The sequence below is a fragment of the Bubalus kerabau genome, chromosome 4, assembly GCF_029407905.1.
Source record: "Bubalus kerabau isolate K-KA32 ecotype Philippines breed swamp buffalo chromosome 4, PCC_UOA_SB_1v2, whole genome shotgun sequence".
In the NCBI taxonomy this organism is placed as follows: domain Eukaryota; kingdom Metazoa; phylum Chordata; class Mammalia; order Artiodactyla; family Bovidae; genus Bubalus; species Bubalus kerabau.
The window spans coordinates 54,244,468-54,305,415 of record NC_073627.1 but is presented as its reverse complement, the minus strand read 5'-3'; the positions used below and the strand labels follow the sequence as shown (position 1 = coordinate 54,305,415).

The following is a 60,948-nucleotide window of genomic DNA, read 5'->3' as shown; positions in this document are numbered from 1 at the left end:
CCTACCCTAGCCCCCTCTCCAACATGTGTATGCAACTTTTTTCCAAGTTGGATTCCAGCCCAGAGTCCTATGTGGGAGCCTTACCGTCACATATTATAGGGTGGTGCCCTCTTCTTTTTGACCCCCAAGGAGCCTTTCTCCACCTGTGAAATGTCTCCCTTGCCCCAAGGATGGGAAATATATGATGTCCTGACCCTTTACTCAAACAAGGTTTAGCCACTCTCTGTTGCTGTCATGACTATATTAAGGTGACACAGGAGACAAAGCCTGGCTATTTACTCTATTTGTGATGTTACTTCCATTTCAGAGGGCAAATGGGAGCCCATCTATCTCCTGTCTCAGGAAATGCAAACTGGAGGCTAATTTTAAATGTCCAGCTTGAAGCCCATCTTTTTTCCTCCCAAGAAACAGGAGACCAGTTGTAAATACCTAGCCTGGGGCCCATCTACCTCCTGCCTCACTATGATGGTGAACTGACGTAAAAGTCTTTTTCTGCTACTTTTTAAAATCTACTGAAGGCCTTTGTTTTCAAGAATCCTCTAAATTTTATTAAATTTATAAAAAAATTTTATTTAAATTCCTCTTACCAAGGACACAAGAATCTTTGGAAGTCATTATTAACAGAAAGAGTTGTACGTTATCATTTAGTAAAAATGTTCCTCATTTTTCAGATAAGAAAACAGAGAAGTTTGCTTCAGGTCAGAGTCACATGATTTTAAATAACCACTCTGCCTTCTTCTTCTGTGGGAGATCTGTTTTTATGACCAAATTTTCTCCCTCAGCCCTGGGTTAATTCTTTTGCACTTAAATGTGACTCTTAGAATTATAGTTTGGAATGTGTAGAATGAAAGGGAATTTAGTTTCCAGTCTTCCCGAGACTGAAGTGATAACCTATAACACTTCAACGTTTCCTTATTTTTTAACAAGTCCACAAATATTTGTCTACCATGTCCGAGGCACGAAGTTTGCAATTTCAGTGAAATGTGCGAAGAGCCATCTCTCAAATATTTGACTGATAAACTGGCATCTCGCATGATATGTGCGACAACGGAGAAAGTTCTCGCTTGCCTAGACAAATGGATGTGTTTATTCTTTGCTTTAATAAGCCTTAACTCCTCCTACGGTAAGAGTTCTTTGCATTTCCTCGAGCAGAGGCTAACGACGCGACCCGGAGTGATTCTTTTCTGACGTGGGCTTTCTAATTACGTCAGGCCTTCCTGAAGGCTCTCCTTGAACAGCCTTTTGTGTGGGAACGACGGCAGAGGCACTGGCGGGTTTCCAAGCTTTCTCCTTTATAGGGCCGCGAGCCGGACCACAAAGCTAGGTGACAGGAGCCCGCGCTGGGACCTCCGCAGGCTCCTACCGGAGCGCGCCTGCGTGCCGGAGCTCCTTTGTTGCTCGGCGGCCGGAGTCCGGCTGCGCGTGCGCGGTGGGCAGGCGCCGACAAGTGCGCTGCACCGCGGGCGCCGGCTGGGGGCGAGCAGACCTCGAGCAGCCGCCGCTGCCGCCGCCGCAGCCGTTGCGACCGTATCAGCGGAGTTCAGAGGGCCAGGCGGCGGGAGGCTTCCTCACACGGGGGCTGAGATGTCGTCCACCGCGGCTTTTTACCTCCTCTCCACCCTGGGAGGGTACTTGGTGACTTCATTCTTGTTGCTCAAATACCCGACCTTGCTGCACCAGCGAAAGAAGCAACGATTCCTCAGTAAACACATCTCTCACCGCGGAGGTGAGAGGGGTCCCCAGAACCAGATGGCGGAAGTGGGGGAGGCTCCCCCCACCCTATCCCCCGGCCCCGCGACTGGAGCTGAGGCTCCTCGGCAAAAGGCAGGCGGGTGGAAATACGTGTGAATCTGAGGAAGGATGGGCGTGTGTGAACTGAGGGTCCCCTGGAGGTAAAGACAATGTGAAGGGGAGGTCTCCTGAAGGAAGGAGAGGTCTCCTGAAGGAAGGAGAGGGTCTTGAAACTGAGCCAAGGTGGGAATCTCTTGGGGGCAGGGAAGTCAGGGGTTCTCCGAAGGAGAAAGGACCGGGGTGAGAATGAACGGTAGATGGGAGGCTTCTCGGCGAAGGGAAGGATAATCGCGGGGTCGCTTCCCTGCAGCGGAGGCACCAGTGGGGAGCCCCGGGCCAATCCGCTGGTACCCTGCCGGGGGAACCCGGGAACAGACTTGTTCCGAGACAAGCCGGTGGCGGAGCTTGTGGGAAGATGGGGCGAACTGCTTTCCAGGGCCGAGGAGCTGCGAGAACGTGGAGCGTGGTGCAGCCCGGGCACCCACAGTCCCTGGGGGCCGGTCCCAGTTCTCCACCTCTCCATCCCTCCTCCTGAGCAGGGTAACTGAGAAGAGGGGGAATCCAAGTTCCCGAGCCGGGGACACTTCCCAAGGTCACAATTAGAGCTTGAGCTGGACTGGGACAAGAAACGGGGGTGTCCTGATTCCCAAGGCTTCAAACCTCGCACCTATTTTTTTTTTCCCCAACCCCACCTTGCACCCCAGGAGTGACGTGTGGATTTCCAAAAAAAAAAAAGATTGGGTTTTGTGACAGGACCGTATTGTATGAAGACAACAAAGAAGTTTCTTTTTAAACAGTGCCTTGCCAGAAGGAACCTATGTAGTTCCCCCTCTCATTTCTCAGACAGCAGGCCACATCTTTGCCTCTTCATTATTGTGTAATAATGTGCTTTTATTTTCATTTCAAGTATGATGTATAAGATGTTGTAAGTTTGGATTATTTCATTCAGTTTTAGCTGTTCTTTAGAGCCGAATGTTAAACTAGGTTAAAATTGCTTGGAATTTACTTGAAATGGTAAATTCTAGGAGTTTACAGTCAAAAATTTAATTTAGTACCATGACTCCTTTTGTTAATAAAAATGGGCCAGGAATAGTCAGTCAGTCAGTTCAGTCACTCAGTCGTGTCCAACTCTTTGCAACCCCATGAACTGCAGCACACCAGGCCTCCCTGTCCATCACCAACTCCCGGAGTTTACCCAAACTCTTGTCGATTGAGTCGGTGATGCCATCCAACCATCTCATCCTCTGTCGTCCCATTCTCCTCCCACCCTCAATCTTTCCCAGCATCAGGGTCTTTTCAAATGAGTCAGCTCTTCGCATCAGGTGGCCAAAATATTGGAGCTTCAGCTTCAATATCAGTCCCTCCAATGAACACCCAGGACTGATCTCCTTTAGGATGGACTGATTGGATCTCCTTGCAGGCCAGGAATAAGGTTTTAAATATCACAGAAGTACCTTTGCACGCTGCTGTAAAATCTGTATAATTTTATCAGTTAAACAAACATAGGACTGCCCAGGTGGTCCAGTGGTTAGGACTTGCACTTCCAATGCAGGGGGTGTGGACTGAAGCGACTTAGCAGCAGCAGCAGCATGCACTGTGGTGCGCCAAGAAAGAAAAAAAGAAGATAAACAAAGTACTAAAGAGTGACTTCAATGGTTATGCTAGTCTCCCACTCATGAAAACTATCAAAGATTTTAAGGGATCTATCACCAGCTAAATGACATGTTAGTTCTTATTTGGTTTACCTGTATTTTAATAGATACAGAAGTAAACTGTAGGTAAAGCCAAAAAACAACTTTTGTGTTTGAGTTGTCCCTGTAGAAATATTTTCAATGGTAGTAGTCCTACTCTGGAGATAAGCATTACCTACTGCTTTTAAATCAGTAAATCAGTGTTTACTGATTAAAAAAAAAAAGTATGCTTACTAAAAACCCAAATCAAAACAAAATAAAACTAGGTCTTCTTAAAAAGCTTTCTAAACTGTCATTGTGGGTGATCTAGATTTTATTTCAGAAGAAATAATATTGTTAACTCTGTAGGATATGAAATCTGTGTACAGTCCTGAAGCACTTAGTAAGTTCCTGTGTGATAGTGCTTAATATATTTTTTGTTGAGTATGTATATCAAAGAATACAGTTGAACCAGAGTGATAGAGAATATATTTACTAAAAACCACTTTGGAACTCAAGATAGTAAGTTTCTGGAAAATAATAGACTAGGAAGCAGTCAGCTTCTACTTGCTTTTTATTTTTCTCTTGGACACTGGTAATAGCAAGTGGTGCTATCTGTGCATATTTCTCCATGCATATCATCAACATTTGGTCTAATTCTCTATCATCCTAACTGCAGATAACTTATTTCATGTAACCCAGCTGTATGACCACTCCAAGATTGAGACATTGATCATGAGAGGTATATAAAGTATATACACCTGAATTGCTTTAACTTAAAAAAACTGTTACTGTATACTGTTATGTCTCTATAAAAGCATTATCACCTGAGTCAGATTCTGGATCTATAACTAGTTAACCTTGGGAATAAGCTTTAGTTTTAGTTTCCTTATCTATAAATGTAAACCATTTACCTTGCTTCCCTTTGGGTTGTTATGAGGATTAGGTGTACAGAAAGCACTTTGAATACCATGAAATTGTTTAGAAATGTAAGCATGGATACATGGAGTCACATTCATATTTTGCAATAGAACTTTGAGTTGAATGAGGAAAAAATGAGATCACCAGTGTACTTAATGTTTTCAAAGTTTAATGAACACTTTTGCTTTTTGCTGATTGATTGTCCTTGAAAGTAGAAAATGCTTTGTTTTAAAAATTAAATGGTATAGGCCTGCTTTGTTCTTACCTAGGTAACACGTAGGTTGTATTGCATTATATTGTGGTAGGATATCTGCTTCCCTTATTAGACTGTGAGTTCCTCAAGAGCAGATTTTAGATTTTATTAATGCTTGAGTCTCTAGCCTCTAGTACAAATTGTAACCTACACTTAAAATAATAGCTTATTGTCTGCTAATTATCTACTTTGTGCTAGGTACTTTCCATGTGTTTCCTAATCTATTTGTCCAAAGAACACTTTTTGTAACTACAGTGTATTGATGAACCCACTTCAGTGTTCTTGCCTGGAGAATTCCAGGGATGGAGGAGCCTGGTGGGCTGCCGTCTATGGGGTCGCACAGAGTCGGACACGACTGAAGCGACTTAGCAGCAGCAGCAGCAGTGTATTAATGAAATACCAATAAGATCAAAGATGTACCCTTTGGATTAAATCAAGAGCAAGCCATACTCTCAAAGGCTATTTTTATTGTTTCTCAATGACATTGTGAATTTTAATAATATTTTTGACAGTTGCATAAGTAATTCATGTTCATTGTATTAATAGAAAATTTGGAAAATAATAGAAATGAAAAAAGAAAAAGTAGTTCCTAAAACTCACTATCAGTAGACATAATCTTTGTTAACATTTTGAAGTACATATTTTAAGTACATATTTTGAAGTATGCCCTTTTAATATATATTTTTAAATATATCCTTTAAGTACATATTTTACTACCCTTGGAATCATACTATATATATACTTATTTCAGATGCCCACTAAGTTAACTAGAGTTAGGATAGCAGGGAAATAACTTTCTCATACTTCCTAACCTATTTCTATGGGCCAATTAAATTAAGCAGTAGGGTTTACTAGGGTTCAATGGCAAAAGAATTAAAAAAAAAAGTCAACTGATAAAATCCTCACCTGACCTTTTAATCTTTCACCCATAGTTACAAGGCAAAGTATTGCCCAAATCTGGGCATTTTGGCACAGATTGATTTAGCAGGTGATAAGTTTGAGGGTAAATATTGCTGATGGACACTGGTTATTTCTGAGTCCTAAACTTTAATTCCTCAAGGAGGAAATTGAAGCATCTGTTTGAGTCTCAGAGTGTCACTAGAAGTAACATTCTGCAGTTGCACCCTGAAACATGTTCTGCACGGCAGGGTATCAGTTCTTTTCAGCTTCTCTCTTTTCTCTGCATTCCTGTTTTCAAGGAGATCTTCCTTACTTGTCAGTGAAGACTTTTTTCCCAACTTGCTTGTTCCTACTGATATCTTGCTAACAGTGGAATCATTCATCCTTTATCTTCCCAGGTGGCATTAGTGGTAAAGAACACACCTGCCAATGCAGGAGATGTAGGAGATGCGGGTTCCATCCCTGGGTCTGGAAGATCCCCTGGAGAAGGAAATGGTAACCTACTCCAGTATTCTTGCTGAAGGATCCCCATGGATAGAGGAGCCTGGCAGGCTACAGTCCATAGGGTAACAAAGAGTTGGACATGACTGAAGTGACTTAGCATGCACACATTTTCCTGCTTAATAAAGTAGACTAAAATGTACACAGTTATTTTCAGCAATGGCTGTGCGTATATATTAAACTATACATATATCTTAAACTGTATACAAACTTAGAAAAATTGAATGTCGTTACAGAAAAATGTGAAAGTATAATCAGATAGATAGCAAAAAACACATTGAAAAGAGCACACATGAGGTGATTAGTTGGTAAATGCTGCCACTGTATCAATATATACTTTGAATATCATCCTTCTGTGCTACTGATGTGTTTAAATTTTTTCTTATGTCTGCAAATATAAATCTCGCTGATATTTTCCCTAAAAAAAAGAATTCTGCACTGTTCCAGGGATCCCACATATTGAGAAATGTTCTTTTGTATATACCATCTCTAGTCCTTAAATGGAGAAGGCAGTGGCAACCCACTCCAGTACTCTTGCCTGGAAAATCCCATGGACGGAGGAGCCTGGTAGGCTGCAGTCCATGGGGTTGCGAAGAGTCGGACATGACTGAGCGACTTCACTTTCACTTTTCACTTTCATGCATTGGAGAAGGAAATGGCAACCCACTCCAGTGTTCTTGCCTGGAGAATCCCAGGGATGGCGGAGCCTGGTGGGCTGCCGTTTCTGGGGTCGCACAGAGTTGGACACAACTGAAATGACTTAGCAGCAGCAGCAGTCCTTAAAAGCTCTTTATACTCTTACAGCAATCATATATACTGTTTCCAAGGTGCACTATAAATATTGAATTAATGTGTAAGTTTAGAAGTGAAGGAACTCAACTTGGTTGCTTGATTTATTGAATAGCTCCTTTTTAAGTTAAGATAGGATGATGTCTTCCAACATTAAAATATTTTATTTGCACTAAACTGTCTTCTCCAGTATCAGAAAATATTTAATTTGGAAGTTCTTTTGTGGCTGGAACACATTGTCATGTTTGTCACTGGTTTTATAAACATCACACACATATAGCATGTATACAAAAGATGTTGATGATAGTGGTGATTGGAGGCTAACTGTAAAATAGGTCTAAACAGGTCTACAGTGTTTACTGAATGTTTGTTGTTGTTGTTTAGTTGCTAAGTTGTGTCTGACTCTTTTGCGACCCCATGAATTGTAGCCCACCAGGCTCCTCTGTCCATGAAATTTCCCAGGCAGGAATAATGGAATGGTTTGCCATTTCCTTTTCCAGGGAATTTTCCCAATCCAGGGATCGAACCCACATCTCCTAAGTTGGCAGGAAGATTCTTTACCTCTGAGCTACCAGGGAAACCTTGTTGAATGTTTACTGGTATGTAAAACATTTGGGAGGTAAAAAAGGAAACTGAACAGATATTTCTTTCCTTTTCAGTATTTACATCTAACAAAAAATACAAAAGAGAATGTTTCCTTTACTTTTCCTATCCTAACAGATATTAACCACTCACAAAGTAACTATGAAGCACTATAAGAGAAAAAATTAACACTGAATGAATTGGAAGGTATAGATTTGTATAGTGTTGGGAAGTGATGGTTTCTCAAAGAAATAGAAAATATGAACTGGTGAAGAGGGGGGCAGGAGGACATGAGCAGAGAAATTATAAACAAATTATAGTAGAACAGCATGTAAAATATATTCTCATTCTCTTCTATATTTCATAATTAATTAAAAATTAAACTTGTTTCCATGTAGAGTGGTTATTTGCAAAGTCAGATATTAAGCCAGACATCCCCTGCTTATTGAAGGAAAAGAAAAATTAATAGCAAGCGTGCTTTATGAATGATGTTACGATAATTGGCAAGAGAAGAAATTCAAACCATTTCATGAGAGAAGAGCTATCACCAAATAATTCCTTAGAGAGGAGTGGCAGACTTTTAAATTAGTCCCTTAGTTACTCCCCAGGCTTTCACCATATGAATCTAACAAGTAATTTGTGGGTATTATCGTTGTGGGATTTATCTTCAAGCTTTGCAAGCAAGTATAAGAATATGGAAATAAGTGACATTAATAATTTATTTGTAAAGCTAAAATAAAGAGATATATGACTGCCAGCATAGAAACTGCAGCATAGTTAGTAGTAAAAAGAGTGGGATCTGAAGTCATACTGCTTATGCTTGAATCTCAGTTCCCCTTGTTGGCTTATGTGACCTCACCTAATCTTATTTCTGGAGATAGTAATGCTTGGCATGATTGTGGGCATTTTAATGAAATAATGTAGAGAGCACTAAGCACAGTATCTAGCTTCTCTTAATTATTAATATCTTGACCACCTTTTTAATATTTTATTTAGTACAAGCTATTTCATAAACTTATAAAGTAGATCAGAAGTCTTAAGTAGTAATGTTTGCATACTTAAGGTTTTTTTTTTTTGCTATAAGGAGCTCATGATTTCAGCCACAGTCAGCTCCAGGTCTTGTTTTTGCTGACTACATAGAGCTTCTTCATCTTCAGCTGGCTCACATCATGAACTCCTTTTTCAAAATTCAGGCTTAAACTGAACAAAGTAGGGAAAACCAGGAGGCTATTCAGGTATGACCTAAATCAAATTCCTTATGATTATACAGTGAAAGTGACAAATAGATTCAAGGGATTAGATCCAATAGAGTGTCTGAAGAACTATGGATGGAGGTTTGTAACATTGTAAAGAAGGCAGTGGTCAAAACTATCGCTAAGAAAAGGAAATGCAAGAAGGCAAAATGGCAAATAGCAGAGAAGAGAAGTGAAAGGCAAAGGAGAAAAGGAAACATATACCCATCTAAATCCAAAGAATAGCAAAGAGAGATAAGAAAGCCTTCTTCAGTGATCAATGCAAAGAAATAAAGGAAAACAATAGAATGGGAAAGACTAGTGATCTCTTTGAGAAAATTAGAGATACAAGGGAACATTTCATGCAAAGATGGCCACAATAGAAAACAGAAATGACAAGGACCTAACAGAAGCAGAAGAGATTAAGAAGAAGTGGCAAGAATACAGAAAAGAACTGTACAGAAAAGGTCTATCATGACCCGGATAACCATGATGGTGTGATCACAAATGACTAGAGCCAGACATCCTGGAATGTGAAGTCAAGTGGACCTTTGGAAGCATTACTATGAACAAAGCTAGTAGAGGTGATAAAATTCCAGCTGAGCTATTTCAAATCCTAAAAGATGATGCTGACAAAGTACACATATTGAGTGCTGCACTCAGTATGCCAGCAAATTTGGAAAATTCAGCAGTGGTCACAGGACTAGAAAAGGTCAGTTTTCATTCTAATCCCAAAGATGGGCAATGCCAAAGAATGTTCAAACTAGTGTACAGTTGTGCTCATTTCACACGCTAACAAGGTAATGATCAAAATCCTTCAAGCTAGGCTTCAGCAATATATGAACCAATAACTTCCAGGTGTACAAACTGGATTTAGAAAAGGCAGAAGAACCAGAGATCAAATTACCAACATCTGTTGGATCATAGAAAAAGCAGGAGAATTCCAGAAAAACATCTGCTTCCTTGACTACATTAAAGCCTTTGTGTGGATCACAACAAATTTTGGAAAATTCTTCAAGAGATGGGTATACTAGGCCACCTTACCTGCCTCCTGAGAAACCTGTATGAAGGTCTCTGCTTTTTATTTTTGTTAAAAAAAAAAAAAATATATATATATATATTATACATATATATGTATATATACAAAAGCTTTTCTACTACACCTGATAAAGGCTTGAGAAAGAATATTAAAAAAAGGATGGGGAAATTGGAGAACATAAACTAAATGAAATGGGAGCACTCAATATGAAATAGAAAAAGTGAAACAAACTAGGTAAAAGTAAAAGATCATCATATAATCCAGTTGTTTTTAAACATGACTGCTCATTAGAAACATATGTGGAGCTCTGGAGGAAAAAAGCAATATGTGAGCATTTGTATTTTTCAAAAAATTTCAAGATAATTTTGATATGTATCTGGATTTTAAAAAGTGATTATAGGTTTTTCTATTAGATCCTAGCTCTGGTGATATAGAGTTCTATTATTTTTCTGTTGGCCAGTCATGGTATTGTTACATAATCACAATAGTAAAAGATGTTTATCAGTTTTTACAATCAATAGCCAGACAAAAAATAAAAGATAATTACAATTGCAAGCCATAATGGAGACATGATTAATTTAACAATATAAAATAATTGCATACAATTTGAGGGGATCAAGCAGAATGATGTGATAAGTGGAAGTGCATACATGCACATGTTTTCATCCACCCAGTCAGTCTGTGTCTTTTGGATGGTGCATTTAATCCATTTACATTTAAGGTGGGTATTGAAATATATGAACCTATTACTTTTTTCTTAATTGTTTGGGGTTTATTTTATGTTCTGTAGGTCTTTTTCTTGTTTTTCCTGCCTAGAAGAGTTCCCTTAGCATTTGTTGTAAAGCTGGTTTGAATTCTCTTAACTTTTGTTTGTCTGGAAACCTTTGGATTTCTCCATCAAATCTGGAGGAGAGTCTTGCTGCGTAGAATATTCTTGATTGTCATTTCTTCCCTTTCATCACAGTAAATAGATCATGCCCTTCCCTTCTGGCTTAAGAGTGTCTGTTGAGAAACCAGCTAATAGCCTGATTGGAGTTTCCTTGTATGTTATTTGTTGTTTTTCCCCTGTTGCTTTCAATATTTTATCTGTCTTTAATTTTTGTCAGTTTGATTATGTGTCTCGGTGTGTTCCTCCTTGGGTTTATCCTTCCTGGGACTCTGCTTCCTGGACTTGGTTGACTATTTTCTTTTCCATGTTCAGGGAGTTCTTAGCTATTATCTCTTCAAATATTTTCTCAGGTCCTTTCTCTCTTCTCCTTCTGAGACCCCTATAATGTGAATATTGGTGCATTTAATGCTGTCCTAGAGGTCTCAGTCTGTCTTCATTTCCTTTCATCGTTTTTTTATATCCTCTTGTGTGGCACTAGCAGTTTCCACCATTCTGTCTTCCAGGTCATTTATCCATTCTTCTGCTTCAGTTATTCTGCTGTAGATTCCTTCTAGTGTATTATTCATTTCTGTTTGTGTATTCTTCAGTTCTTCTAGGTCTTTGGTAAGCATTTCTTGCATCTTTCAACCTTTGCCTCCATTCTTTTCCCGAGATCTTGGATCATGCAGCAGTAGCAGTAGCAGGATCATCTTCACTATCATTATTCTGAATTCTTTTTCTGAAAGGTTGCCTATCTCTACTTCATTTAGTTGTTTTTCTGGGATTTTATCTTGTCCCTTCATCTGGGACATAACTTTCTGCTTTTTCATCATGATTAACTCACTTTCTGTAATACAGTTTTTGTTTTAGCTGCTGTGAGACTGTGCTTATTGCTTCTTCTGTCTGCCCTCTGATGCATGAGGCTAAGAGGCTTGTGTAAGCTTCTTGATGGGAGGGTCTGGCCATGAGAAAAACTGGGTCTTGCTCTTAAAGCAAGGTGGGCAGAGCCTTGCTCACTAAAGCACTAATCCAGTTACCTCCCTCCCTGATAGTTTTTTGGTCTGAGGTGACCCAGCCCTGGGGTCTACAGGCCCTATGGGAGGATTAATGGTGAAGTCCAAGAAGGCCAAGGGGGACCTTCCAGTGCCTCCATTCCTGTGGTGAGCCCCTGCTGACCCGTGCCTCCACAGGGGTCCCCCAACATGAGCAAGTAGTCTCCTGTGAGGTCACTGCTCCTCTCCTCTGGGTCCTGGTGTGTGCAAAATTTTGTTTGTGCCCTCCAAGACTGGAGTCTCTGTTTCCCTCCATCCCCTGGAAGAGCTCTAATCAAATCCCGCTGACCCATAAGACCAGATTCCCTGAGAATTCCCAGTTCCTTTGTCGGATCCTCAGGCTGGAAAGCCTGACGTGGAGTTCAGAACCTTCGTAATAGTGTGAGAACGTCTTTCGTATCATTGTTCTCCAGTCTGTGGGTCGCCCACCCCGCGGGTATGAGATTTGATTTAATTGTGATTGTGCCCCTCCTACTGTCTCCCTGCGGCTTCTTTGCCTTTGGACGTGAGGTATCTTTTTTTAGTGGGTTCCAGCATCCTCCTGTCAGTAGTTGTTCAACAGCTTGTTGCAATTTTGGTGCTCTGGCAGGAGGAGATGAGTGCACGTCCTTCTCCTTGGCCGTCTTGAACCAGAAGCCAAGGTCTCTGCTTTTTTAACAAGCTGTCTAGGTTTGTCATAGATTTCCTTCCAAGGAGCATTAGTCTTTTAATGTCATGGCTGCAGTCACTGTACACAGTGCTTTTGGAGCCCAAGAAAATAAAATGTCACTTTTTCTGCTTTTTCCCTTTCCATTTGCCACAAAGTGATGGATCAATTTGGAAACAGAAGTAGATGTTTTTCTGGAATTCCCTTGCTTTCTCTATGATCCAGCAAATGTTGGCAATTTGATCTCTGTTTCCTCTGCCTTTTCTAAAGGCAGCTTGTACATCCAAAAGTTCTCAGTTCATGTACTGCTGAAGCCTAGCTTGAAGGATTTTGAGCACTACCTTGCTACCATGTGAAATGAGTGCAGTTGTATGATAGTTTGAACATTCTTTTGCATTGCCGTTCTTTGGGATTGGAATGAAAGCTGCCTTTTTCTGTGGATTCACTCGCTGGTCAGGGAATAAGACCCTGCATGCCACAGTTGAAGATTGTTCATGCTGCAAGTAAGACCTGGTACAGCCAAATAAATAAATATTTAAAAAGATAATTGCCTTCAAAAAGCCTTGTCAGGGTTCAGGTGGATGTACTAGAATTTTTAAAAATTATGATTTAGAAATAAAAGCTTTTTACACAGCGTGGGAAGGAGAGAGAAGAATGAATTGAGAAAGTAGTATTGACATATATACATATTCATGGGTAAAATAGATAATTAGTGGGAAGCAGCTGTATAACACAAGGAGCCCAGTCTGGCACTCTGTGATGACCTAGAGGAGTGGGGTAGGATGGAGGAGGGAGGCTCCCGAGGAGGGGGATATGTTTATAATTACGAAGGATTCAAGTTGTACGGCAGAAACAAGCCCAACATTGTAAAACAGTTATCCTCCAATTAAAGAAAAGAAATTTTAATAAAAGCTCTTAAGAAAATTTTAGGAATGGCATACATGTAGTAGCATTAAGCTGAAACTCCAATACTTTGGCCACCTGATGGCAAAGAGTCAGCTCATTGGAAAAGACCCCGATACTGGGAAAGATTGAAGGCAAAAGGAGAAAAGGGCGATGGAGGGTGAGATGGTTAGATAGCATCACCAACTCAATGACATGAACTTGAGCAAACTCCGTGAGATAGCGGAGGACAGGAAAGCCTGGCGTGCTGCAGTCCATGGGGTCGCAAAGAGTCACGACGTAGCGACTGAACAACAGCGACAATAGCACTAACCTTAAGTGTACAGCTTCATTTTTTTTTAATGTATGTGTACATCCAAGTAGCCATTACTCAGATCAAAGTACATAACTTTTCTAGAATCCCATAAGAACCCCTTCCCCGTCTACCCTCCTCCATCGCCACAGGGGACCACTCCTCTGACTTATCTCATTGTTGACTGTTTAAGACCGTGGTTTTCAAAGTGTGGTCTGTAGAATTTTGGGAGTCCCCAGAACCTTTCATGGGCCTACAAGATCAACACTATTTTTATAAGGCATTTCTTACCTTTTTCACCTTAGTGACATTGGCATAGTGGGTAAATCTGCTGTTGCTTTAGGACAGATGAAAATACTGGTACAAAATGTACTAGTAGCCATTATATTCCTCAGCATCATGCACTCAGGCAGTTTCACATAAGAATATCTTTGATGAATTAGAAAGTTATTAATTTTATTGAAGTTCAATCCTTGAGTATATATATGTAACTTTTAGTATCCTGTAACAAATGTTTTTGTGTGTGGGGGATTACACAAACACTTTTGCTGCATACTAAAGTATGTACATGATTGTCTTGAGGAAAAGCACTTGTGAAGTTGATTGAATTCTGAGCTGAATTAGCCTTCCCCCCACCGACCCCGCCAAACATTTTTACTTAAAAAACTGACACACTGGTTATTTAGACTTGACTACTGGACAGTTGTGTCCTTGAAAATTAATAAAGTGAGTCTTTCATTAGAAGAAAAATAATCTAGCTGCCTTCTATTAAATGATTACATTTGAGCTTTTAAGCAAGAATTAGACTTTTGAAAAATATATCATCCACAGTGAGCTTAGTAGCTTTCCAATTTGATTTTCCTGATATAAGTTATTAGTAAATGTGATGTTTAAAAAATATTGTAAAATGAAATGTTTCAGTCAGTATTTAGAAGATCAGCATGATTCAGTAAATCAATATTTTCCAAAAACCAGTGCATTTTATTATAAAACCATGCATGGGTGAAAGATCCATTCAAAGTTCAAGACGGACTAATTGATTTTCATGTAATGGAAAAAGTCATTGATATGGTTCAGATTCCGTGTTACAGCCAACTTTTAAGAATCTACTATTTGTTGAATTTCGGTACAGTATCGAAGAAGGAACTTTCTTTTCCAACTATCTATGTGAAGGTTGATATGTATGTTTGAAGCAGATATGAGAATCTAGCTGCCTTCTCTTGTCAGACATTAAAGAGATTTGCAAAAGTGTAAAACAACTTCCACTCCTTAAATGTTTTTGGCAGTTATTTTTCATAAACTGTTATATTAACATATAATGGGTTTATTGTTATTTTCAAATAAATTTTTTTAATTTGGAAGTCAGTTTCTAATATGTAGCTATTAATGGATTTGTTGTTCAGTTGCTCATTCATGTCCAACTCTTTGAGACCCCATGGACTGCAGCACACCAGGCTTCCCTATCCTTCACCATCTCCCAGAGCTTGCTCAAACTCATGTCCATCAAATCAGTGATACCATCCAACCACCTCATCCTCTCTCACCTCCTCCTCCTGCCCTCAATCTTTCTCAGCATCAGGGTCTTTTCTAATGGATATAACCCACATAATCAAAAGCTCTTTGAGGTATTCAGTAAGAGTCCTGAGACCAAAATGGTTAAGAAATGCTAGTTTAAGGCATTAACTCTTTTTTTTTTTTTTAATTTTTGGAGTATAGTTGATTTACAGTGTTGTATCAGTTGTACAGTAAAGTGAATCAGTTATGCATATACATATATCCACTTTTTTAGATCCCTTTCCCATATAGAGTATTACAGAGTATTGCATAGAGTTCCCTAAGCTCTACAGCAAGTCCTTATTAGTTATCTATTTTATATGTAGTAGTATGTATATTTTGAGAAGGAAATGGCAACCCACTCTAGTATTCTTGCCTGAAGAATTCCATGGACAAAGAGCGTGGCAGGCTACAGTCCCTGGGGTCGCAAAGAGTTGGACACGTCTAAGCAACTAACATACACACACAGTGCGTATATTTAAGTCTTCCAATTTAAACCCCCCCAAATCCCCTGGTAACCATAAGTTTATTTTCTTCATCTGTAACTCTATTTCTGTTTTGTAAATAAGTTCTTTTGTACCCCTTTTTTAGATTCCACATATAAGCAATGACATATGATATATGTCTTTCTCTGACTTCACTCAATATAACAATCTCTGGATCCATCCATGTTGCTGCAAATGGCATTATTTCATTCTTTTTATGGCTGAGTAATATTCCATTGAATATATAAGGATGAACTCTTGACTGTAATAAAGAGTTATTTAATCTTAAGTGAGAAAAAAAAAATGCTTCATGGAGGAGTTGGGAAGTTGAATTCATTCTAGGATGAAGATTGCGATGCTACGGTGAAGAGAATTTTGGAGGGATATGGCATGTGTTTAAGGCTTTGAGTCTCTCAGAGGCTCAAGAGGGGAGGGAACAGATGTATACCTATGGCTGATTCATGTTGGTGTATGGCAGAAACCAACACCATATTGTAAAGCAATTATCCTTCAATTAAAAATAAATTTTTAAAAATTGACCAAAAAAGTAATACACAGTCATTATGGAGGGTTTGTAAGGCTAGAATAGTGTACATTAGAAAAGAAATCTTTTGTATTCTGACCTCAGCTGCTGGAAATAACTGATATTAATTTGATTTGTTAATTTTTAAATTATTTTTAATTTTTATTTTATATTGGAGAGTAGTCGATTAACAATGTTGTATTAATTTTAGGTGTACAGCAAAGAGCAATGTAGGTCAGACAGAAAAAGACAAATATGTAATATCACGTATATGTGAATCTAAAAAATGTTACAAATGAACTTACTTATAAAACAGAAGTAGACTCACAGATTTACAGAATGGATTTATGGTTATCGGAGAGAAGGTAGGAGAGAGGGACAGACTGGGACTAGCTGCGGTGCACAGCTTGCAGAAACTTAGTTCTGTACCCTCGGCAGTGAAATCTCAGTGTCTTAACCACTGGACCACCAGGGAATTCCCATACTGATTGTTTATTGTACACAAAGGCAAGGAAATTAAAAGGACACAGAAGTCAGCTTGAAAGAACTAATGATGATGACTTTGATCACTTAGTGAAAGTGGGAGATGCCAGACTTATATTGTGAAGTTACTCTTTTTCTCTTTGTAATTAGTATTTTTGTAGGAAAATACTTTAAACCTACATAAACACCCCATTCCTTATCAGACTTTAAGTCCATTTATTAAAATGGGTTCAGAATATCCTATTTTGTTCAGTGGTTTAAAGTCTGTTACTGTCATCATTTTGATTCTAACATTGTCTCAGGTTTGGCCAGTGAGAGCTTTTTCAAATTGGCTTCTGTGTCCTATTAACTTGCTTGCTTTCTGTCACAACAAGCAGTCAGTAGTTTAACGTAATCTACAAATAACCATTTTAGTACTTTTTTCTATTTGGTGGTATTCTTGAGTGCTTTGTTCTTGAATATTACCTGTGTATAACATATTTCCATAGTTTTTGACTAAGATAGGCACTGACTGGACTTTTAAAAATCAATTAACCTCAAAAAGACCACTTACTTTGGAAAAAAAACTTTATTCTCTATATTTGCTTCATCAGTCTTTTGTTATGCATCAACTCTACAAAAGTGAACCTAAAGTCAAAGAGGCTTTTTTCACAAGGGTGTCCCTTTCTCTCTGCCAAATTGATAGAATTTTTAGAACATTAGGTTAATATATTTATTTCTTCATACTTTATGTTTCTGTTCCTTATTAATTAGATTATGATAACAATATAATCTAACAATATAAAAGAAGAAAAATTGAATACCCTTGCAACTATGTTCAAATGTTATTGTATATAAAACATTGTAATGCTGTTACTTGAACAGTACCATAAACTTGAAGTGCTTATTTTTGTTAAAAAAAAACTGTTTGGAAAAAAAATTTTCCAAAATATTTGGGAAAATATTTCCAAAGTATTTTTCCTGTGCATTCCATTAATCATTTAGTAATACCAAAATCTTTTAGTTTTAAAATATCTAAAAACTTATGGCTTGCATATTTTATGCTAACTGAGTCTACCTAGTATATAATATTAGCTAAAAGAGGCAATTAGATACTTCTTATCTGTGTCTTTTTTTGTAATTTCAGTATTACTTATTACTTCAGTAAGTGGAAGCACCAGTTACTATAATGATGGGAGTAGTAATAACAATGCAATAATTTTTAGTTTTACTGAATATTTGCTATTTCATTGAATCTAATGCCATTAGTTTGATGCATATTTTAAAAATTAATTTATTTTAAGGATGCATATTTTTAATGTGCTGTTTAACGCACTTAAAAATCACTTAGGTTCTTCTAACCCCACTGCTTGCTGTGACTGTGTTTTGATCTTTGATTCTTCCTGTGCAGTGCTGTGCTGTGCTCAGTCACTCGGTCGTGTCCGACTCTTTGCAACTCCATGGACTGTAACCGGCCAGGCTCCTCTGTCCATAGCATTTCCCAGGCAAGAATACTGGAGTGGGTTGCCACCTCCTCCTTCAGGGTATCTTCCCGACCTAGGGATCAAACCCGCATCTCCTGCATCTCCCACATTGACCTAGGAATCAAACCTGCATCTCCACCAAGGTGGATTCTTTACCACCGAACCACCTGGGAAGCCCTGATTCTTCTTGTGCCCCTAAAAACAATGCAAAATGCCATTACATTCTTTAAAACACTTGTAATATCTACCTCATATGTACCAAATGTATGATTTACTTGAAATATCTTATATAAGGTGAATTTGGGGGAAAATAAAATATTCAAATTAGTTTCAATTTAATGTTTTCACAGGTGCTGGAGAAAATTTGGAGAATACAATGGCAGCCTTTCAACAGTAAGTATATAAAAAGGCATTCTTTTACAGTTTATCATTAAAGTGATGATTCACAGAGTAAGGATAGTATACATGTAGCATCTGCTTGTGATAGTTGTTTCTGTTTTATTATAATCTTTTTTTCTTTTAGTTAGTTAGTCTGAAGTGTTCTAACAAGTGTTTGTCTTCTGCTTAACTGAAAAACTAGATTTGAGTTTTGGCACTATAGTGCCAGAGCTGAAAGAAGACGTTTGTAACAAGGCACATACTGTGCATAATGCTAATTAGTCTCAGAGAGAAAGAGAAAAGGAAAACACTGTTACATTGGCTCTTGTTTATGTGTAGGATTATGTGTCTACTCAGTAATTCTTCCACAGACCTGGACCTGTTATCTGGTCTTTCTTCTTTGAAGCCTTAGGAGTAATTGATTTTTTTTTTTAAAAAGGTAAATTATTTTTTCCAGTTTTTGAATTATTCATATTTCCCATGGAGGTCTTTTAGAGCACCTCACAGAGAAGCAGCAGGAGAGACAAGAACGAAAGCGGATTGCTACCTTGTTCTTGGTCTTAAAGTAATTGCTTATCATCAGTCTGTGGTAATGCTGAGAACACTGTTTTCTTTTCCCTGAAGAATAAGATAGGAAACTTGGTAAGTTAACCTCCATTAAAAACATTACTATCCATATTTAATAAGGAAAATATTTTCTTAAATAATTTTCAACCATTTTTATGTACACAATTGGGGCTAATAAATCAGGATAACTTGGCTTAAGGTTTAGTTCTATTTCTCATCATTCAAAAACACTTGAGAGTTTTTTTCCTGTTTTCAGGTCCCAAGGTACTGCTTTTCCATAGTCATTTTGTCTAAATCCTATCCTTCTATATTTGGCATTGCTTATTCTTCCTCTCTAAAATATGATGCCTTTTGACTGTAATCTCAAGTCTCTTACAGCTCTAAAATGCAAATTCTTTCCTCCTGTCACTGATGGTGAAGCAGAATAATGTAAATTACTTTATCTTCTCTACTGAGATTATGTAGCTAGCTCCTGTAACAAAATATGTTTAATTTTATGTGAACAATTTTCACTGTGATTCACACACACATATACACACCCACACACACCTACATTGACTATCATTTATCAGATACTTTTTGCCTGTGATGTAGTGATATATTTTTACTTGGGGGAAAAACTTCTCATGACTGAGTCATTTTAGCATTCTCTATGTAAAAGTATGTTATTTTGTAAGTTTTCTCCATGTATTTTTGCTAAATCTTTACCAGCCACTCTTTTTATGAAATTAAGACACTGAGTTGTATAATAAACTATTTCTAAGGATGATGCATTTGTATAATACATTATTTCTAAGGATGGTACCTAAAAATTTTTTTTATCTTTGAAGATTTTGATCCCCTGAAAAATTTTTTTATATTCAAAGAATATCTAATTTAGATGATTTTTACCTGCTGGATACAACATTTCATTTCCTGTCTTCAAGCAGTTTGTTTTTATATTGTTTTGTTCAAGCAGTAACTATTGAAAAGTACCACAGCCTTCTCTATCATGTGGTAGCTTTCTATCACTTTAGTTTTTTGGAGGTTTTTCTGGTACTTTAAAAGAAGAAAGCACCTCTTCCATATATTAAGGCTGTTTAACTCTTTCATTGTATGGCTGTTTGCTAATTGACTTTGGAATTTATATAAAACCTAAACCAAATAAGCTTTAATTTTAAACTTAAAAAAAGATTTTTGATGTTGGTGGTGGTAGTAATGATTTGGGTTTTTGTTTCTTTTGTCTAATGCATCAGTATATTGTCAATAAGTACTTCTTATAATTTTACTTTCATTTATAAATATTTATTTATTTAACCACTAGGACACTTAGAAAGGTTTTTTTAAATATACTTACTTCATGAACAACAAGAAAAAACTGTTTACGCATACTATTTTCAAAGTATTGTATATGAAAAAAATTAACAGTTATAATCCATAATTGGCAAAAGACAGACACTGTGCTTAAGTATGGTTTATCCTTGATAGGATAAGTAGTTGAAGAAGAAATAGTGAAAATACAATGAGCAGCTAAAACTTAGATCTTATTTGTTACATATATTTAAATCTTATTTATATATTGATATCTGTGTATATTGAAAAGAAAGTATAAATAGTTGGTGTGGGAAGCCTGGTTAAAATGAATCAGAAAATTGAAAAGATATCAGGACTAGAAAAGCTATCACTTGATGGAGAGGAAGAAGCTCCTTTTAAAACTATGAAATGTTTGAGGTTAAAATGTGAGGTTATATGGACAAGCTACATTTAGAAAACTGAAAGGACCTTAAGAGTATATGGAAAATTAATTCATTATGTATTTATTATATTATAGTCGGGCTAAAGAAGTAATTAGTACTGACAAAGAGAAATAATTATATTTCACAGTTTATAAAAAGTTATTTAATCTGGCTTGTAAAATAATTTCATGGACTTCCCTGGTGGTCCAGTGGTTAAGAATCTGCCCGCCAGTGCAGAGGACACAGATTCGATCCCCGGTCCAGGAAGATTCCACATGCCACAGGGCAACCAAGCCCACATGCCATAACACTGAGCCCACTTGCCACAGCTAGTGAAAGCCACGTGCAGCAATGAAGACCCAGTGCAGCCAAAAAATAAGTGAATAAATAAATTTTAAAATGATTTTACAGACACTTTAAGTTATGAATTGGAGAAGGAAATGGCAACCCACTCCATATCCTTGCCTTGAAAATTCCATGGACAGAGGAGCCTGACAGGCTACAGTCCATGGACTCACAAAGGGTCGGACACAACTGAGCGACTTCACTTTCTTTTTTCTTAAGTTATGAATATGGCTCTTCTGGGATTCTTTGAGAATAAGAATTTTCCTTATTGATCTCAGTCCCTAGATCTAGCTCTGGTACTAATAGGCTCTCACTAGTCAATTACTGAATGGTATATGGAGTGGAGCACTCAGGAACAAAGCTGACTATTAACAGAAGTTAGAGGCAGAACCCCATTTATAATAAGCATGGAACCGAAAACTAAAAAATTGTACTACAAAGATAGACACACACACACACTCACACACACAGAGCCAGTAAACCCTTGAGTATGTAAAGTGTGGTTCTTAAGAGCTAATAAAACTAGGTTATTAAACCAGGCTGCTGTTGTGAATACCCATAGGACAGTTTGATCCCTGTGGTATTAATATGAATGGTAAAAGAAAGAAGCAAATTGTATTAGCAATAGCTGGAAGCTTAAGTTGGCAGACAATCAAAGTAATTAATCAGTGACCTGATTCTCATGGTAAAATTTTTTTACAATGTCTAATTAATACAGTACTAATTATCTCATCTCTGAAGTGGAAATAATATAACCTCAATGTTTTGAGGAATACATGAGATTCAAATGAATTCTTTAACATAGAGTCTATTGTAAGTTTTGACACACAGTTTTTGTGGAGTTTGAAGTAATTTCACTTCTTCTTTTAGAGCTAGAGTTTTTCTTTTCTTTTTCCAGAAATTTTGAAATCTTGGCTTCCCTAACTTTTTTCTGTGTTTGTCATCAGCTTATCAGAAATTCAGCTATAAAATATCTGGTGTTTCAGTTGAAGTAGATACATATTGTTATTTGTGGGAAAGTTTGAAGGCTAAAGTGATTTTAAAAAATAGTTTTCTTTTCTTGCTGTGTTCTAGCTATTTGTGTATCGAATTTGAGATGACTTTATTAGAATAATTTACAGATTGTCCTACATACACTTACTATTCTAAATTTTTGATTATTAGCTGTACTCCTGCCTGAAAAATCCCGTGGATGGAGGAGCCTGGTAGGCTGCAGTCCATGGGGTCGCTAAGGGTCGGGCAAGACTTGAGCGACTTCACTTTCACTTTTCACTTTCATGCATTGGAGAAGGAAATGGCAGCCCACTCTGGTGTTCTTGCCTGGAGAATCCCAGGGACAGGGGAGCCTGGTGGGCTGCCGTCTATGGGGTCACACAGAGTCAGACACGACTGCAGTGACTTAGCAGCAGCAATAAGAGGTAATCATAAAATAAAAAATATTTTTTGTATAATTCCTAAACATTTCTAAAAACAGCCAACATTTCAGCTAAAGGCAAACTTCATACTTAGAAAGATTTCTTAGATAATATGCATAGGTATTTTTAAATACAGGGAAATATAGATTTAAATACAGGATAATATAGATAACCCCTGCTTTTACCCTGGCAGGCAGATTCCCATCCATTGTACCACTAGGGAAGTCCCCTTTTATTCTTAAAAAAAAAAAAAAAAGCTAAAAGCTATGCACAGTATAATAATATTTAAAGAAAATTTAAAATATAGAAAAATACATTTACCAACCTAAAACCTATTTTTGCCTATTTTTAGATTTTATTTTTACACATCTGTGGTTCTAGCAAACACAATTGCAGTCTTTTTCAAAGGTGGATGTTCTTTAGAAGAGGACACATACAGTTAACAGTTATTTACTGTCTTGGTAAGAATTATATTAATGAGCCAGGTTTGTTTTTCTCTTAGCAGCTGGTGATAATCAGAGCACTAAAAGGGGAGATTATTTAAGAAATAGGGGAGTAGTGTGAGACTTTGGCACACGGCAGCAAGTGACCATTGGTTCTTTTGGAGTGGGATGCTGATGGGGTTGGATTATCAGAGGTAGATCAAGTAAGACAATTCTCAAGTAGTTGGCTCCAAAGATAAATTTGTCAGGCATATAAAGTGTATACATACACACACACACTTTATTTTACATCAGAGGGATCATACCATGCCTACTTTTTTTTCATTTAGATATCCACAATGCCATTCCATGTGAATGCTTTATTCTTTGACGTATGGTGCTCACTAGGGCTTCCAGTGGAGAAGGAAATGGCAACTCACTCCAGTGTTCTTGCCTGGAGAATCCCAGGGACGGGGGAGCCTGGTGGGCTTCTGTCTATGGGGTCGCACAGAGTCGGACACGACTGAAGCGACTTAGCAGCAGCAGTAGCAGGGCTTCCAAGGTGGCTCTGTGATAAAGAATCCTCCTGACAGTGCAGGAGATGCAAGAGACACAGGTTTGATCCCTGGGTCGGGAAGATTTCCCTGGAGAAAGAAATGGCAATTCACTCCAGTATTCTTGTTTGGGAAATCCCATGGACAGAGGAGCCTGGCGGGCTACAGCCCATAGGGTTGCAGAAAGAGTCGGACATGACTTAGCAACTAAACAGTTCATTGTGGCTTTGGATCATCACTATTGACTGATGCTAAAGCTGAGGCTGCAAAATCTGAGGCATCAGATTTTGGCCATCTGATGCTAACAGACAACTCATTGGAAAGGTCCTTGATGCTGGGAAAGATTGAGGGTAAAAGGAGAAGAGGGCGTCAGAGGATGAGGTGGCTGGACGGTGTCACCAATGCAATGAACATGAACCTGGGCATACTCTGGGAGATGGTGAGGGACAGGGAGGCGGGCCTGCTGCAGTCCATGTGGTCACAAAGAATCGGACACAACTAGGCGACTAAACAACAGCGATGGATCATCACTGATGAACATTTACATAGCTTCATTCTGCTCGTTTAGAAATGTGTGATTACCTGCAACATACCCAACATTGTGAACGTTGGAAAATAAGAAACAGATTCCCTTCCTCACTAGGAATTTAGTATCCAGTTGTAGTGACATGACCTTATGCACAAACACTGGGAAACAATTTAAATGTATGGGAATATATTATACAAACTGTAATTTACCTACTTTTATGTTTTTCCTTCCTGCTTGCTCACTCTGCTCACTCAGCTCTTACTCTTTCCATTCTTGAATTTTAAAAAAGGGAAAGGTTTCTTTTTTCTTAAAACACTCTGCCTGCCCCACCTACGTTTACTTTCTTTTTCATCTTGAAAATGTCATCTGTGGTAGTTGATTCATAAAGTGCTGTGTAGGCTTTTTACATATACTGAGAGCTGTCTCTCTTCATTTATTAATTCAGTACATGCTGTGAGCAGCCCTGTGCCAAGGCACTAGGAATGCAACAGTAAACGAGCCACGGTCCAGAAACCCTTTCTGTCTAATTGGGCAAGTAGGGGAAGATAAATAGGTATATTCAAAAGAGTGTGGTAGGTACTCTGACCTAGTAAACACAGGTGGTACAGGAAGTCCTGGCAGTTTGGCAAATAATTGGTGAATAGGCTACAAAATCCAGTCTGGGATGCGGGGGGCAGGGCAGGATTAGAGAAGGTGTCCTGAAGTGCTAGTTTCTTAGTTTACACCTAAAGAACAAGTAAGAGTTAGCAGACAAGGGGAAGAAGAAAGACTTTAAAAAAAAACTGTTATTGTGGGACTTCCCCGGTGGTCCAGTGGTTAAGACTCCCTGCTCCCAGAGCAGGAGGCCCAGGTTCAGTCCCTGGTGGGGAAACTAGATTCCACAAGCTCCAGATATTAATAAGACCTGGCACAGCCAAATAAATAAATCTTTTTTAAAAACTGTTATTTAAACTGTTACTGTAGTGTGTATAATATACATTTGGTAATATGCACAAACCCAAATAATTTTAATATACATATACACACCCTTGTGATCACCACCCAAATAAAAGTATAGAACATTTCTAGCACCTCTGAGGGCACCCTTGTGGCCTCTCCCAGTCTGAACTCTTTTCCACTAGATAACCATTTTTTTAATTTCTATTACAATCAATTGACTTTTTTCTGTTCCTGATAACATAAATGTAATCATACAGTATTTATACTTTTGTCTTTGGCTTTTCTTGCTTTCAATTTACATCTGTAAAATTCATCCATGAGGTGTGAAATAATCTTGTACATGTTTTTTAATGGTCAAATGAGTTCATCTCTCTCAGAAGATATACATTTAGCAGAAGTTGAATTGCTGTGTCATAGGGTGTGTGTATGTTAAGTCACTCAGTCGTGTCCAACTCCTTGCGACCCCATGGACTATAGCCCAGCAGGCCTCCCTGTCTATAGAATTCTCCAGGCAAGAACACTGGAGTGAATTGCTATTCCCTTCTGCAGAGGTGTCATAAGGTAGGTGGATATTTTTCAAAGGATTTTACCAACTTAGACTCCCATCAGCAATGTATGAGAGTTCCAATTGCACCACTGTCTTGCTAACTTATTATCGTTCCTTTTAATTTTAGGTATTCTGCTGGGTATATAGCGCTGTCTCATTGTGGTTTTAATTTCTGTTTCCCTGTGGAATTTTTATGTTGAACACCTGTTCATAAACTTATTGGCCAGTTAGAAATTCTCACTCGAGAAGTGCCTGTTCAGTGAATATTCAGGGTTGATTTCCCTTAGAATTGACTGGTTTGATCTCCTTGCAGTCTAAGGGACTCTCAAGAGTCTTCCCCAGCACCACTGTCTGTTATTTTATTGTATGTTGTTTTTCTATGAAAGACATTGCAGGCAAAAGGAATATTTAGAGCATGGGGCTGCTTGGAGTATAGGAGCAAGGTGGGAAGGAGGTGTAGAGAGCTAATGTTATCACTGCTTTGCAAATAAACTTAGAGAAGCTAAATAACTGCCCAAGTAAGTGGCAGAGCCAGGATTTGAACGCAGGCTCCCATGTCTGTGCTTTTTTTTTCCCCCCAGTTACTGAAGTATAAATGACAACATTTTAATGTATTCAGAATGTCACAATGTGATGAATGATAAGAGTGTATACATTGTGAAAGGATTCTCACCAAGTTAGTAACACATCCATTACCTCACATGTTTACCTTTTTTTTTCTTGTCAATGTTTGTTCTCTTAACCACTGTGGTATACCTTCTGTATCAGTCATAAGATCTTAGGGGGAAAGAAACCTTAGCAATTATCTGTTCTGATCTTTTCAAGTTTTTTCTTTTTTGAAAGACAATTAAAATATTTTTGTTTTATCATGATAAAATGTACATAACGTAAAAGTTGCCATCTTAACCATTTTTAAGTATACAGTTCAGTGGCATTAAGTATATCACATTGTTATACAACCATCACCACTATCCATTTCTACAAAAATTTTTTTTGTTTTTTTTTTTTTTAGAAATAATTGACATACAATCACTGTATAAGTTTAAAGCATACAGCATGGTGGTTTAATTTACATATATTGTGATATGACTACCACAATAGGTTCAGCTAACCTTCACCCTCTCTTATCGATACAATAAAAAGAATAAAGGAAAAAATTCTCCTTGTGAAAAGAACTCTTAGGATTTACTCTCAACAGTTTTGCTGTATATCATCACAACAGTTAGCTGTATTCATTATGCTATCCATTACATCCCTAGTACGTATTTTATCTTATATCTAGAAGTTTGTGGCTTTTGTCTCCAGAACTTTTTAATCATATCATATTAAAACTCTGTACCTGTTAAATAACTCCCCAACCTCCTCGCCCCACAGCCCTGGTAACCACCATTGTTGTTCAATTGCTCAGTCGTGTCTGATTCTTTGAGAACCCATGGACTGCAGCACACCAGGCTTCCCTGTCCTTCACTGTCTCTCAGAGTTTGCTCAAACTCATGACCACTGAGTCAGTGATGCCATCCAACCATCTCATCCTCTTTCGCCCCCTTCTCCTCTTGCTCTCAATCTTTCCCAGCATCAGGGTCTTTTCCAGTGAGTCAGTTCTTTGCATCAGGTGCCTAAAGTATTAGAGCTTCACTTTAGCATCAGTCCTTCCAATGAATATTCAGGGTTGAATTCCCTTAGGATTGACTGGTTTGATCTCCTTGCAATCCAAGGGACTCTCAAGAGTCTTCTCCAGCACCACAGTTTGTAAGCATCATTTTTTCAGCACTCAGCCTTCTTTATGGTCCAGCTCTCACATCTGCACATGACTACCAGAGAAACCATAACTTTGACTATATAGAGCTTTGTCAACAAAGTGATTTCTCTGCTTTGCAATATGCTGTTTAGGTTTGTCATAGCTTTTCTTCCAAGGAGCGGGTGTCTTAATTTCCTGGCTGCAGTCACTGTCCTCAGTGATTTTGGAGCCCAAGAAAATAAAGTCTGTCACTGTTTCCATTTTTTTCCCCCATCTATTTGCCATGAAGCGATGTGATCGGATGCCATGATCTTTGTTTTTGAATGTTCAGTTTTAAGCCAGCTTCTTCACTCTCCTCTTGCACCTTTATCAAGAAGCTCTTTAGTTCCTTTTTGCTTTCTGTCATTAGGGTGGTGTCATCCGCCTCCCTGGGTTACTGATATTTCTCCCAGCAGTCTTGATTCCAGCTTTTGTGAGTCATCCAGCCTGGCATTTCACATGATACACTCTCAATATAAGTTAATTAAGCAGGGTGACAGTATACAGCCTTGACATACTCCTTTCCCAATTTTGAACCAGTCCGTTGTTCCATGTCCAGGTCTAACTGATGCTTCTTGACCTGAATACAGGCTTCAGGAGACAGGCAAGATGGTCTGAGATTTCCGTCTCTTCAAGAATTTTCCACCATTTATCGTGATCCACACAGTCAAAGGCTTTAACATAGTCACTGAAGCAGAAGTAGATGTTTTTCTGGAATTTCCTTGTTTTGTCTATGATCCCATGGATGTTGGAAATTTGATCTTTGGTTCCTCTGCCTTTTCTAAACCCAGCTTGTATGTCTGGAAGGTCTCGGTTCACATGCTACTGAAACCTAGCTTGAAGGATTTTGAGCATTAGCTTGCTAGCATGTGAAATGAGTGCAACTGTGGTAGTTTGAACATTCTTTGACATTGCCCTTCTTTGGGATCGAAATGAAAACTGACCTTTCCCAGTCCTGTAGTTATTGCTGAGTTTTCCAAATTTTCTGGCATATTGAGTGTAGCACTTTAAGAACATCATCTTTTAGCATTTGAAATAACCACCGTTATAGTTTGTTAAACAAACTGTCCTAGGTACCTTGTATAAGAAGAATCAAAAAATATTTGTATTTTTGCTTTTGTTCACCTAGCATAATGTCTGCAAGGATTGTTGATATTGTGGCATTTGTTTTTCTTTTCTTCTCTTACTTCCTTCCCTCTTTTCTTTATTAATAGCCGTTTGAATGGGAGTGAATAGGAAAAGAAGTACATCAAGGCTGTATATTGTCACCCTGCTTATTTAACTTATATGCAGAGTACATCATGTGAACCGCTGGGCTGGAAGAACCACAAGCTGGAATCAAGATTGCCGGGAGAAATATCAATAACCTCAGATATGCAGATGACACCACCCTTACGGTAGAAAGTGAAGAAGAACTAAAGAGACTCTTGATGAAAGTAAAAAAGGAGAGTGAAAAAGTTGGCTTAAAGCTCAACATTCAGAAAACTAAGATCATGGCATCCGGTCCCATCACTTCATGGCAAATAGATAGGGAAACAGTGGCTGACTTTATTTTTTGGGGCTCCAAAATCACTGCAGATGGTGATTGCAAGCCATGAAATTAAAAGACGCTTACTCCTTAGAAGGAAAGTTATGACCAACCTAGACAGCATATTAAAAAGCAGAGACATTATTTTGTCAACAAAGGTCTGTCTAGTCAAGGCTATAGTTTTTCCAGTGGTCATGTATGGATGTGAGAGTTGGCCTATAAAGAAAGCTGAGCGCAGAAGAATTGATGCTTTTGAGCTGTGGTGTTGGAGAAGACTCTTGAGAATGCCTTGGACTGCAAGGAGATCCAACCAGTCCATCATAAAGGAGATCAGTCCTGGGTGTTCATTGGAGGGACTGATGTTGAAACTGAAACTCCAGTACCTTGGCCACCTGATGTGAAGAGATGACTCATTTGAAAAGACCCTGATGCTGGGAAAGATTGAGGTCAGGAGGAGAAGGGGACGACAGAGGATGAGATGGTTGAATAGCATCACGGACACAATGGACATAGGTTTGGGTGGACTCCAGGAGTTGGTGATGGACAGGGAGGCCTGGTGTGCCGCTTTTCATGGGGTCGCAAAGAGTTGGACACAACTGAGTGACTGAACTGAACTAAATGGGAGTGAAGTATTTTGATTACATTTCTCTGATGATTAGTGATATTGAGCATCTTTTCATGTGCTTATTGACACATCTTTTTTTTATTTTATTTTATTTTTAAACTTTACATAATTGTATTAGTTTTGCCAAACATCAAAATGAATCTGCCACAGGTATACATGTGTTCCCCATCCTGAACTCTCCTCCCTCCTCCCTCCCCATACCATCCCTCTGGGTCGTCCCAGTGCACCAGCCCCAAGCATCCAGTATCATGCATCAAACCTGGACTGGCAACTCATTTCATACATGATATTTTACATGTTTCAATGCCATTCTCCCAAATCTTCCCACCCTCTCCCTCTCCCACAGAGTCCATAAGACTATTCTATACATCAGTGTCTCTTTTGCTGTCTCGTACACAGGGTTATTGTTACCATCTTTCTAAATTCCATATATATGCGTTAGTATACTGTATTGGTGTTTTTCTTTCTGGCTTACTTCACTCTGTATAATAGGCTCCAGTTTCATCCACCTCATTAGAACTGATTCAAATGTATTCTTTTTAATGGCTGAGTAATACTCCATTGTGTATATGTACCATAGCTTTCTTATCCATTCATCTGCTGATGGACATCTAGGTTGCTTCCATGTCCTGGCTATTATAAACAGTGCTGCGATGAACACTGGGGTACACGTGTCTCTTTCCCTTCTGGTTTCCTCAGTGTGTATGCCCAGCAGTGCGATTGCTGGATCATAAGGCAGTTCTGTTTCCAGTTTTTTAAGGAATCTCCACACTGTTCTCCATAGTGGCTGTACTAGTTTGCATTCCCACCAACAGTGTAAGAGGGTTCCCTTTTCTCCACACCCTCTCCAGCATTTATTACTTGTAGACTTTTGGATCGCAGCCATTCTGACTGGTGTGAAATGGTACCTCATAGTGGTTTTGATTTGCATTTCTCTGATAATGAGTGATGTTGAGCATCTTTTCATGTGTTTGTTAGCCATCTGTATGTCTTCTTTGGAGAAATGTCTATTTAGTTCTTTGGCCCATTTTTTGATTGGGTCATTTATTTTTCTGGAGTTGAGCTTTGGGAGTTGCTTGTATATTCTCGAGATTAGTTGTTTGTCAGTTGCTTCATTTGCTATTATTATCTTCTCCCATTCTGAAGGCTGTCTTTTCACCTTGCTAATAGTTTCCCTTGATGTGCAGAAGCTTTTAAGGTTAATTAGGTCCCATTTGTTTATTTTTGCTTTTATTTCCAATATTCTGGGAGGTGGATCATAGAGGATCCTGCTGTGATGTATGTCAGAGAGTGTTTTGCCTATGTTCTCCTCTAGGAGTTTTATAGTTTCTGGTCTTATGTTTAGGTCTTTAATCCATTTTGAGTTTATTTTTGTGTATGGTGTTAGAAAGTGTTCTAGTTTCATTCTTTTACAAGTGGTTGACCAGATTTCCCAGCACCACTTGTTAAAGAGATTGTCTTTAATCCATTGTATATTCTTGCCTCCTTTGTCAAAGATAAGGTGTCCATATGTGCGTGGATTTATCTCTGGGCTTTCTATTTTGTTCCATTGATCTGTATTTCTGTCTTTGTGCCAGTACCATATGACACATCTTCTTTGCAGAATGTCTACTCATTTTTCACTCTGATTGTTTTTCTTGTTGTTTCATTTTAGGAGTTCTGTGTGTATTGAAGATGTTAATTCTTTATCAGATAGATAGGTGATTTTCCCATTCTGTGAGTTGCCTTCTGTTGTGAGTTGTCTATTAATGTCCTTTGATGCACAAACTTTTAAAATTTTGAAGAAGCTCAATTTGTCTATTTTTAATTTTGTTGCCTGTGCTTTTGGTGTCATATCCAATAAGTCATTGCCAAGTGCAATTCAATGAAGCTTTTCCTGTATGTTTTCTTCTGAGTTTTTCTTTTTTTTCCACTTTAGGTCTTACAGTTAGATCTTTGATTCATTTTGAGTTTATTTTTGGATATGGTTTTATGTAAGAATTCAAATTCATTCTTTCACATTTGAATATCCAGTTTTCTCAACACCATTTGTTGAAATGACTGGCCTTTCCCTATTGAATAGTCTTTGCATTCTTGTCAAAAATCATTTGGCCATATCTGCGAAGATTTCTAGACTCTGTCTTCTCTTGGTCTGCATGTTGTCTCTATGCCAGTACCACATTGTTTTCAAGCTTTGTAGTAAGTTTGAAATTAGAAAGTGTGAGTCTTCCAACTTTGTTCTTTTTCAAGATTGTTTTGGCTATTTGAGCTTCCTTGAGCTTCCATATGAATTTTAGGATGGATTTTCTATTTCTGCAAAAAAATCATTGAAATTTTGATAGGAGTTGCATTAAATCTGTAGATCAATATAGTATTTATATCTTAACAATATTAAGTGTTCCAGTCTATGAACATGGGTGTCTGTGTGTTTATTTATATCTTCTTTAATTTCTTTCAACAGTGTTTTGTAGTTTTCATTGTACAAGCTTTTCGCCTCTTTCAGCTCAGTTCAGTCGCTCAGTCGTGTCCGACTCTTTGCGACCCCATGAATCACAGCACACCAGGCCTCCCTGTCCATCACCAACTCCCGGAGTTCACTCAAACTCACGTCCATCGAGTCAGTGATGCCATCCAGCCATCTCATCCCCTGTCGTCCCCTTTTCCTCCTGCCCCCACTTCCTCCCAGCATCAGAGTCTTTTCAATGAGTCAACTCTTCTCATGAGGTGGCCAAAGTACTGAAGTTTCAGCTTTAGCATCATTCCTTCCAAAGAACACCCAGGGCTGATCTCCTTTAGGATGGACTGGTTGGATCTCCTTGCAGTCCAAGGGACTCTCAAGAGTCTTCTCCAACACCACAGTTCAAAAACATCAATTCTTCGGCGCTCAGCTTTCTTCACAGTCCAACTCTCACATCCATACCTGACCACTGGAAAAATCATAGCCTTGACTAGACGGACCTTTGTTGGCAAAGTAATATCTCTGCTTTTCCATATGCTATCTAGGTTGGTCATAACTTCGCCTCTTTAGTTAATTCCAAAGTTTGTATTCTTTTTGATGCTGTTGTAAATGAAATTGTTTCACGATTTCTTTTTCAGATTTTCATTCTTAGTGTACAGAAATAAAAATGATTTTTGTGTTTTTGTTTTGTATTGAAATTTACTGGGTTTTTTTTTTGTTCTGACAATAGTGTGTGGAACCTTTGTATCTACATATGAGACTTTGTCATCTGCAGATAGTGATAAATTTACTTCTTCTTTTCCAGTTTTGGTGCTTTTTTTTTTGCTTGCTTAATTTCCCTGATAGAGTTTCTGATCCTGTGCTGAATTTAAGTGGCTGAAGTGGGCATCCTTTTTTGTTCTTTAAGCTTTCATTTTATAGATGTGGAAATATAGGCCCAAAGAGGGGCATTTACTCACCCAAAGTTACACAGCAAGTTCATAGTGAAGTAGGAACTGGTACCCAAATCTCAACTTCTGGTCCACTGTCCTTCCCTTTATATTTGTGTTGTTGTTTAGTCACTAAGTCGTGTCCAACTTTTTTGAGACCCCATGAACTATAACTCACCAGGCTCCTCTGTCCATGGGATTTCCCAGTCAAAAATACTGGAGTGGGTTGCCATTTCCTTCTCCATGGAATCTTCCCAACCTAGGGATCAAACATCCATCTCCTGCATTGGCAGGCAGGTTCTTTACCACTGAGCCACCAGGGAAGCCTTTTCTTTATTTTAGGTTGACAAAATTAGGGATTGCTTGTTATGGAAAGGAGGCAACATCAGTCTCTTATTTATTCTAAGTTCACTTAGAATATTTTCATATCAGTTATTCATAATAAATAATAATCTTGAGAAATTTTAGTATTATGGGGTTTTCTGCTATTTTGATGTCACTGTGATCTTTTTCATCTAATGTACGTAACCTAAATGTTTGCTTATGTTTCAGAATGTCATTATTTTTCTTTGTATTTCTTCAGCGCAGTTACAATTGGAACTGATATGTTGGAATTGGACTGCCATATCACAAAAGATGAGCAAGTTGTAGTGTCACATGATGAGAACCTAAAGAGATCAACAGGGATCAATGTAAACATCTCTGATCTCAAGTACTGTGTAAGTTAAAATGCATGATGAACTAATAACTAATAGGTATTTTAATAAGATTTTTAAAAACACTAAGTGCCAGATAGCGCTTCAGTAAATAAGAAAAAAAGTTAAAGATTAATGAATGTCAAAGGAAACAAAAAACTATTCTGACTTCCAGTGAGAATTTGTATTCATTACATACATTTGTGAAGACTTACTTTAATAAATATTTCAACAAAATTACCAAAGTCCTCAAATGTAAAGCTACTGAAGTTCAACTTGTTGCAAATATTCTACAATTTATTTGATTCAGATTATATATATGAACTAGTTTTAGTCTTTGGGAATAGGAAAAAACCCTTTAAAAATCTGATTTTAGTAGTTTATATGCTCATTATAGTAAACTGATAAATGGAAGAAAAACAATGCTTAATTCTACCACCTAAAGAAAACTTATGTCAACAGGATACTATCTTTATATATACTCTGAATGTCTTTTACATGGTTGTGTTCTCATTGTATATTATTTATATTGTGGCATGACGTACATTTTTTTCCTTTTTTTTTTAATAGACTTTTATTCTTTAGAACAGTTATATCCGCACAAAACTAATCAGAATATGTAGAGATTTCCCAAATACTTCCTGACTTAGCACAGGTACAACGTCCCTCGACTGTCAGCATCCCGCTCCATAGTGGCGCGATTGGTACACTGACACGTCACCACCCAGAGTTCAGAGCTTGCATCAGGATTCACTCTCCATGTTGTATATTCTATAGGCGTTGATATGATAGACATGAAAATAACTTGTATCCACTAATATAATGGTATACAGCATAGTTTCCCTGTCCTAAAAATTCTCTGTGCTCTAGCTATTCATCCTTCCTGCTCCCCAACCCCTGACAATGACTGGTCTTTTTATTGTCTCCATAGTTTTGTTTTTTCCAAAGTATCATATAGTTGGAATCATACAGTATTTAGCCTTTTCAGATTCTATGCTTATTTTTCATAAACATTTCAAATGACTGAAGTTATTATACTGAGTGGATATATTGTTATTTTTAACCATTCCAATTTGTTGGGTATTTGAATTAGTTCTGCTTTCACCATTAGGAATAACATTGCCCTGAACATCTATTTATATGTGTGTAATAAAGTTTTGTAAAGATAAAATTTTCTCTATATTTAAATTATTTCCTGGTACTTCGCTGGTGGTCCAGTGGTTAAGACTTCAGCTTCCAATGCAGAGTGTGGGTTCAATCCCTGATTGGAAAGCTGGCATCCTACATGCCTTGCAGCCAAAAAAACTAGTATTGAACCGATATTGTAACAAATCAATAAAGACTTTAAAAATAGTCCACATTTTAAAAAAATTTTTTTAATAAAAAAATAAAATTATTTCACCAAATTAGCTCTCAGGCTTCCCTGGCAGCTCAGAGAGTAAAGAATCTCCTATAATGCAGGAGACCTGGGTTTGATCCGTGAATTGGGAAGATCCCCTGGAGAAGGAAATGGCAACCCACTTTAGTATACTTGCCTGGAGAATTCCATGGACAGAAGAGCCTGACAGGCTATAGTACATGGGGTTACAGAGAGTCACACATGACTGAGCGACTAACGCACACACACAAATTAACTCTCAGCAGGGAAATTATTGGATAAAAAATTAGGAATGTTATAGTTGTGGGTTTTTTTGGCCATGTGACTTGTGAGATCCTAGTTCCCTGACCAGTGATTGAACCCAGGACCTCAAGGCAGAAACACAGAGTCCTAACCAGTGGGAGCACCAGGGAATTCCCGATAGTTTCTTAATATATATTGAAAGTTGCTGTTTGCTAGCTTGGATTTTAAAAGTGTTTAAAAGACTTTTTCTATCTGATATTAAAAGAATTTCCATTTTGCCACACCCTTACCATTTTGGGGCACTATAATTAAACAAAGAATTTCCTGATTTGCTAGATTAAATTTTAATTAGCATTTCCTTATTAATGAATTTGAAGATTTTTTCTTTATGATTTTTTTTCCCTTTGAATTGTCTGTTGCTGATACTTTTCTACTGAGATCTTTGTGTATTTATTATTGACAAATGGTTTGTATCAGTACAGATTTCCTGTAGGTCATGAAAGTCAGTAATTATACAGTCAATTTGCTGCCGGGGCTGTTCTGCTAAAGAGTTTACTATATAAACATTTGTAGATTTCATTTTTGTCTTTTTCAAAGAAGCAAATCTTTATGTCTTAATGTAAGATGCTAAAATACGTTTTATTTTTTGAGAGTTAACTTTTTTCAATCATATCTTTTAAAGGAACTCCCACCTTACCTTGGCAAACTGGATGTCTCGTTTCAAAAAGGTAATAATTTACATTTGCAGACAAAATGCTTACACTAGCGTATTCATTTATGAATATACTAAGTGTATTCATTTATGCTGAGAATTAGAAATACATGTGTATTAACTTATGATAAGAAGTTCTAACTAAAAGTCTTCCCTCAAAGCTTGTTTGTACAGGCCTACAAATCTGAAATCTTGATGGTATCTAAACCTGAGATGATGATGCCCAAAGATTTATTAATGACTCATTCTATCTAAATTTAGTTCATTTAAGTCTGAATATTAATTATGAGAAACTCATATATTATTAGGGATACTTTGCACTTCTAAAGCTTCAAATTCTAGAATATTACTATAACTTGTAGTAAATAATCCATCATAAATAAGAAGAATGAAAAGAAATTAAAGGGACCCCTTTCAGATCCTTGCCAATTCTGTAATTTTTTCATTCTGTGTTATTTAGCTACTCCATATTTTAAATCAGTAAAAGAATTCTGTTAGTCGAATAAACCATCCATTTCCTAGTCATCTTCATTTTCTAATCAGCAACATAGTTGTTTTTTTTTCTTTTGAGGGAACATTTCCCACAAAGAGACATGTCCCTTGGTCCAATGTGTTAGTTACGTTAGGATGGAAAACACACCACCTCGAGTTACAGGTGCTGAGCGCCCTTCCCTTGACAATCCAACATCATGTTTTGAGTTGATTCACATGTAACTCAGGAAAACTGCATGATGTTCTTGTCATGGTCCTTGGTAAAGCTTGCATATAGTTGAAACCTTGGTTAAATGTCAAGGATCTGTTGATACTAATTTTCAAGAAGACCTGTAACCACTCTGTGAGCTAAACTTAAAATTGGCCAGTATAATTTCTCCTTGATTGAGAAACCTTGTTGTTGCTGTTGTTCAGTCACTAAGTCATGTCCAACTCTTTGCGACCCCATGAAGAAACCTTAGAGAGCCAAATAAAAATCAGAAACCTGTTTGCATGGGCTGTCTCTACAGGATGTTTCAATGTGATGTTTGTGGGGGTTTTTTTGACTTTGCCTTCCAAGTAAGTATCATTAAGCTTTTGCTGATTTGATGAAACACCTTTCATTCTTATAATTAGTAGGATTATAACTTGCAAAGCTGTTCAGTACTGGTGTCAATTGTGGACTTGGAAAAGTTAAGAAAATTTCCTAAGTGAAGTTTTTCCCAAGTTTTCCTTTATAGAGAGCAAAGCCAAAGCCTCACAAAGTTTATAAGATGCTTTGGAAAAAAAAAAAAAAATTTGTTCCCCTGGTTTTATATCTCCCAAATAAGTCATACAACTTTTGAATGGGAAGAGACCTCTGAAATCATCTAACCCTGTCTCCTCTTGTTAGAGAAAGTAAACTGAATCCTAAATGTGTAAATTTCCTTGATTAAGGTCATATAACAAGAAAATGACAGACCTGGGACTTGAAACTAGGTCTTCTCCTTACCAGGCCAGTGTTCAGCTATCTGTACTGCCCCTGTAGCTACAGAGTCTCTTCAAATAGCATGTTAGTAGCAATGCCATGTACTCTCAGATTTAATGATTAACAATAATTACCCTTCATTCATATTGTATTCAAGTCATATCATAATTAGCTTAAAGGCTGTGCCTCACACGTGAGGTTTTTTGTATTTGAAACAGACATATATGGTACTGTAAACACTTGACTCAGATTAGGCAGAAAGTTGTTCAGTGTTTTTCCTCTTCTGTTCCCCTGCTAGAACTGTTGTTTTCTTCAAATACTGGAGGAAGGGAGAGAAAGCAAAAGGGAGAGAGGGAATCAACTCTCAGAGGAATACAGATTTTAGGCCTCTTGCTTTCTTTGTGGTTCACAACTTAAGTGAGGAAGAATTGAGTGTTTTCTTTTTAAAGGTACTTTGATGTACCACAGGCTACATTAAAAAGTAAACTTAAAGAAGGAACATGAAAATGTGTTAACCAAAGGGTTTATTTTTATCTGTCCTGCTTACTTGAAAATAACCTCTTTTCCATGAAAATTACATAGTTTGGATCTAGATTTGACTGTAGTGATCTGTTTGAAAGTTCTAGTGTGCTCCAGAGCCACTTCATGTGTTCCATCCACCAGCACGTCCTATGGCACACTCTAAATGTAGCATTTATGTTTTCATGTTATTTTCCTCTTTCCCTTTTGGTAATATTTCCCCTCTAGTTATTCTCTGCCTGAACAATATTGGGGACAAACTTCTTCCTCCAACTCTTTATTCTGTGCTGACTGAGTCATCTAATTTAAATATCTTCATATCACTTTAGCACACATTCTCTTAGCATGTTTTCATTTCCTTTTTTCCCTCCCACTATTTGATTCAATATTATTCTTATTGTGTAATGGGTCATGTTGCTTTTCCAAAGTTAGTTTTGTCTGACCTTTTTCCAAGTTGGGATCCTTGCGTACATCTACTTAGGTGTGAATAGCTATTGTCTATGGTGATTCTTTCGACTGCAAAATTAGTTTTTCCACATTGAATAAGCTAACAAAAATTTAGCTAGAATGGCGTTGCCTAAATATAGCTTTCTATACTGATAGAAATGTCCTACATTTGTACTGTGTGATACAATAGTCAATAGCCACATGTGACTGTTGAGTACTTGAAATGTGGTTAGCATACCCGAGTAACTGAATTTTAAATTTTATTTCATTTTATTTATTTCTTTATTGCCACACCATGCAGCATGGGGGAATCTTAGTTCCCCCACTAGGGGTGGAACCCATGCCCCCTGTAATAAAACGGCAGAATTTTTAACCACTGGGCCACCAGGGAAGTTCCCTATTTCATCTTAATTTAAATAGCCCCATGTGGCCAGTGGCTGACATATTGGACTGTACAAATAGAACATCACGTTCAGACTTTTTAAATTATAAGTAACAGAGACCAGTTTATAGGACCATATCCTAGAGAGAGGATCATAATTAAACATTATGGGATCCTTGGGCACATAAAAAATCTCTTGCTTTATTCCATTGTTCTGCTTCTCTGAGGTCTTCTTTTACTATAGATGGATTTGGGGCATGTGGCAGGAATGTGATCACTGACAAGTGTAAATTCACATCCTGCCTGTACTGTGACCTTACTTATGAAAGGTTCTAGAGAAAGGCACTGATTGGCTAGACTTGGGTCATGTGTCCATCTTGAACTATTCATGTGGATAAAGGGACAGGCTGTTACGATTGGGCAGACCTAGGTCATTTGGCTACTTGTGAGAGTGAGTGGGGAGAAGGCCTGTTTTTGACAGCCCAATCAAAACAATTTAGAATGCAGCAGATGCAATTTTCCTAAGGAAGGAAGGCGTCTGGTTAGATAAAAACTATAGCTAAATTTTTGTATATTAACATAATTAATTTTTATAGTTCAGTTCTGTAGTCTAAGTCCAAACTCTTTGAGTTATCAGTACTAGAAATCCATCTGAAAATAGTTTAAGAGAAGTTTACAAGAATAATTTATTGTTTTCTCATAACTAAAAAGTCTAGAGGTTATATGCCTTCAAACATAACTGATTCCAGTTGCTCAAGCAATAATTTGTCTGTGTCTTATTTCCATTTCTTTATTCCATTTTCATCATGTTAGCTTTGTTCTCAAGCACATCTTCTTCACATAAAAATGGACCTCTGATAAGTTCAAAAGTACAGGATCCCTTTTAGGCAACATCTCCTGTGGTCCATATTTTTATGCTTGAAAGGTTATGTGCTTTCTCTGTGTCTGGGAGACAAAGCCAAATGATTAACAGTCCCATCAGAATGACCCAGAGCCCCATCTGAATTATAAGGCATAGTAAAAAGGCAGTAAGAATAGAATACAGAATAGACAAATGATAACATATTTTTCTTTTTTTTTAATTTTCCCATTCCCATCTGCTTTTCACACGAGCCTGTGTTTTAAAAAGTTTTAGAACTTAGACTCAAATTACTTTTTTTGATATGCTTGTTTGTTTTGGTTTGCTGTACAATAAGGATGAAATAAAGGATCTTTCACAATTTTGTTACTCACGCATTAGTGGAATTGAAGTTTCAGATGGAAGGGGAAATTTTATAATAGTTATATAGTATGTATAGTATATTATATAAGTAATTAGAGCAAATGGAACTAAGGAAAGAATAAAATAACCCTCAGAAAATAAAAAGAATGATTAAAAATCCTCTTCTGATTTTTCGTGACTCAGTTTTCTTTGAATAACTGCATTGATATAATTCTTCAACCCATTACTGAATTAGCATGCATTTCCCTTGCCTAACCATATTATTCACAGTCTGAAAAATTTACTGATGATATCATAGCAAAACTTTAGAAACAATCTCAGTTTCCAGTAGTAAGGTCTAGGGGAAGAAAAATTTTTTTCTTCTATTCTTTTAGTTTCTCATCTAGACTCTGTAACAAAAAAGATTAACACGAGAAAAACAGAAGTTTACTAATGTGCAGGTGTCATGGAGGAAACTCAGGGATGAATACTCAAAGGTGTGGCTAGAACTTGAGTTTATATAGCATCTTAAACAAGCGAACAAAATCCAGTAAATTTTCAGAGAAGTGACAAGACAAAGGAAAAAAGGACTTTGAATGTCTAGAGTGGCAAATGGTGGGGAGGTAAATATGGGGGGTTGATGGAAGATAAAGACTAATCAGTAGTTTTTTATATAGAGTCCTTTGGTGCTGATAAGGGTCAAGGGTTGTTGCTTATTTTTTGCACAATTTAGTCTTGTTTTTAGGCATTGGGGGATGGGCATCGAGAACTTTTCTTGTATCTGCTTCTTCTCAATTGCCTCTGCTTCAGAAGATTCCTTATGCCAAAATGGCATATTTTGGAGTGACAGATTATGTTATCCTTCAAGGAGACTGGTTAAATTTTAAACCCTTAAATTTATTTAAAATAATAATTGCAGGATAGGATCCGTGGATTCTATCAATGTAAATATCATGGTTATGATATCATACTACAGTTTTGCTAAAGGTTACCATTGGGAAATCTGGGTAAACCCTGCATAAATCTCTATATTGTTTCTTAAAACTACATGTGAATCTACAGTTATCTCAAAAAATATAATGGAAAACTTTTAATCATAATCATAAATACAGTATACTAGCATTTATTTTTACTTATGTGAAAAGATCAAGTTAAAACCTGAAGGGACACTATATTATAACATCATCAGATTATGTATAGGGAAAAAAGAGGAGAGAAAGTACACCAAATGGTCTCAGTGGTTATATCTAACTTGTTGGATTTCTAGATGATTTTTCTTCTCTTCTTTATACTTTTTATCATTTTGTAAATGTCCTGTTATGACTGCATACTCTTAACTTTTCTAATCATCAAAAAAGTGATCTTTTAAAAATACATTTAAAAATCTTGCTTTCTCAGCATGCCAATGTGAAGGAAAAGATAACCGAATTCCATTACTGAAGGAAGTTTTTGAGGCCTTTCCTAACACTCCCATTAACATCGATATCAAAGTCAACAACAATTTGCTGATTAAGAAGGTACTTAAGGCATTGCCTCCTCTGAGCGTATTGCAATCCGATTTCACGAACTAAATACGGCTAGCGCAGGTGCCTGCATAGATTGATAATGTTCAAGGAAATGTGATACTCTAGGGACCAGCACTGTTTTAAATACTACCCTGGTAGAAGAGATCACTCTACTGTAGGAAAGCCTGTTTTCAGAGTGACTTGTCATGTCTCAGTCATGGATAAGTGTGAGTTCCTGTGAACCCCCATGGCTGTGGCATTTATGTAATTAACTTCTTCCAGTTTCACTTGTTTCATTTGTACTTAGTTTATGTCCAGTTACTAAACAGTTGTATTCTATTAGATAAATCATATAATGGTAGATGTAATTTCTTGTACTTTATGAAATAATCTGAATTTAATGATCAGTTCTTTCAAAATTTTATACTGTGCACCAGCAGATAGTTGTAATCCATTTTATAAGTAAAATCACGTAAGTGGATTTACAAAGAGTCACATGAATAAAATTTTGAATTTTCACATGTAGGTTTCGGAATTGGTGAAGCAGTACAGACGAGAACACATAACAGTGTGGGGTAACGCCAGCTATGAAATTGTAGAGAAGTGCTACAAAGAGGTAAGCTTCAAAAACAATACAGAATGGGAAAAAAAGATACAGAATGATCTATCTTTGTTGTTGTTATATGTCTATAAAAGTTAAGTAATTACAGTCATAATTTTTTAAAAATATCTTATTTCATATAGCCTTGTTACAAAGACAGATAGTATTGGATGGAAGCAGCTAACCAGAAGTTTACTAATAGACATAATGAATTTATAGATAGTAGGTTGAGTAGATAATGGACCTTTTTTTTTTTTTTTTGATAATAGACCTTGCAATTAAGTTCACTATGATTAGACTGGCTCACAGAATTATTATTTTCACATGATAATATTAGTTGTTTGCCAACATGTTATTCATTTTATTATGTATATATGTGTGTCTTTTAGTGTCTGGTTTTTGTTAGGTAATCAAAATTTTTTTGCATAATTTTGAATGAAGGAAAGTATTTAGTCCTTCAACTTTACAACTTAAGCTTTTCTTTACATTACTTCCCAAATAGAGTTAAATCATGGTTATCAGGTTCAATTCAGTTCAGTTCAGTCACTCAGTCGTGTCTGACTCTTTGCGACCCCATGGACTACAGCACACCAGGCCTCCCTGTCCACCACCAACTCCCAGAGTTTACTCAAACTCATGTCCATTGAGTCGGTGATGCCATCCAACCATCTCATCCTCTGTCGTCCCCTTCTCCTTCAATCTTTCCCAGCATCAGGGTCTTTTCAAATGAGTCAGCTCTTCGCATCAGGTGGCCAAAGTATTGGAATTTCGGCTTCAACATCAGTCCTTCCAATGAATATTCAGGACTGATTTCCTTTTGGATGGACAGTAAAGATTATCAGGTAGCATATTGAATTACAGCCATCCACCAATTGAAATGCTTCTGTTTGAAGAAACTATATCTATAAAAATTGGGTGTATTTTTGAAATGGTACACTAAGCCTCTACAAGAAAATTTAGCTCATAGTCAGCTAAGAGGATTTGAAATACAAAGAGTTAAAAAATCTTAAGCATTGAAGATTCTCTTTCAGAATACAAGTGATGATGCAGTAGGAATATTATGACACAAGGTGCAATTCTGAAATACAAAGAATTCTTTTGAAAAGGCCTTCCTTCCTGGCAAAGAAGGAAAGCATAGATGCAAAATCAGCACCATTATAATTAAAAGTACAATCAAAAGTAATGAGGCTCTCATTAAGGCAAGGAATAAGTTTTATTTATCTGTGTACAAAAGGACCGAACAGAATAATCAATGGGCTGAGTGACTTCAGATCCCCAAGAATATAGAACTGAGACAAAAGCAAGATAATATACTGGAGACTTCATGACCTGCTGATCTTTTTGTGTGTGTGTTAGTTGCTCAGTCGTATCTGACTCTGCAACCCTATGGACTGTAACTGGCCAGGCTCCTCTGTCCATGGGATTCTCAAGGCAAGAATACTGGAGTGGGTTGCTGTTGCCTTCTCCAGGGAATCTTCCCGACCCAGGGATTGAACCTGGGTCTCCTATATGGCAGACAGATTCCTTACCATCTGAGCCACCAAGGAAGCCCCTTTTTACATCAATTTTTTCAATTTTTTTTTCAAATTAAAAACAGTGATAATAGCAAATGCTGGAGAAGATGAGGAGAAACTGCATCTCACATGCATTGCTAGTGGGAATGTAAAATAAAATAGCCACTCTTAATTCAATGAGTAGTTTCTTAGAAAACCAAACATACATTTAGCATATTAATCATCTATCTTACTCTTGGGCATTTATCTCAGTAAAGTGAAAATGGTGCACATGAAATCATTCATTTAATTAAGGAGGTAGCAGGAGGGAATTCTCTGTTGTGATGGAGCAGTTCTGTGTCTTGACTGGTGGTGATTACACATACCTATACATGGATTACAGCTGCATCTAACTATACACATGCACAAATGAACACAAGTTTTTTTTTTTTAACACAAGTTTTAAAAACGCTGAAAACTGAGTAAGATTGACAGTCTAACAGTAATATATCACTGTCAATTCCTGGTTTTGGTACATCTGGTTATAGATGTGGCAGCTGAGTTAAGAATAAATGGGACTCTAGTACATTCTTACAACTTCCTGTGAGTTTATAATTATTTCAAAATAACATGTTCACTTTTGGCCCAGAATCACAGAACATTCCCCTTGATTCACGTATTTTTCTAGACATCTCTGGGCTTCTGTCATTTTAGAATTTAAAAACTCCCAAGATTTCAGCAGTAATTTTCAAACACCTAAGGAAGAATGTCTCAACAATAATTGTCATTTGTACTATGAACATGCTTATGTAATTCATGCATCTTTTATAATTCTTAAATTACGATGTATAAGAATTTCATATTAGCTCTTTAATTCCCAGATGCTAGAAGCTAAAAATATAAAAGAATGGGAGGATGGTGGAGTGAATTGGGAGACTGGGACTGACACATATATGCTACTATGTATAAGATAGGTAACTAAGAAGAACCTACTGTATAGCACAGGGAACTCTACTCAGTGCTCTGTGATGACCTAAATGGGAAAGAAATGTAAAAAAGAGTGGATGGAGACTCCCTGGTGGTAGTCCAGTGGCTAAGATGCCATGCTCCCACTGCAGGGGTCTGGGTTTAGTCTCTGGTCAGAGAACTGGATCCCGCATGCCACAAAAAACACCCCCTGTATCACAGCTAAGTAGCCAATAAATATATATTTTTAAGTGACTGAATGTTAAATAAAATATGTTTTTGCATGATTTTTTTCAATATATTTTATACAGAAACATTCAAATGTATTAAAATTTTTATTTGTTTTAAAGATAGACATGGGGGATCTGGGGGAGGGGAATATGGGGATTTGTTTAATATAAGTATAGAGTTTCAGTTTTGCAAGATGAAAACGTGAATATTTGCAACACTATTAACATATATCTGTATCATATCCTATTTTAAAAATATATATATGTATAGTTATTGAGTATGTAGAAGGTTACTGAATATTTCATATCATTATTTCTTTATCTCGTTCCATTAAATTTGATATGTTTAATCTCTGGTGATAGAGACTAGCACCAAGAGACAGGACTGGTGCTGCAGAAGCGGAGAGTGGAGAATGGAGACGCTTGAGTATCGGTTTATACTGTAGGACTCCAGCATAGATCCTGACCTGTTTGTCAAGGACCAGTCATTTCTAAGTGTGGTGTATTTGGAAGTGGATGTTGATGATTTAGGGAATACTTTAAACAGATGTCAAGATACAGTCTTGGGAAATTTTGAAGGTTGTGCAATAATCCTCTGATATTGTTTGTGTCTTTTAGAATTCGGAAATTCCTATACTCTTCAGTTTACAACGCGTGCTGCTCGTTCTTGGCCTGTTCTTCACCGGCCTCTTGCCCTTTGTGCCCATTCGAGAACAGTTTTTTGAAATCCCAATGCCTTCTATCATATTGAAGTAAGTGATTACCCTGTTTTCATCAGTTAGCAATTACTGGAAAACTAAGACAAAGACTTAGAAAGATTGAAGATGGGAGGAGAAGGGGACAACAGAGGGATGAGATGTTTGGATGGCATCACCGACTCAATGTCCATCACCAACTCCCAGAGCTTGCGCAAACTCATGTCGATCGAGTTGGTGATGCCATCCAACATCTCATCCTCTGTCGTCCCCTTCTCCTCCTGCCTTCAACCTTTCCCAGCATCAGGGTCTTTTCCAATGAGTCAGTTCGTCCCATCAGGTGACCAAAGGATTGAAGCTTCAGCTTCAGCATCAGTCCTTCCAAAGAATATTCAGGACTGATTTCCTTAAGATTGACTGGTTTGATCTCCTTGTAGTCCAAGGGATTCTCGGATACTTCATAATTGTGTAACTTCTCTACTGGGTATAAAGCCTTGCTTTTCACACACTAATTTACTGTTTATACAAAGGTAAAAATGTATAAAACACTTGGAGCATTGCCTGGCAAAAAATAAGCACTCAATAAATGATAGCTTTTATCGTTAAATTATCTTTATCATTTGTATTTAACAAAGATGTTCATCTCACATGCTTAGAATGTCATTTCTAGCCGTAAATTTCTCTGGAGCTTCTGGGGAGATCATTTAAATGTGGTTTCACCTGCATGAGAACTTTTTTCATCCCCACAGAACTATAAAAAATCAAGCTGAACATAAGCAATCATTAGAAAATATCAGTAAGAAAAAGAAGTTGGTCAGCACTCTTGTACTCAGCATCTGTGTTTCATGCTTGTCTTCCAGTTTGAGTTTGTTAGTTATGTGTATGCTTATTTTGTCTATTCCTGATTATAATAGTATTTATTAGCAATTTCTGTAGCTGTTTCTTAGATGAAACAACAGAAATCGCTTCTTGTCTACAAATAAACTATTTTCGTTTGCTAAATTAAAATAGTTCCTAGCCATTTATCCCTAAACTACTTCGCTTTCCTCTGGTCTAGAATGGCCTGTTGTGCTCTTGAGATCATCTCCAGGTGTTCCTTTTAGAAGAAAATGTTATTAAATTACAGATGTGAACAGATTTCATAGAATTTATTTTTTCTTTAAAAAGTGATTATGGATTAAGACAGCGGTAGAATATTGTTTGTATATTTTTTTAATGAAAGACAGTGGATACTTCCTAAGGCAACGTAATAGTTTGTGTTTAATGAGGTAATTAATATTTCAAGTTTTTTAATTCTTGGGATTCCTGAAATTGCGATTAGAACTTTTTACCTCGGGTAGAATTAGGAGAATAGAAGGAGTTTATTTAGAAAGCTTCAAATAAAAACTGAAAAGAGAAAAAATTAAGGACTCCCTTGGTGGTCCAGTGGTTAAGAACCCATCTGCCAAGGCAGGGGACATGAATTTGATCCTGGTTGGGGAACATTCCAACATTCCAAGGAGCAGCTAAGCCCATGAACCATGACTACTGGGCCCACATGTCATAACTGCTGAAGCCCGCATGCCTAGAGCCCTGTGCCCTCCAACAAGAGGAGACACCGCAACAAGAAGCCCGCATGCCTAGAGCCCTGTGCCCTCCAACAAGAGGAGACACCGCAACGAGAAGCCCACATGCCTAGAGCCCTGTGCTCTGCAACAAGGGAAGCCACCGCAACGAGAAGCCCACGTGCCACAACTAGAGAGTAGTCCCTGCTTGCGGCAACTGGAGAAAGCCTGTGCATAGCGATGAAGACCCAGCACAGCCAAAAATTTAAAGATAGATTTAAAAATAAATAATAAATTTAAAAAAAAAGAATTTAAGTTGGGAGACTCAGAGTAATCCTAAGAGTGTAGACAAAAGGAGTTAGAAAGGAAACAAGAATCAAGATCTGGGGAGAATGAAAATCACTGTGCACTAGAACTCCAAAAGAGGCTGAACAGTCTTCACAGTAGAAAGACAACTAGTCAGAGAAGCCTCTGGGCACAGCCCGAAGTTAATGACACAGCTGATGCTCTCAGCATCAGAGAGGCTGAAGGAACTCATTGTAGGTCTGAAAGTCAAGTGTACTCTTTCAGTAGGAAAGATGTCTTAAAAGGATGGGCCTAGGTCTTCAAACATTGAAAGTGAAAGGAAAAAAATGTTTTTAGGGTTGTTTGTTTTTTTTTAATCTCATTTTTAACCCCAAATATCTTTTAGTACATAGTGAAGTTTGGCTATGTGTTTACATCTACTGCGTACAAAATTACAGCAGACAAGGCAAGAGAAAAAGAGGCCTCACCAAAAAAGGAAGAAACATGGGTTCTGGGTATCTGAGATCTCCAGAAAGATAACTTTTAAATTTTAAACTTTGAAGAGTGTAGCAAAAAGTTAGCTTGAAATCATGAAAATAGAGAATCCAAATGGGCTTTGTTCTAATTTAATTTTGTCCTTTCCCAGATTTTAAGATAGGACACTGAAAGATGAACTCCCCAGGTCGGTAGGTGCCCAGTATGCTCCTGGAGATCAGTGGAGAAGTAACTCCAGAAAGAATGAAGAGATGGAGCCAAAGCAAAAACAACACCCAGTTGTGGATGTGACTGGTGATGAAAGCAAGGTCCGATGCTGTAAAGAGCAATGTTGCATAGGACCGTGGAATGTTAGGTCCATGAATCAAGAAAAATTGGAAGCGGTCAAATAGGAGATGGCCAGAGTGAACATCGACATTTTAGGACTCAGTGAACTAAAATGGACTGGAATGGGCGACTTTAACTCAGATACAGCCATGAAATTAAAAGACGCTTGCTCCTTAGAAGAAAAGTTATGACCAATCTAGACAGTATATTAAAAAGCAGAGACATTACTTTACCAACAAAGGTCTGTCTAGTCAAAGCTATGGTTTTTCCAGTAGTCATGTATGGATGTGAGAGTTGGACTGTGAAGAAAGCTGATGTCAAAGAATTGATCCGTTTGAGCTGTGGTGTTGGAGAAGACTCTTGAGAGTCTCTTGCACTGTAAGGAGATCCAACCAGTCTATCCTAAAGGAAATCAGTCCTGAATATTCATTGGAAGGACTGATGCTGAAGCTGAAACTCCAGTCCTTTGGCCATCTGATGCGAAGAGCTGACTCATTGGAAAAGACCCTGATGCTGGGAAGGATTGATGGCGGGAGAAAGGGACAACAGAGGATGAGATGGTTGGATGGCATTACCAACTCGATGGACGTGAGTTTGAGTAAACTCCGTGAGTTGGTGGTGGACAGGGAAGGCTGGAGTGCTGCAGTCCATGGGGTCGCAGAGTCAGACACGACTGAGCCACTGAACTGAACTGAAGCATATACCAAGTACAATCAAGGCACTGATTTTTGTTCTTGAACTTGTTTTATCACACTGATATATTCCTGTGTTTCTAATTTAAATTTTATTTTCCCTCAGGCTGAAAGAACCACACACCATGTCCAGAAGTCAGAAGTTTCTCATCTGGCTTTCTGATATGTAAGAATTTTAGTTTCTTGATATACAGATTATTGTTTTAACTCTTAAATATGATGCTTATAATCTAGAGCAGACTATGTGTAATTTGTAACCAGGATGAGTTGAACATTGACTATACAAATGAATGTGTATGAATCATTTAGAACTAGCTTAATTACTAGTCATGAAACCTTAAGAGGAATTGGGAGATAATCTCATCAAACTCAGGGGAAAACTGAGCACCTGGCTACCCAAAGTTAAATGATTTACGTGGCGTGTCAGTAGCAGACCTGGGATATATACCCGTCCCCTGCTACTTACTCACTGTTTCCACTAGCCTGCACTCAACAACATGGTGAAAAGAAGCATGTACAGCAACACAACACATGTGAGAGTGTAGATTGACTAATGGCACATTTCTAAGGAAGAGCTACACTGAGACTTAACAGCAGGATGGAAGCCCCACCTGTACAGTGGGCATCTACTTTAGAGAAAATGCCTTAAAGTCTAAGACATGTTGAGTGTAATTTTAGGTAAAACCTACCTCCATATTGCTTTAAAATGGAATCTTGAAAAAAAATAAAATACAATGGAACCTTGGTCCAGTGGCTAAGACTCCATGCTCCTTTGCAACACAGAGGGACTGGGTTCACGCCTGGTCAGGGAGCCAGATCCCACATGCTGCAACTAAGAGGTCACAGCTAAAAAAAAAAAAAAAAAATCCTACATGCCACAGCTAGGACCCAACACAGCCAAAGAAAAAAAGAAAATGGAACCTTGAATGCCTTGAATGCTTAAATAATAGTCGTAAATCACAACCATTTTTTTCCTTAGCTCCTCTTTCAGAGTTTGAAAACTAGTTTTATCTTTTCTCTGTGCCACAAGATTTATTCTTTTTTGCTTTATTCCTGATTTCATTTGTAGTTTTTAAAGATGCTGTTTTTGTTTTTTTTTTTTTTTGGCCCTGCCACATGGCATGCAGGATCTTAGTTCCCCAACCAGGGATTCAACCTATGCCCCCTAACCACTGGACCACCAGGAAATTCCCAAGGATGCATTTTAGCTGGTGTTAAATGCATATGGTTTTTCATTTCTGCTACTTAATCATTCTAATAGACTAAACAGAATAGAAATAATATGTATAACTTTTCAGTACAAAAAGCTTTCATCTTGCTCAAGTGACTTGTATTCTAAAAGTTCACTTTTTAAGTTATTTGGAGCTGGAAAAAAAAAACTTTTTTTTCTTTATAAAGGATAGTGTAATTAATGAACATTACGTTTCTAAGATAACTCACAAAAGACTAATACACTTTGTAAATGGACTGTGACTGTATAGAATTTGACCCACGTTCACTGCCTTATTTTGATTTGGGAAGTTAGGAACACAGACTCCCTAGTTCTTTCTCATTCAGTACGGCGCCAGCAGGAGTAGTGAGGAAGCCTGGTCTCCACTGAGCTGCTTCAGGAAGAGTGGCAGCAAAGAGCAGAAAGGAGATCCAGCAGTTAAGATATAAACCCATCCACAACAGCTATTACTGCTTGAGGCCGTCCCTTGCTTCTAGCCTGAAACATCAGGATTAAATCCAAGAGGGGATTAGAAACTCTAAACTGACTGAATTAGAATTGAGGACTAATTGTAGTCCTTCCTTAGGACTAAGGAGTACCTAAATCTTTTATGCTCTTCTTTTCTAGTTTACTAATGAGAAAAGCTCTGTTTGACCACCTCACTGCCCGAGGCATTCAGGTAAGTTTTTGTAATGATGCATTCTAGAAAGAGCATAGTTTACCAGTTCAACACAAGTTTAGAGGGCAGTAACTTCTGACTGACTTGATTTGGTCCTAACTCTGCTGCTTTTACTGGTTCTCATACGAAGACCTTAAGCTCTGCCTTATAGTTAACAAGATAGTATTGGTGTTTCAGTAGCTAGAGTTCACCTATAGGTAGGTGAGAACTGAAGCCGGAGGGTGGGATGGTCATATTTAGTGAGCAAAGTGGAATTTGTTTAAAGGGCTCAATGATTTCTTAAAATTGCAGAGATTTTTGTTTTTGGCTTTTATTTGCTGCTGCTGCTTTCTTTCTTTCTTTCTTTTGCAGCATTTATTCCGAGGCCATAAGTTATTTATTTCTTCACTTTTTCCCTGGGTATCTTTTTCTTCTGTACAAGCTCCTCTTCTGGGTTAGGAACAATCATCTGTTCTTTTTCAGTAAGGGTCATCTCAGTGGGGCAGGGAGAGCTCATGTCTGGGCTGATCTGACCATGAGTTCTGTAAGTCCTACCCACGCCTTGGGAGATTTGCTCACCAGAATGTGCTCAGTGACCAGAGAATCTACATCTAGAGTCTACATCTAACTTTAAGTTCAGCATGACTCTGCATTTTTATGCATGTGCAGTAAAAATTCAGCACTCTTTTTGGGCCACTGACCCAGTGTCCAGCCCCGCTGTTTGGCCTGCACGTACCTAGCACCTCCACCATTAAAATGATGGAATGGCATGCACGTTGCTTCTGTAAAGTGACATCCTTCAAATACTTGGTGGTTTTCCAGATATGCATACCCTTAATGGCCTGGGCAGTTTCACAAGTGTTCTTAAAGGGAGCGTGAAGATTTGAACCTCTTGATTTACATGATTTTGTGGCGTTTTCTGGGTTAAGTGAATAGCAGACCATTTTTAGAGGTCACCTCAGACCACTTACCAGAAAAACTTTAAATTGCAGGTTATTAAAAGGTTGTTTCTAAGTGTACTGAGATTGTAGTGAATGCATGCTAACATAAAGATAATTTGCTGTTTTAACATTTCTTCTTATACTTCTCATTTTTCTAATTTTCAGGTGTACATTTGGGTATTAAATGAAGAGCAGGAATACAAAAGAGCCTTTGATTTGGGAGCAACTGGGGTGATGACAGACTATCCAACAAAGCTTAAGGATTTTTTACATAATTTTTCAGAATAGAAAAGGACGTACTCAGAAGCATTCAAAGAAAACATGAAAAGACCTAAGAAAAAATTTTTTCATTTCCCTAAGCCATTTCCAGAATGGTAAAAGGTTTAATCAGTTAAGTGTTTATTACCTCATTTTTAAGCCTGTCTGAGAATGTAGAAACTATATATTGTATATTTATTTTAAACAATATTGCATATTTTACATTTGTAAATAGTTTGTTTAGAAAGATAATTGTTTATGAGATGTAAGTGGAAGATTATTGATCAAGATTTCTGTATTTGATGCAGTATTCTACTATCATAAGTAATTCTGAAATCAAAGGCTGTTGGATAAATTTGAAATTAGCCTTCACTGGAATAAGATCAACTAATTAGTAAGACAGAATTATTGAAGGTCATTACAGCTATTCAGGTTGTCTCATTATTTCTAGGTACACCTTAGTTAAAGGGGAAAAATGTTGTGGAAAGAGAGCTTGGAAATCAGTGATGTAATTATCTGACAAGTTGTACATTGTTAACAGAGGCAGACTCAGAAATAACTGAAAGTTTGTTACATGATCAGAAATAAAATCTCTAATCTGAATTCAAATTTCTTGGTTGTTGTTGTCAATAGGGACATTCTGTTTAGAATCTTTTTCAGGTGTGTAACAATTGCTGCTGTATTTCTTTTTTTGGTAAAAAGTAAAATTGGACTTAATAATTGTAAATTAAGATGCTAATAGTCAGATTTTTGTTTTCTCTAACGAAATGTACATTTTCCATTGTTAGCAATGACCAACTGTCTGGGCCTACATCTAGGTTTTAAATAACATCTTGAGTCCTAATAATCATAACAAACTGATGAAAGTGCATATCATTGTGTCTAATACTTATAGGATAAACCACCTGCTCCTGATCTTTAAGAATTTATTCTTCTGAGTATTAAGTGGGAACAGAATTTCCCAAAGCATTAGACATCACTTTCTCAGATTTTCTAATGTGACTTCATATAAATCTGTTTATCATCTTTTTGACTTATTTTCATTATCTCTTTGGAAGGTAAATATAACCTGGAACAATAAGCATCTTAGACCTAGATTGCATCTCTCATTTGGACTTTGCCAGCTAACAGTTATGAAGGATAATCATACTGTCCCACCTGTCCCTGGATGACATAAGTAACATTTCTTTTTTGTTTAAACTGAAATAAAAATTTCAAAAACAAAAGAATTCATTGGTGTTTTCTTTTCTGCCGTTATAATTCCAAATATGCTTTATAATTTTTTTCCAGAATTTAATGAGGTGGTGAATTGATAATATAAGTAAACACACCTGAGAATTCTCTCTCATATAAGGAAAATAAAATATGGAAATACTTTTATGGTACATTGCCTCTTGGCATTTGAATAAATAACTTGGGCAGGTAATCCATTAAATCTGTCATTTTTACTTTCACTTATATAACATATGAGTATAGTTGCTAGAGATGCTTTTGATCATCATTATATAATTCTTTTTTACAGTTTCCCTGTTCCAAATTTGCTTTGTTGTGATTCAGTTATGATGCAGTTCATATTATAGGACCAGCATATATTTTGTGTCAATCAGTAAAAGAGAAAGTACCCACTATAGTAAAGATGTTCAGAAAATCATGTTTTAAAAGTTTGATGATTTTATAGTCAAGGTGACTTCAATTCACTTAATAAAATTATAGTATCTATAACAACAGAGTTCACATTTGTCATCAGATAACATCTGAGCATTGCTTTTCTGATCAGGGCATCACATTTTAAAAGATGTTAAATATCCTTTCCTAATGAGACATACTGCTAGGCATGGCACACAGCATGAAGGCTAGAGAAGTGGTCAAAAGATATAATTAGATCCTTTTGCTGGAATAAAGGTGGCACTAGATTTGAGATAGATATATAGATATATATATATATATATATATATATATATCTCCCTGCTATAGGTCTAGTCCAGCATACCAACAGAATTCTAAATACATGCCAGTGGACAACAGTTGGCAGGTTGGTTTGAGGAAATATTACTTTGAAGTAGCAAGAGCTTCTCTGTAGGACTAGGTCTGAGGCATGTTATCAGGTAAAACAGGACACAAGTTAGCAGAACTAGGATCCAGAGCTTGGAAAAAACCTCATTTAATAGGACTGAAAGAACAGAGTATAACATTGGACTAATTAGAGGGTTAAGTTGGTAGTTCCAGAGCTGTTCAACCGCTCCTTTCTGGCCAGGACAGGTTCTAGAAATTGGGGTGGGGCCCTGGCTATAGGTGGCCATCTAGTCACCACAACTGTAGAGATAAAATCGCTGCAATGGGTTAGGAAAAGACAAAATATAAATCGTAGTGTGTTGCCCTAACTCTTGCCTGGAGAATCCCATGGGTGGAGGAGCCTGGTGGGCTGCAGTCCATGGGGTCGCGAAGAGTCTGACACAACTGAGTGACTTCACTTTCACGCATTGGAGAAGGAAATGGCAACCCACTCCAGTGTTCTTACCTGGAGAATCCCAGGGACGGCGGAGCCTGGTGGGCTGCCATCTCTGGGGTCGCACAGAGGCGGACACGACTGAAGCGACTTAGCAGCAGCAGTGTTGCCCTAAGCGTCCAGGAGCGAGCGACGAGAATAAGAGCAGAACACGAAATCTGGTGCAGTGGGTCAGGGGGCCTGCAGCCTCTGTTGGACTGAGGTGCAGAGTCCACTCTGAGTTCAGCTGTTACTCCTGATTGCAGACTACAAAACTTGCCTTGATCTATCTTTCCCAAGACACTGCACTGACATAGTCCAGATCTCCTTGTTTTCACCCCAGGCCGTTCCCTCGTGGGATGGTCTCGGGAACAGTCAGCAAGTGTGTAGGCGGTGTTCATACCTAACGCTGACCCGCTGTTCCAAGGTCCATGCTTTCATGACCCCAGTCATACTCCCTTCTGGGTCTGGCCTTGGGGTCTGTAAGAAGGCTATTATTCTAAGAAAAACATGAAAAATGTTTCTCATCATTGTTGATACATCATCAACACAGTTTCTTGATACATGCTGTTTTTCCAGGTGCCATTTCTATGAAATTTCTCAAGGCTGTGAGTGTACATTATTGGAAATTCCCACTACAGTAGTGTGTTCTAGTATGAGAAACCATTAACGCAAAATACAATATGAATGATTCTGCTTTGAGTTGTACAACATGGTGGCCCTGAAAAGGTTAAAAAAAAAAAAAAAGAGATCCACCATGGATAAAAGTAAAAATTTCCTTTTCAATTAAGGAGAGAGAGCCATGAATACGAGTTTGAAGAATTCATTGTGAATTGAAAGCTGTGTGTCAAGTAGGTGGCTAAACTTAAGACGTTAAGAACTGAAATGGCTGGGCAGTAATATAACATCATCATTTCAGTACCACAAGGAAAATGTAAATAGCAGTCAGAGGCTAGGCACCAAAACAAGATCAGGACTAAAGTGGTCAAGGAGGCAAAGAGTTCAGGATGCAGGGAACATACCAAGACAATTCATAAAGCTTAAGTGATGTTTAGCTTTCCTGCCTCTTTTGTATGTCACTGACAGGATAATGTTTGAAAAGTTGGGTCATCCTATAATCTGAAATAATGTAAGCCGAGACCAGATAATGGTCCAGACACCAGGTCAGAAGGCTATACAGATCCAATTAACATGAGATTGCATAAAAATTAATTTGGCAGTAGTTCACCAGATGGAAACTTGCAGCAATCCAGGCATGAAGTAATAAGGGTCCAGATGAAAGGGGTGGCCATGTAAGTAAGGAAACAATGCATCTACACATCTCTGTAAGGGAAGAAGTAGTAAGAGTTGGTGACTAGGTGAGTTTAAAAGGAGAAGGGGAAGTTCACTACTGACTCCAAAGCTGCTGGAAAATGGGGAACTTGGAGACGGAAAGCCGTTGGGTGGTAAAAATGGTATGTTTTGGATACTCTCTGAAATGACAGAAAATCATTTGAATTTCGGCATATTAGCCTTAAGGATGAAAGGATAGGTCTGGAAGAATAGATTTAGGGTTTTGTGTACATTTTAGGTACTGTGCAGCTGGCACTTTAGATGTGATTTTATATAGTTCCTTCTCGGTACTCTGCTTGCAATTTGAATAGGTTGCTATGCCACCAGAGGCTGCCTGCATTGTGAATAGCATGATTCATTCTATAGTGAGGTTGAATGATAACATTCTTTCCCGCTCATTCATGTCCTTTTCTTTCAAAACTCTATCAAAAAGTTTTCTTTTGATAGAGAACTCTTAGCAAAACAGGCACAGTAGTGTACATAGGTCAATATCAATCTCCCAATCCACACCCCTCGCCCCACCCCCACCAACTTGGTATCCAAACGTTTGTTCTCTACGTCTGTGTCTCTATTTCTGCTTTGCAAATAGGTTCATCTGTGCCATTTTTCTAGATCCAGCCTATATGTGTTAATATACAATATTTCTTTTTCTCTTTCTGACTTACTTCACTCTGTATGATGGTCTCATGTTTTATATTATGTGACTTTTACCACAATAAATAAATAAATGTTCTAAAAAACAGCCATAATTTTAACTCATTGCTTATGAAAAATAATACAAATACATTGGTCTTGTCTGTCTACTAGTTATTTTTTCCTTCTTATTGTATGTATAGAGTCTTCTCTTGTGTTGTTGGAAGAGGGTGTTTGTTATGACCAGTGCATTTTTCTTAGCAAAACTCTATTAGTCTTTGCCCTGCTTCATTCCGTATTCCAAGGCCAAATTTGCCTGTTACTCCATGTGTTTCTTGACTTCCTACTTTTGCATTCCAGTCCCCTGTAATGAAAAGGACATCTGTTTTGGGTGTTAGTTCTAAAAGGTCTTGTAGGTCTTCATAGAACCGTTCAACTTCAGCTTCTTCAGCGTTACTGGTTGGGGCATAGACTTGGATTACTGTGATATTGAATGGTTTGCCTTGGAAACGAACAGAGATCATTCTGTCATTTTTGAGATTGCATCCAAGTACTGCATTTCGGACTCTTTTGTTGACTATGATGGCCACTCCATTTCTTCTGAGGGATTCCTGCCCGCAGTATTAGATATAATGGTCATCTGAGGTAAATTCACCCATTCCAGTCCATTTCAGTTCGCTGATTCCTAGAATGTCGACATTCACTCTTGCCATCTCTTGTTTGACCACTTCCAATTTGCCTTGATTCATGGAACTGACATTCCAGGTTCCTGTGCAATATTGCTCTTTACAGCATCGGACCTTGCTTCTATCACCAGTCACATCCACAGCTGGGTATTCTTTTTGCTTTGGCTCCATCCCTTCATTCTTTCTGGAGTTATTTCTCCACTGATCTCCAGTAGCATATTGGGCACCTACTGACCTGAGGAGTTTCTCTTTCAGTGTCCTATCATTTTGCCTTTTCATACTGTTCATGGGGTTCTCAAGGCAAGAATACTGAAGTGGTTTGCCATTCCCTTCTCTAGTGGACCACATTCTGTCAGAATATGCACTGGTCATAACAAACACCCTCTTCCAACAACACAAGAGAAGACTCTATACATGGACATCACCAGATGGTCAACACCGAAATCAGATTGATTATATTCTTTGCAGCCAAAGATGGGGAAGCTCTATACAGTCAGCAAAAACAAGACCAGGAGCTGACTGTGGCTCAGACCATGAACTCCTTATTGCCAAATTCAGACTTAAAGTAAAGAAAGTAGGGAAAACCACTAGACCATTCAGGTATGACCTAAATCAAATCCCTTATGATTATACAGTGGAAGTGAGAAATAGATTTAAGGGCCTAGATCTGATAGATAGAGTGCCTGATGAACTATGGAATGAGGTTCGTGACATTGTACAGGAGACAGGGATCAAGACCATCCCCATGGAAAAGAAATGCAGAAAAGCAAAATGGCTGTCTGGGGAGGCCTTACAAATAGCTGTGCAAAGAAGAGAAGTGAAAAGCAAAGGAGAAAAGGAAAGATATAAGCATCTGAATGCAGAGTTCCAAAGAATAGCAAGAAGAGATAAGAAAGCCTTCTTCAGCGATCAATGCAAAGAAATAGAGGAAAACAACAGAATGGGAAAGACTAGGGATCTCTTCAAGAAAATCAGAGATACCAAAGGAACATTTCATGCAAAGATGGGCTCTATAAAGGACAGAAATGGTATGGACCTAGCAGAAGCAGAAGATATTAAGAAGAGATGGCAAGAATACACAGAAGAACTGTGCAAAAAAGATCTTCACGACCCAGATGATCATGATGATGTGATCACTGACCTAGAGCCAGACATCCTGGAATGTGAAGTCAAGTGGGCCTTAGAAAGCATCACTACGAACAAAGCTAGTGGAAGTGATGGAATTCCAGTTGAGCTATTCCAAATCCTGAAAGATGATGCTGTGAAAGTGCTGCACTCAATATGCCATCAAATTTGGAAAACTCAGCAGTGGCCAGAGGACTGGAAAAGGTCAGTTTTCATTCCAATTCCAAAGAAAGGCAATGCCAAAGAATGCTCAAACTACCGCACAATTGCACTCATCTCACATGCTAGTAAAGTAATGCTCAAAATTCTCCAAGCACACTTCAGCAATACGTGAACCGTGAACTTCCAGTTGTTCAAGCTGGTTTTAGAAAAGGCAGAGGAACCAGAGAACAAATTGCCAACATCTGCTGGATCATCGAAAAATCAAGAGAGTTCCAGAAAAACATCTATTTCTGATTTATTGACTATGCCAAAGCCTTTGACTGTGTGGATCACAATAAACTGTGGAAAATTCTGAAAGAGATGGGAATACCAGAACACCTGATCTGCCTCTTGAGAAATTTGTATGCAGGTCAGGAAGCCACAGTTAGAACTGGACATGGACCAACAGACTGGTTCCAAATAGGAAAAGGAGTATGTCAAGGCTGTATATTGTCACCCTGTTTATTTAACTTATATGCAGAGTACATCATGAGAAACGCTGGGCTGGAAGAAACACAAGCTAGAATCAAGATTGCCAGGAGAAATATCAATAACCTCAGATATGCAGATGACACCACCCTTATGGCAGAAAGTGAAGAGGAACTCAAAAGCCTCTTGATGAAAGCGAAAATGGAGAGTGAAAAAGTTGGCTTCAAGCTCAACATTCAGAAAACTAAGATCATGGCATCTGGTCCCATCACTTCATGGGAAATAGATGGGGAAACAGTGGAAACAGTGTCAGACTTTATTTTGGGGGGCTCCCAAATCACTGCAGATGGTGACTGCAGCCATGAAATTAAAAGACGCTTACTCCTTGGAAGGAAAGTTATGACCAACCTAGAGAGCATATTCAAAAGCAGAGACATTACTTTGCCAAGAAAGGTTCGTCTAGTCAAGGCTATTTTTTTTCCTGTGCTCATGTATGGATGTGAGAGTTGGACTATAAAGAAGGCTGAGCACCAAAGAATTGATGCTTTTGAACTGTGGTGTTGGAGAAGACTCTTGAGCGTCCCTTGGACTGCAAGGAGATCCAACCAGTCCGTTCTGAAGGAGATCAGCCCTGGGATTTCTTTGGAAGGAATGATGCTAAAGCTGAAACTCCAGTACTTTGGCCACCTCATGCGAAGAGTTGACTCATTGGAAAAGACTCTGATGCTGGGAGGGATTAGGGGCAAGAGGAGAAGGGGACGACAGAGGATGAGATGGCTGGATGGCATCACTGACTCAATGGACGTGAGTCTCAGTGAACTCTGGGAGTTGGTGATGGACAGGGAGGCCTGGCATGCTGCGATTCATGGGGTCGCAAAGAGTCAGACACGACTGAGCGACTGATCTGATCTGATTGTATGTATATCATCCCATTAAAATTCCTGTGTCAGTCCTACATGTGGGTGGTATTATTCTGTCCTTTTTAAAAAGGACTGGAGGCTAAATGCCTCTCCAATTCACAGTGCTAATCAGAGTCCAATCTGATACTCAAACCCATGCAGTCTGACTTCAAACCATCTGAGTCTAATCACTGTTTCACTTTGTGTTTCTAAAATCTTTTGAGTCTCATAATCTGGAGAAATGTGTGCAGATATTTGGAAACAAATATGCATGGACTAGTTTTTCGTTTCTTGAAGCCCTGAGACTGGGCCTTCTGCTGGGATGGTTACGCTAACACGGGACTGAGCAAGTATAGCTGAGCAGGTTTCACAAATGTTGTTCCACTTTTTTTCTGTTTCCTATGTGAGTTTCACATAAATTTTGACTTACAAAAAGAAGTTTCCTACAAAAAAAATTTTTTGTTTGCTTCTATAATCTTTGATTGAAGATCTTTCTCTCTTCAGCCTAAGTAGAACCTCCTTCTCTTCTTTCCTCATTCTAAGCCTTTTTTCAATCAGTTCCTCAAGGATTTATGGTCCTTTATGGTCAAAAACTTTTCAAGAACATTCAGTGAGTTGGGGATATGAACAGGTAATTCACAAATATAAAACATCAGCAAACAAAAAAAAAGTTTCACCTCGTCAAAAACCTATAAATTAAAATGACATTGAGTAAGATATCCATTTCTGACTCTTACAAGCGCAGGAGTGAAAGCCTGTGAAAACAGGCACTCATGAACTGAAGGTGGGAATATAAATTGCAGAAAACTTTGAGGATCAATTTGACAGTATCTTTAGATATATCCTTTCATTCCAAAATTCCATTGCTAGGAATATACTATGAAAATAACAGGATAAGTACCCAAAGGAACACATGCATAGTGAAAAATCAGAAACAACTTAAATATGCAACATGAAGGGACTGGTTGCATAAATTATGGTAAATCCAAATAATGATATTATTAAAATATTGATGTCCTATACTGATGTAAGATATTATTAAGTAAAAAGACTAAATCATAAGACCATATACTCTGTGATCAAAAAATATTTATATATATCCATTTAAAAAGTCAATGATAGCTACCCAAGTGTTAGTCGTGGTTTTATGATGATGGAATTATGAGTGACTTATTTTTACTTGTCTAAATCTTCTAATTTTTCTACAACTGAGATTAACTTTTTCTTTTTTGGCTGTGCCTGGACATGCAGGATCTTAATTCCCCACCAGGGATTGAATCTGTGCCCCTACATTGCAAGCACAGAGTTTTAACCACTGTTTTATTTTTAAAATAATTTTTTTTTTTAAAAAAACCCTTTATAGCTAATATAGAATTGTTTGATGTTCAGGCCTTAGCAGATGACTCTTCTCCAAATTCTTGAGGAGAGAAACATTTAACTGCCAAAAAATCCAGATTGTCTGCTTAAACACTTCTTTCCAACAAATCAGGAAAGAGGGATTATGGCTTTGCTTTGGATATGATCCAGAAATTATCTGGACCTTTTTTAAAAATTAATAATTCCACAACTCAGAAACATTTTTTAAATTA

At 37.8% G+C, this 60,948-nt stretch overlaps 1 protein-coding gene across 1 annotated transcript; it reads left to right on the top strand.

Annotated features, from left to right (window-relative positions):
• The first annotated feature begins 624 nt into the window (after positions 1-624).
• On the top strand, positions 625-52,798 carry GDPD1 (glycerophosphodiester phosphodiesterase domain containing 1). Its single transcript, XM_055577478.1, has 10 exons — positions 625-1,726; positions 18,298-18,340; positions 33,238-33,373; positions 35,653-35,698; positions 41,068-41,186; positions 41,701-41,790; positions 45,083-45,216; positions 48,609-48,668; positions 50,340-50,391; positions 51,477-52,798. Exons 1-10 carry the CDS (start codon positions 1,585-1,587, stop codon positions 51,597-51,599), a joined length of 945 nt encoding a protein of 314 aa, XP_055433453.1. The 5' UTR covers positions 625-1,584; the 3' UTR covers positions 51,600-52,798.
• Positions 52,799-60,948: the final 8,150 nt, after the last annotated feature.

Coding starts and splice junctions, on each gene's coding strand:
- GDPD1 (XM_055577478.1), top strand. CDS start 1,585: ATGTCGTCCACCGCGGCTTTTTACCTCCTCTCCACCCTGGGAGGGTAC. Junction 41,187..41,700: donor ACAATTTGCTGATTAAGAAG/GTACTTAAGGCA, acceptor TTTCACATGTAG/GTTTCGGAATTGGTGAAGCA. Junction 41,791..45,082: donor TAGAGAAGTGCTACAAAGAG/GTAAGCTTCAAA, acceptor TGTGTCTTTTAG/AATTCGGAAATTCCTATACT.